The sequence below is a fragment of the Caretta caretta genome, chromosome 1 (genome assembly GCF_965140235.1).
Source record: "Caretta caretta isolate rCarCar2 chromosome 1, rCarCar1.hap1, whole genome shotgun sequence".
In the NCBI taxonomy this organism is placed as follows: Eukaryota; Metazoa; Chordata; order Testudines; family Cheloniidae; genus Caretta; species Caretta caretta.
Genome location: NC_134206.1, coordinates 342,223,820 through 342,295,908, shown reverse-complemented (window position 1 = coordinate 342,295,908; position 72,089 = coordinate 342,223,820). Strand labels below are relative to the sequence as shown.

At 42.2% G+C, this 72,089-nt stretch overlaps 2 long non-coding RNA genes across 2 annotated transcripts; one reads left to right on the top strand and one right to left on the bottom strand.

Moving 5' to 3' along the window:
* Positions 1–13,459: 13,459 nt before the first annotated feature.
* Positions 13,460–57,380, bottom strand: LOC125630530 (uncharacterized). Its single transcript, XR_007354691.2, has 4 exons — positions 56,852–57,380; positions 29,484–29,565; positions 14,530–14,938; positions 13,460–13,942 (listed from the first exon to the last, which is right to left on the bottom strand). It is a non-coding gene; the product is annotated as an uncharacterized LOC125630530 (long non-coding RNA).
* LOC142070659 (uncharacterized) lies at positions 43,848–50,604 on the top strand. The gene is made up of 2 exons (XR_012666604.1): positions 43,848–44,059; positions 48,469–50,604. It is a non-coding gene; the product is annotated as an uncharacterized LOC142070659 (long non-coding RNA).
* Positions 57,381–72,089: the final 14,709 nt, after the last annotated feature.

The window sequence follows — 72,089 nt, the reverse complement described above, 5'->3', positions numbered from 1 at the left end:
AATCCTTGAGGGGCCCATTTAGGGAGCTGGGGCAAAAATTGGGGATTGGTCCTGCTTTCAGCCTGGGGTTGGACTAGATGACCTCCTGAGGTCCCTTCCAACCCTGATATTCTATGATTCTACGTTTCACAGGGTTCCACCCCGAAAATTGTCTCCATTCTTCCATTGGCTCAAATTAAGAATCTCCGTCCTTACCTGTTTTCTAAGCAGGCACTGTGGATGCTGTACAAAACAGATTAAAATACAACCAAAAAAAAAAAAAAAATCAACCTGGCAAGTTTGAAAGTGAAGAAAAACAAAGGGGGAAGTTCAATACAAAGAGAAGGGAGGAAAGGCACTGAAGGAAGATAATAAATATAGGGCCAATAATGGTCAAAATACAAAACAAAAAAAATCACCTTTGACATGAAAAGTCTTAAAGGATGTTCTGAAAATGGGGAGAGATGGATGTCAAAAATAAGAAACTTCTACACCCTAAGATCCACCACAGTGGAAATATGAGCATCCGGCAGCCTTCCACCATATGCAAAGATAGGATGACTAAGGGTACATCTACACTGCAACTGCAAACCTGTGGCTGGCCCATGTCAGCTGACTTGAGCTTGTGGAGCTCAGGCTCTGGGACTGCTTAATTGTGATGTAGACGTTTGGGCTTGTGCTGGAGCTCCCAGGGCAAGGGCTCCCGTCTGAACCCAAACGTCTACACCACCATTAAGCAGCCCCAGAGCCAGAGCCCTACAAGCCCGAGTCAGCTGACACAGGCCAGCTGCGGATGTTTAGTTGCAGTGTAGACATGCCCTAAAAGACCCATGGCATTGGTACAGGCTCATGAGAAGTGCCTCTCCCATGCAGTCATGGCTCACAACAGCTCAAGTAGATCCCTTGCATTACATCTTTCTAAGGAGGAAGGATGGTCCAGTGGTTAGGCTGCCAGGCTGGGTCTTGTGAGACTTGGATTAAATTCCTGGCTCTGTCACAGTTTTCCTGTGTGACCTTGGGCAAGTCATTTAGCTTCAAATTTTCACAAACACTTATTTGATTTATGAGCCTGAGACCCATTTTTAGAAGTGACTTAGGCTCCTAAATGCCTAATCCCATTGATTTTTCAATTAGACTTAGGCTACTAAATTACTCTTGAAAATTAGACTTAGGCTCCTAAGACATTTAGGGACAGATTTTAAAGGTATTCACTGTTTATAAATGCAGATAAGCACCTAGTATGACCTTTAATTTCAATTTCAATGGGAGGTCGGTGCCTAAGAACTTTTGAAAATCTCACTAGGTGCTTAGCTACGTGAATACCTTTAAAAATCTGGCCCTAAGGCACTTTTGAAAATTTCCCCTTAATCTCCCTGAGTTCCCCATCTATAAAATGGGGATAATTGCACTGACTACCTCAGAGGGGTGTTGTGAGGAAAAATACATTAAAAGCTGTGAGGTGCTGAAATACTACATTAATGGAGGTCATACCTTATGTAGATCAGTTTTTTGGAATAAACATCTTTTCAAACATTCTAGACCAGTTGTTTTGTAACTAGAATATGATCAAAGAAACAAGCATAAGAAGAATTTCCAAATTAGAATTGTAATTATTTTATCATTTATTTTCTACCTTCCAGTTTGTTAAAATGACGAAACTGAGAACTCAGATTTGGTCACAAAATTGTTCACTGGTCACACATGTTAAATGTATACCCCAAATTAAAAAACACAGTAAAGGAACTAAAAAAAAAGCCACCGTGGCTTAACAACCATGTAAAAGATGCAGTGAGAGATAAAAAGGCTTTTTTTTTATCTTTTAAAAAGTGGAAGTTAAATCCCAGTGAGGTAACTAGAAAGGAGCATAAATACTGCCAAATTAAGTGTAAAAATGTAATAAGAAAAGCCAAAAAGGAGTTTGAAGAACAGCTAGCCAAAAACTCAAAAGGTAATAACAACATGTTTTTTAAATACATCAGAAGCAGGAAGCCTGCTAAACAACAAGTGGGGCCCCAGGACGATCGAGATACAAAAGGAGCACTTAAAGTCGATAAAGTCACTGTGGAGAAACTAAATGAATTCTTTGCTTCAGTCTTCATGGCTAAGGATCTTAGGGAGATTCCCAAACCTGAGCCATCTTTTTTAGGTGACAAATCTGAGGAATTGTCACAGATTGAAGTGTCACTAGAGGAGGTTTTGGAATTAATTGATAAACTTAACAGTAACAAGTCACCAGGACCAGATTGCATTCACCCAAGAGTTCTGAAAGAACTCAAATGTGAAATTGCAGAACTCTTAACTATGGTTTGTAACCTGTCCTTTAAATCAGATACTGTACCCAATGACTGGAAGATAGCTAATGTAAAGCCAATATTTAAAAAGGCCTCTAGAGGTGATCCCAGCAATTACAGACTGGAAAGTCTAGTGTCAGTACTGGGCAAATTAATTGAAACATTAATAAAGAATAAAGTTGTCAGACACCTAGAAGAACATAAATTGTTGGGCAAAAGTCAACATGGTTTCTGTAAAGGGAAATCATGTATTACTAATCTATTAGAGTTCTTTGAAGCGATCAACAAACATGTGGATAAGGGGGATCCAGTGGACATAGTGTACTTAGATTTCCAGAAAGTCCCTCACCAGAGACTCTTACGTAAAGTAAGTTGTCATGGGATAAGAGGGAAGATCCTCTCATGGATTGAGAACTGGTTAAAAGACAGGGGGGAAAGGGTAGGAATAAATGGTAAATTTTCAGAATGGAGAGGGGTAACTAGTGATGTTCCCCAAGGGTCAGTGCTAGGACCAATCCTATTCAACTTATTCATAAATGGGGAAAGGAGAAAGGGGTAAACAGTGAGGTGACAAAGTATGCAGATGATACTAAACTGCTCAAGATAGTTAAGACCAAAACAGACTGTTAAGAACTTCAAAAAGATCTCACAAAACTAAGTGATTGGGCAACAAAATGAAATTTTGGGCAGATGAAATTTAATGTGGATAAATGTAAAGTAATGCACATTGGAAAAAATAACCCCAACTATACATACAATATGATGGGCGCTAATTTAGCTACACCTAATCAGGAAAAAGATCTTGGAGTCATTGTGGATAGTTCTCTGAAGACTTCCATGCAGCAGCAGTCAAAAAAGCAAATGGGATATTAGGAATCATTAAAAAAGGGTAGAGAATAAGACGGACATATCTTATTGTCCTTATATAAATCCATGGTATTCCCACATCTTGAATACTGCGTACAGATGTGGTCTTCTCCTCTCAAAAAAGATATTCTAGCATTAAAAGAGGTTCAGAGAAGAGTACCTAAAATGATTAGGGGCTTGGAAAGGGGCCTATATGAGGAGAGATTAAAGAGGCTAGGACTTTTCAGCTTGGAAAAGAGGTATATAAAATCATGAGTGGTGTGGAGAAAGTGAATAAGGAAAAGTTATTTACTTGTTCCCATAATATAAGAACTAGGGGCCGCCAAATGAAATTAATGGGCAGCAGGTTTAAAACAAATAAAAGGAAGTTCTTCTTCACACAGCCCACAGTCAACCTGTGGAACTCCTTGCCTAAGGAGGTTGTGAAGGCTAGGACTATAACAGGGTTTAAAAGAGAAGTTGATAAATTCATGGAGGTTAAGTCTATTAATGGATATTAGCTAGGATGGGTAAGGAATGGTGTCCCTAGCCTCTGTTTGTCAGAGGGTGGAGATGGATGGCAGGAGAGAGATCACTTAGAATCATAGACTATTAGGGTTGGAAGGGACCGCAGGAGGTCATCTAGTCCAACCCCCTGCTCAAAGCTGGACCAAACCCCAGCTAAATCATCCCAGCCAGGGCTTTGTCAAGCCTGACCTTAAAAACTTCAAAGGAAGGAGTTCCACCACTTCCCTAGGTAACGCATTCCAGTGCTTCACCACCCTCCTAGTGAAATAGTGTTTCCCAATATCCAACCTAAACCTCCCCCACTACAACTTGAGACCATTACTCCTCGTTCTGTCATCTACTACCACTGAGAACAGTCGAGATCCATCCTCTTTGGAACCCCCTTTCCGGTAGTTGAAAGCAGTTATCAAATCACCCCTCATTCTTCTCTTCTGCAGGCTAAACAATCCCAGTTCCCTCAGTCTCTTATCATAAGTCATGTGTTCCAGGCCCCTAATCATTTTTGTTGCCCTCCACTGGACGTTTTCCAATTTTTCCACATCCTTCTTGTAGTGTGGGGCCCAAAACTGGTCACAGTACTTCAGATGAGCCTCACCAATGTCAAATAGAGGGGAACGATCACGTCCCTCGATCTGCTGGCAATGCCCCTACTTATACATCCCAAAATGCCATTGGCCTTCTTGGCAACAAGGGCACACTGTTGACTCATATCCAGCTTCTCGTCCACTGTAACCCCTAGGTCCTTTTCTACAGAACTACTGCTTAGCCATTCGGTCCTTAGTCTGTAGCAGTGCATGGGATTCTTCCACCCTAAGTGCAGGACTCTGCATTTGTCCTTATTGAACCTCATCAGATTTCTTTTGGCCCAATCCTCTAATTTGTCTGGATCCCTCTGTATCCTATCCCCACCCTCCAGTGTATCTACCTCTCCTCCCAGTTTAGTGTCATCTGCAAACTTGCTGAGGGTGCAGTCCACTCCATCCTCCAGATCATTGATGAAGTTATTGAACAAAACACTTGATCGTTACCTGTTAGGTTCACTCCCTCTGGGACACCAGGCACTGGCCACTGTTGGTAGACAGGATACTGAACTGGATGGACCTTTGGTCTGACCCAGTATGGCCATTCTTATGTTCTTATGGCAAATTTGAAGCTGTAAACACTTTCATATTGTGGCAACACCTGGAGTTCCCAGCTGAGGTCAGGGTCTCATGGTGTCAGATGCTATACTGACATGGGGCAAGACAGACCCTGCCACAAAGATTTTACAATCTAAATAGAGATTGAGAAATGCTGGGAGGAGCAACAGAGGCACGGAGAGGTTAATTGACTTGTCTAAGACATCCAGCGGGGATTTTAGAAGGGGAGGGTGACTAAAATCAAGCTTATGATGGAAAGTGGGTCTCACCCTTACCTCTGCAGCAGTTGCTGCTGCTCCAGAACGTTTAGATTCACTGCTGAGCTGTTGCTGTGAGCAGTTTACCCAGAACGGGATTTAAGCAAAGGCTAAAGAGGTATTTAAAAGAACCTCCTGTGCAACTGGGCATCCTTTCAATCAATTTACCAAACTGCTCCCTTTGTCCAATGAAAAGCAGATAAGCAAAAATAAATATTAAGCAAAAATCATTTTATTTGTACCCAGAATGTTTTTATTACATCATTTAACAAGCAAATGGACCCAGCCCCATTGGATGCTCTTTTCTAATGTTTTTCCTTTTTATTTTTTTCCTCTGCTGAACCACAAATGCTCTTTTGAGTCGCATTATATTGTGGACAATAAGTGCTCCTATTGTTATCAGAGGATCAGAGTAGTTAGATCATCAAATCTATTCCCCCTCCAAGGAAAGGATATAGTCTCCCAAGGAGGATATATCCAATATTAAACTGAGACTACATAATGATCTTAGCAAAAACTGCCCCCTGATGATATTATAGGAGGTCATCTATGTACTTCACAACCTGCTTTACCTCAGTGAAAGACTTGCTATATCATCTCCTTGGAAAAGTTTTGTTCTAGACAATAACACAAACAGAAAGAACTTTTTTTTTTTACTTTAGAACCTAGAAGACAAAAAGGGGACCTTTTACGTATACCCTCAACAGATTGGCCTTGTAGAAGTAATTTTCCAATATTAACCCATTTCTCTGTTAGCAGGTAAGAAGGACAAAATGCATCTCCCTTGAAGTATTAGCACTTCAGAGAAGGCCACTTCATTTTACTGATGCATGGCAGCTACAGGGTGATATTTCCTATTGTCTCAGAGAATTAGGCTCCTAATTCTCCTAGGCCCTTGGAAGCATTCACCCTTAAAGACCAAAGGCCATGCCTTCAGTGGGGCTACCTAAGAAATGAGCTACTATTCAGCATCATTAAGCATGGTAGGATCTGGCTTCAAGATAGACTGTTCCATTATCTCTTTAACAAGACCCTATTATAGATAGATCACTAAAAACATATTCTCAACGCTGGCAAAGCAAGTGGGAGAAATGATATTTTTGAAGATTCATGAAAAGTTACATTGCAAGGCTTCTATTTTAAAAAGTAAATTGTTATATTAGACTGGACTTGAGAGAGTTCTTGCATTTTGGTCATATTTCGCAGCCTGGAACTGACATGACACAGCATTAAACCAGTTCTGTTCTGAAAGCGCACACAACCTTTAACAGCATATATTCTGCAAACCAGATACCTGTTGCAAATCAGTCCGGTTTGCAGCATACATTCACTGTAGCTGTGAAATGGTCTCTGAGGGCCTAATTCTTAGTAACATAAGGCCAATTTATAGCACTCTGGCATCATAAAGATGCCTTAAAGTAAATTACAAGCTACACTCACTGTAAGGCCCCTTTACACTGCCAGCACCTTAGTGTGAATATGAATCAGGTCTTGAATATGGAGACATGACCTGTGTTTTAATGTCACATATTGAACTGGGTGAAAAATTCTGACAGAACCTTTTTTTTTTAATGAAAAATGCAGATTTGGTAACAACAAGATGTTTGACAAATTCATGTCGGTTTCACCAAATTGTTCATGTTGAAAAAACAAACAAACAAAAACTCTATTAAAAGTCAAAATGTTCCATTTCAGCATTTTTAGAATGAAACTTTGGGGGTTTTGTTTGGTTCGTTGGTTGATTTTGGTTTGGAATGAGATTTCATTTGGAAATTTCCTTCAAATTATTGAAGAAAAAACAGTAAGTGCTCAAAAGCAAAAGCAAATGTTTCAGGTTAGGTCAAAAACAATGTTTTGTGTAACCCCAAAAAATTTTTTTCAACTTTTCAATTCACTAAAACTTTTGAAGAATTTCATTTTCAGTTCAACCTGAAATGATTTGTTTGATTATTATTTTGAATTGACAGTGAAACAAAAATCCATTATTTGCACAACTCTAGTCATGTATGCTGCAATGCAGGGTCCCAAGTCATCTTCTGAAGCCAATGATTAAATTCCCACTGAGTTCAATGGAAGTAGGACTGATCCTCAGAAGGAAATGATGAAATCTATGTCAGAAATAGAAGATTAAAGATGACATACTCCATCAGCTGGGAAGATCTTCTCTGATCTGTGAATACCAGGGCAAGGTTAATAATCAGTCTAGTAGCTGTGCACAACAATTGTAAGTTATCGGTCAGTAAAGGATAACAGAGATATTATTAGTTTTCAGCATGCTTGCTGGATAAGATGGCTACAATAGATTCTAGAACTTGTGTTCATTAGCTACACTCCCCACATTTACTCTTTCAAGGGAGTTAGGGCAACAGACTCTATCTGTGAACTCTTAGAAGATAATCTGTCACTCTGCTGTGTTCTCTGCTTAAATTATCACAAAGCATAGAGACATCCTTAAAGTCTCATGCTTTTTGTCGATATCAATAGTCTGGTCTGATTTTTCTCATCACTCTAGGACCAGTAAATGTTGGGAAACATTATCAGTCATGTCTGCAAGGAAGGGATATGGTAACTGTCACCATACCCTACAGCCTGGAGAGCTTTCTGACACACTGGAAACAATGGCACTCACTGGCAGTTTGACAAGCCTTGTCCTTTAAGTTAGGAGAAAAATAACCAAAAGATCAATTGGGATTATAAGCAACATGAGTTTTAAGGAAATGGAAGGATTTTTTGTGTCAATCAACCTACTGCTGAAGGTGGAGCTTTGGCCAGGGTTTGTATGGCCATACAGTAAGGTCATAAGGTTTGGCCTTATGAGTTAGGTGCAAATGCACCAGTGCCCAGAGACATTCTGCCTATTAGGGGAACAAGATGACTGGATGCTTCCACTGGCACAAGGGTAGAGTGCTCAGAGCCAGCTCCTACACCTCTTTTTGGCTTCACTGGTTTCAGCCTCTCATTTGGTGAGAAAAGTCATGAAAAGCTCTGGTCACAGCCCTGACCCTTTCCATGTGTCCAGCATGGATGGCACTGTTAAACTCCCCCATCCCTCAGGTTCAGGGAGTGCAACGACTGTGACTGTGACCACCGGACAAGGTGAGAAGAGAAGCTGCTTACTATTAGTCAGAGGTATTATAGTGGTGTCGAGACTTGAGGTGGCTGGCAATTGAGGTACCAAAGCCAAAGAAACCGACAGAAGTCGGATCTACCTAACCTTGGGTTTGGAAAAGGTAGACAATGCAGTAGAAATCAAAGGGCTAGATTCACAGAGGAACTTAGGGGTGGTGATGCTGAGCCAGGGTATCACTGATATTCACAAAGCCTGTGTTAGGTGCCTCAGCTCCCTGTGCAATAAATGGGGAGAGATAGGTGCCTCAGAATGGGATTTACAAAAACAAACATGCTAGGCAGATCCTTCCCTAATATAGCCAACAGGAGATGCTAAGCCCCGTCCCCCTCTGGAAGGTTAGCGTCTACGTTCAGGCTGGAGGAGGTGCCCCCCTCTGCTTGGCATTCTCAGATGCAAGCTCTCTCTTGGCATTAGGCACCTATAATGTTTTTGCAAGAAGCTGGTGGGAAGGGGAGACCTCCCTCATAACTTTGCCCATTGGTTAGGGTACTCACCTGGAATATGGGAGACGCCTGGTTCAAGTCCCCCCTCTAGACTACCTGTTAAGCACATACTTGAATACTCGATAAGGGACAGATTGCTCAGCAGACTAGAACCCTAAATGAGTTAGAAATTGCAACAAAATAGGCAAGAGATTATAGCAGATGGGAGAATAGAGAAGTGGAGGAGATGACTGGTACTGGTTGGGAAATCATTTTTTCCTGAGGAAAAATGTAGCCCATTAACATTTTTCATCAAAAAATTTGGGGCTTTCATCAAAAACATGATTTTTTAAATAAAAACCTATTTAGTTCCAAAATTTCCATTTTGTTGAAACAGCTATTTTCCAATAAAAAGCTGTTTTGATGGAAACATCAAAAGAAAAATGGTGTTCCTCAAAACATTTTGTTTTGATAAAATAGAACTGTTTGATTTTGACTTTAACCTTTTACAATTTTTGTTTTATTGTATCTTATGCTGTTGTGTTTATATTTTATGCACGGTGTTGTATTTATTATATTTGATTGATATATTTTGGATTTTATTTAATATTTTATAAACATATAAAATAAAATGAGTATAGACAGAAAATATAATGTAAAATAAACATTTCTAATAGAAAATTAAAGTAAAAATAAGCACAGTGCTGCCACCTGGTTTTACGTCAGGCATTCTCAACCAGGGAATCACAAACAGGGGTCATAGTCACAGCCATCTTGCCCTTCCCATATTGAGAAATAGAAAAGGGATCCTAGTGAGATGTGTAAGGGGGGCCAGGACATTTCTGGTATGGAAAAGGGGGTCCTTGTAGGGGAAAAGTTAGCAACTCTTTCAGGTAATTAAAAAGGACAATATTTAGCTTATGATATGATGGTTAAAATGTTCATGAAGTTAAGCATTAATTTTACTTGATTATTCAGAAACATAATCCCTTCCAGTCTTAAAGAGCACCTCAGAACAGCAGGAATACTTAGCATTTACCCTTGTTGAACTTAAAAAACTTGTCAGTTGCCTTAGGTCAGCATGGGGTCTGCACGCCCAGCATGTCCGATGGGAATTTACAAAGGCCTAGCCAGGGAAATGGCGGAGTGGGGGAGAGAGATGTTTCAGTTGTTCTCCAAACTCTGAGGGGGAGTATAACTGGTCTGTTCATACTGATGGGTGCTAACTGATGTGCCTGTCATGAGACTTTAAGTTACTGTTTTTATTATTTGTATTGTAGCAATGTCTAGGAGCCAAAGTTATGGCCTGGGACCCCATTGTCCTAGGCATTGTACAAACACAGAACAAAAAGATGGTCTCTTCCCCCAAAGAACTTACAATGTAAGTAAAACACTACAGCAGTGGCTGCTTTAAAAATATCTTAGATGGATAACTTAGTTGGGTGATTGGGCAACAAAATGGTAGATGAAATTCAATGCTGATAAATGCAAAGCGATGCATATTTGGAAAACATAATCCCAACTATGCATACAAAATGAAGAGGTCTAAATTACCTGTTACCACTCATGAAAGAGATCTTGGAGTCATTGTGGATAGTTCTCTGAAAATATCCACGCAATGTGCAATGACAGTTAGAAAAGCTAACTATATTCAGAACCATTAGGAAAGGGATAGATAATAAGACAGAAAATATCATAATGCCACTCCAAGTTATACTGACACATTGAATACCACATGTATTACCCAGCACCCCATCTCAAAAAAGATATATTAGAAATGGAAAAAATACAGAGAAGAGCAAGAACAATGATTAAGGGTATGGAACAGCTTCCCTATGACGAGAGATTTAAAAAGACCGGGACTTTCAGCTTGGAAAAGAGATGACTAAGAGGGGATATGATAAAAGTCTATAAAATCATGACTGGTGTGGAGAAAGTAATTAAGGAAGTGTTATTTACTCCTTCTCATAACACAAGAACCAGGGGGTCACCCAATGAAATTAATAGGCAGCATGTTTAAAACAAATAGAAGGAAGTACTTTATCACACAATGCAGTCAACTTGTAGAACTAATTGCCAGGGGATGTTGTGAAGGCCAAAACTATAACAGCGTTCAAAATAGAATTAGGGTATGTCTACACTATGGAATTAGGTCGAATTTATAGAAGTCGGTTTTTTAGAAATCGGTTTTATATATTCGAGTGTGTGTGTCCCCACAGAAAATGCTCTAAGTGCATTAAGTGCATTACCTCAGCGGAGTGCTTCCACAGTACTGAGGCTAGAGTCGACTTCTGGAGCGTTGCACTGTGGCTGGCTATCCCACAGTTCCCGCAGTCTCCGCTGCCCATTGCAATTCTGGGTTGAGATCCCAATGCCTGATGGGGCTAAAACATTGTCGCGGGTGGGTCTGGGTACATATCGTCAGGCCCCCGTTCCCTCCGTGAAAGCAAGGGCAGACAATCGTTTCGCGCCTTTTTTCCTGAGTTACCTGTGCAGACGCCATACCACGGCAAGCATGGAGCCCGCTCAGGTAACCGTCACCCTATGTCTCCTGGGTGCTGGCAGACGTGGTACTGCATTGCTACACAGCAGCATCAACCCCTTGCCTTGTGGCAGCAGACGGTACAGTACAACTGGTAGCCGTCATCGTCATGTCCGAGGTGCTCCTGGCCACGTCGGCCAGGAGCGCCTGGGCAGACATGGGCGCAGGGACTAAATTTGGAGTGACTTGACCAGGTCATTCTCTTTAGTCCTGCAGTCAGCCCTATTGAACGTCTTATGGTGAGCAGGCAGGTGATACGGATTGCTAGCAGTCCTATTGCATCATCTTCTGCCGGGCAGCCATGAGATGTGGATGGCATGCAGTCCTTCTGCACAGTCTGCTGCCAGCCAAAGATGTAAAAGATAGATGGAGTGGATCAAAACAAGAAATAGACCAGATTTGTTTTGTACTCATTTGCTTCCCTCCCCTCCCCCATCTAGGGGACTCATTCCTCTAGGTCACACTGCAGTCACTCACAGAGAAGGTGCAGCGAGGTAAATCTAGCCATGTATCAATCAGAGGCCAGACTAACCTCCTTGTTCCAATAAGAACAATAACTTAGGTGCACCATTTCTTATTGGAACCCTCCGTGAAGTCCTGCCTGAAATACTCCTTGATGTAAAGCCACCCCCTTTGTTGATTTTAGCTCCCTGAAGCCAACCCTGTAAGCCGTGTCGTCAGTCGCCCCTCCCTCCGTCAGAGCAACGGCAGACAATCGTTCCGCGCCTTTTTTCTGTGCGGACGCCATACCAAGGCAAGCATGGAGGCCGCTCAGCTCACTTTGGCAATTAGGAGCACATTAAACACCACACGCATTATCCAGCAGTATATGCAGCACCAGAACCTGGCAGAGCGATACCGGGCGAGGAGGTGACGTCAGCGCGGTCACGTGAGTGACCAGGACATGGACACAGATTTCTCTGAAAGCATGGGCCCTGCCAATGCATGCATCATGGTGCTAATGGGGCAAGTTCATGCTGTGGAACGCCGATTCTGGGCTCGGGAAACAAGCACAGACTGGTGGGACTGCATAGTGTTGCAGGTCTGGGACGATTCCCAGTGGCTGCGAAACTTTCGCATGCGTAAGGGCACTTTCATGGAACTTTGTGACTTGCTTTCCCCTGCCCTGAAGCGCATGAATACCAAGATGAGAGCAGCCCTCACAGTTGAGAAGCGAGTGGCGATAGCCCTGTGGAAGCTTGCAACGCCAGACAGCTACCGGTCAGTTGGGAATCAATTTGGCGTGGGCAAATCTACTGTGGGGGCTGCTGTGATGCAAGTAGCCCACGCAATCAAAGATCTGCTGATATCAAGGGTAGTGACCCTGGGAAATGTGCAGGTCATAGTGGATGGCTTTGCTGCAAACTGTGGTGGGGCCATAGACGGAACCTATATCCCTATCTTGGCACCGGAGCACCAAGCCGCCGAGTACATAAACCGCAAGGGGTACCTTTCAATAGTGCTGCAAGCTCTGGTGGATCACCAGGGACGTTTCACCAACATCAACGTGGGATGACCGGGAAAGGTACATGACGCTCGCATCTTCAGGAACTCTGGTCTGTTTCAAAAGCTGCAGGAAGGGACTTTATTCCCAGACCAGAAAATAACTGTTGGGGATGTTGAAATGCCTATATGTATCCTTGTGGACCCAGCCTACCCCTTAATGCCATGGCTCATGAAGCCGTACACAGGCAGCCTGGACAGTGGTCAGGAGCTGTTCAACTACAGGCTGAGCAAGTGCAGAATGGTGGTAGAATGTGCATTTGGACGTTTAAAGGTGCGCTGGCGCAGTTTACTGACTCGCTTAGACCTCAGCGAAACCAATATTCCCACTGTTATTACTGCTTGCTGTGTGCTCCACAATATCTGTGAGAGTAAGGGGGAGATGTTTATGGTGGGGTGGGAGGTTGAGGCAAATCGCCTGGCTGCTGGTTACGCGCAGCCAGACACCAGGGCAGTTAGAAGAGCACAGGAGGGTGCGGTACGCATCAGAGAAGCTTTGAAAACCAGTTTCATGACTGGCCAGGCTACGGTGTGAAAGTTCTCTTTGTTTCTCCTTGATGAAACCCCCCCGCCCCTTGGTTCACGCTACTTCCCTGTAAGCTAACCACCCTCCCCTCCTCCCTTCGATCATTGCTTGCAGAGGCAATAAAGTCATTGTTGCTTCACATTCATGCATTCTTTATTCATTCATCACACAAATAGGGGGATGACTACCAAGGTAGCCCAGGAGGGGTGGTGGAGGAGGGAAGGAAAATGCCACACAGCACTTTAAAAGTTTACAACTTTAAAATTTATTGAATGCCAGCCTTCTTTTTTTGGGGGCAATCCTCTGTGGTGGAGTGGCTGGTTGGCCGGTGGCCCCCCCACCACGTTCTTGGCCGTCTGGGTGTGGAGGCTATGGAACTTGGGGAGGAGGCAGTTGGTTACACAGGGGCTGTAGCGGCAGTCTGTGCTCCAGCTGCCTTTGCTGCAGCTCAACCAGACACTGGAGCATACTGGTTTGGTCCTGCAGCAGCCTCAGCATTGAATCCTGCCTCCTCTCATCACGCTGCTGCCACATTTGAGCTTCAGCCCTGTCTTCAACCCGCCACTTACTCTCTTCAGCCCGCCACCTCTCCTCCCGGTCATTTTGTGCTTTCCTGCACTTCTACATTATTTGCCTCCATGTATTCGTCTGTGCTCTGTCAGTGTGGGAGGACAGCATGAGCTCGGAGAACATTTCATCGCAAATGCGTTTTTTTTTCTTTCTAATCTTCACTAGCCTCTGGGAAGGAGACGATCCTGTGATCATTGAAACACATGCAGCTGGTGGAGAAAAAAAAAGGGACAGCGGTATTTAAAAAGACACATTTTATAAAACAGTGGCTACACTCTTTCAGGGTAAACCTTGCTGTTAACATTACATACATAGCACATGTGCTTTCGTTCCAAGGTCGCATTTTGCATCCCCGCACCGCTTGGCTACCCCCTCAACCCTCCCTCCTCCCCGTGGCTAACAGCGGGGAACATTTCTGTTCAGCCACAGGCAAACAGCCCAGCAGGAACGGGCTCCTCTGAGTGTCCCCTGAAGAAAAGCACCCTATTTCAACCAGGTGACCATGAATGATATCTCACTCTCCTGAGGATAACACAGAGAGATAAAGAACGGATGTTGTTTGAACACCAGCAACATACACTGCAATGCTTTGTTGTACAATGATTCCCGAGTACGTATTACTGGCCTGGAGTGGTAAAGTGTCCTACCATGAAGGACGCAATAAGGCTGCCCTCCCCAAAAACCTTTTGCAAAGGCTTTGGGAGTACATCCAGGAGAGCCGCGAATGCCAGGGCAAAGTAATCCTTTCACATGCTTGCTTTTAAACCATGTATAGTATTTTAAAAGGTACACTCACCGGAGGTCCCTTCTCCCCCTGCCGGGTCCAGGAGTCAGCCTTGGGTGGGTTCGGGGGGTACTGGCTCCAGGTCCAGGGTGAGAAACAGTTCCTGGCTGTCGGGAAAACCGGTCTCTCCGCTTGCTTGCTGTGAGCTATCTACAACCTCATCATCATCATCATCTTCTTCGTCCCCAAAACCTGCTTCCGTGTTGCCTCCATCTCCATTGAAGGAGTCAAACAACATGGCTGGGGTAGTGGTGGCTGAACCCCCTAAAATGGCATGCAGCTCATCATAGAAGTGGCATGTTTGGGGCTCTGACCCGGAGCAGTCATTCGCCTCTCTGGTTTTCTGGTAGGCTTGCCTCAGCTCCTTCAGTTTCATGCGGCACTGCTTCGGGTCCCTGTTATGGCCTCTGTCCTTCATGCCCTGGGAGATGTTGACAGATTTTGGCATTTCAAAAACTGGAACGGAGTTCTGATAGCACGGATTCCTCTCCCCATACAAAAAGAAAAGGAGTACTTGTGGCATCTTAGAGACTAACCAATTTATTTGAGCATGAGCTTTCGTGAGCTACAGCTCACTTCATCGGATGCATACCGTGGAAACTGCAGCAGACTTTATATATACACAGAGAATATGAAACAATACCTCCTCCCACCCCACTGTCCTGCTGGTAATAGCTTATCTAAAGTGATCATCAGGTGGGCCATTTCCAGCACAAATCCAGGTTTTCTCACCCTCCACCCCCCCACACAAATTCACTCTCCTGCTGGTGCTAGCCCATCCAAAGTGACAGCTCTTTACATAATGTTCTGGTTTAACTTGGATTTAAACTTGGAGAGTGGTCAGTTTAGATGAGCTATTACCAGCAGGAGAGTGAGTTTGTGTGTGTATGGGGGTGGGGGGGATGTGAGAAAACCTGGATTTGTGCAGGAAATAGCCCGACTTGATTATGCAAAGAGTTGTCACTTTGGATGGGCTAGCACCAGCAGGAGAGTGAATTTGTGTGGGGGGGTGGAGGGTGAGAAAACCTGGATTTGTGCTGGAAATGGCCCACCTGATGATCACTTTAGATAAGCTATTACCAGCAGGACAGTGAGGTGGGAGGAGGTATTGTTTCATATTCTCTGTGTATATATAAAGTCTGCTGCAGTTTCCACGGTATGCATCCGATGAAGTGAGCTGTAGCTCATGAAAGCTCATGCTCAAATAAATTGGTTAGTCTCTAAGGTGCCAGAAGTACTCCTTTTCTTTTTGCGAATACAGACTAACACGGCTGTTACTCTGAAATCTCCCCATACAGCGATCAGATCCCGTACCTCCCGTTCAGTCCATGCTGGAGCTCCTTTGCGATTCTGGTACTCCATTATGGTCACCTCTGCTGATGAGCTCTACATGGTCACCTGCAGCTTGCCACGCTGGCCAAACAGGAAATGAGATTCAAAAGTTCACAGTTCTTTTCCTGTCTACCTGGCTAGTGCATCTGAGTTGAGAGTGCTGTCCAGAGCGGTCACAATGGAGCACTCTGGGATAGCTCCCAGAGGCCAATACTGTCGAATTGTGTCCACAGTACCCCAAATTCAACCCGGCAAGGCCTATTTAAGCGCTAATCCACTTGTCAGGGATGAAGAAAGGAAATCGATTTTAAGAGCCCTTTAAGTCGAAATAAAGGGCTTCATCGTGTGGACGGGTGCAGGTTTACATCGATTTAACGCTGCTAAATTCGACCTAAAGTCCTAGTGTAGACCAAGGCTTAGATAAGTTCATGGAGGATAGGTCCATCAATGGCTTTTAGCCAGGATGGGCAGGGATGCATGCAACCCTTTGCTCTGAGTGTCCCTAGCCTCTGATTCCCAGAAAGCATGAGCAGACGACAGGGGATGGATCCCTTGACAATTCCCTGTTCTGTTCATTCCTTCTGAAGCACCTTGCATTGGCCACTGTCAGAGGAGAAGATACTATGCTAGATAGACTATTGGTCAGATCCAATATGGCCATTCTTATGTTCTTATAACTTTATCTTAGTATTTGCAGTAAGCACCAGATGGTCTCTTAACTTCCTTGGGTATTACCTCAGAAATGAAGAATACCAGAGAATATGAATATCTATGGCACACCCTCTCTGTGACAAAATTCACAGGGTCAGTGCACAGCTTAAATTCCACTTAAGACCTGTTTTGAGGACCCTCTGCACATGGGGTGAAGTTCACCTCTACTCCGGGAAAGTGATCTAGTTATCAAAGGCAAAACTGCAACTTTTTAAGCATGACCAGTGTATATAAAATGTGCATCTTCAAAGCACTAGTACCAACATTAATTAATTAATCCTCACAGCACTCCTGTAAATATTATGATTGGTTAAAAATTAACAAAATCAGGCAACAGTATCTTTTGTGGTTTTACTTTGCATATTTATTTTTTTTTCCTGAGAAACACTCGAAAGTTATTGTGCTTCTTCAATATTTGGCACAAATTTCTTTCCAGTTTTTTGCATTCCTAAATTCTAGTGGTACAAGAAATTGCATTGAAAGATGTTTTATTTTGTTTTTGATTTGAAATAATAACAAAGTAGTCACAATAGTAAAAATATCGGGGGGCGGAAGTATTATCTACCTTTTACAAATAGGAAACAGAGCAGTGAACAGTTGCTGACCAACTTGCAGTGTTGCTAACTCTTGTACTTTTATCATTGGTCTCACATTATTTGGTGTTTTACTTAAAGCCCTAGACCCTGAAGTCATGTGATTGCATCAGAATTTCAGCTTTAATTAACGAAAAAAAGATTAAGTTTCTAGCCCTCACAGTTGCAGAGGGAACCTCGAAAACATGAGTCCTAAAGGTTCAAACATCAAAAGGCAAAAAAAAAAAAAAAACAACTTCAGATGGATTATTTTTAAAACCTCATGATTTTAAATCCGACCATACGATTTTGGGGGCTTGACTCAAGTTTTTGAATACTTGGAGTTCACAATACTGGACTTGTCTTAGGGAGTCAGTTTCAGAGCCAGAACGAGAGTTTGGTCCTAGTAACTGTGTAACTGTTACGTCTTTCTTTACTTTCTACTGAACCTTCATATGTCTAATGGCGGCTGTCAGTAGACCCAATCGGCCGTTTTGTGTGCATTTCAGCGCAGACTGCCCCAAAGGAGACACACACACAGTTCCTTGAGACTTTGCTTTTGTTTTGTCATGGTTTTTTTTTTTTACTTTAATCTAATCTTACTAATGGTATTTGTCCACCCTTTGTGTATGGACAAACATAAGACTCAGTAATTCATAGCTACTACTTGCAGAATGTTGGAGGATTATTTCTAGAGTGTGTCACATCTCAATTATTCTCAATTGCAAGTGTGTGCCTTTTGTTTAGATTATCTAAAAGGTTTTAGGATTTTTAGATTTCAGCTGAGACAACTAGGACAGGAGCCACCAAGCAGCTGTGCTCCCTAAAGCTGCGAACAGACATTTAGACTGTCTGCTGCTGAATTTCAACAGTCATGCTTTTCCACAGCCATGAACTCTTGGAATTTCTAAATTAGCATTTCCATCTTTCCACCACCTGAGGATGCCATCTGCTGTTTTTCTCTCATACACCCAACTTTTCAGGGTGTTTCTTTGGCTGTTCACAAATTCCATTTTGGTGGGACTTTGATATTTTGTTGTTTTATTTTTGGCATTTATATATTTATTTGGCAATATAACTCCTTAAAATGCAAGGGAGATGTGGCATTTTTTTGCTTTCTTCTTTCCCCAATGCATTCTATCACTGAGTAAATCATCTTTTCATTTGAGATGTCTGTTGAAGTGCACCGGTCAGGTATTAGAACCTATCGAGTCAAGATCTGTGTTTGCCCCTAAGTCATGGTGCACCTGGGGGTTGCTACCAATTACTGTGTCACAAACAAAGTTTGGTAAATGCCATCTTCCAGAGATCCAGAGGGAGTAAGGATTACTCCAGCTTAACTGGCCAGTCAGACAGGGTTCTTGGTTGCTTTCCATCACAAAGGACATATTGGTGAATCTGGTCCTACACAGTTTTATAGCCAACGTCCCCTCAACCTGGCCATTGCTAGTTTGTAGTGACTGCACATCATTGGTATCTGAAAATTTTTTAGAAACTCATGTGAGATGAAACTCATGTTCCTCTTGAACAGCTGCTCATATGACCAAAAACCTCATCACAGTTCTCACTAACTGGTATTTGTAATAAGAATACTGATTTAAATGTATATATGCCCTCTATAATGTATAAAGTACCAAACTAACTTCAGATATGCTTGTCCTAGTTCTGCATTCTTTGTGCAGTGAAGGTTTTAGAGGCATAAGGAATGCAAGTTGGGGCCATTAATCACCTCAGGGTGGGATTTTCTAAAGCATTCCTCTTGGTCTACCTCTGCTCCCATGGACTCAGTGAATAAAATTCCTGCTGACGTCAATGGTTAGGCCAACGCAAGCATTAAGTGCTTCTGAAAATCCCATCCTGCAAGCTTGCAATATCAACAGGTTCAGAAAAGGGCAACAAAAATTATTAGGGGTATGGACCGGCTTCCATATGAGTTTAATAAGACTGGGACTTTTCAGCTTGGAAAAGAGATGGCTAAGGGGAGATAGGATGGAAGTCTATAAAATCATGACTAGTATAGAGAAAGTAGATAAGGAAGTGTTGTTTAGTACGTCTCATAACACATGAAATAGGAGTCACCAAATGAAATTAATAGGCAGCAGGTTTAAAACAAACAAAAGGGAGTATTTCTTCACACAACACACAGTCAGCCTGTGGAACTCCTTGCCAGAGGATGTTGTGAAGTCAAAGACTATAAAAGGGTTCAAAAAAGAATTAGATAAATTCATGGAGGCTAGGTCCATCAATGGCTATTATCCAGGATGGGCAGGAATGGTGTCCCTAGCCTCTGTTTGCCAGAAGCTGGGAATGAGCGACAGGGGATGGATCACTTGATGATTACCTGTTCTGTTCATTCCCTCTGGGGCACCTGGCATTGGCTACTGTTGGAAGATATTGGGCTAGATGGACCCTGGATCTGACCGTTCTTATGTTCACAGGGGCCTGGCATTCAAGACGCTGGCTTAATGAGGTCCTTTCAGCTGAGTGTGTCCCCCTCATTTGGGACAGTTTTGCTCCCCTTTACTCAGACAATAAAGACAACAACATTGATAACAACATTTCACTACCCCTGCTTTCAGTAATAAAGTGATTTTTAACCCAAAACCAGTCAAAGCTGATCACTTGGTGCTACACAGCTCTTGTCTGCTAGATACCGATACAGAGCAGGTGTGTTCATATAAATACAGTTTGCTCCTGAAGTCTCTCTCCCTCCCCAACTAGCAAGCAGGGGAGAGCTCATTCAGACCCTGCTTACACCTACCTTACAGGGGTTTGGTGGGCATAAATAAATTAAAGATTGTGAGGTCTTCAGATACTATGGAAGTGGTGGTCATATAAGTACCTTAGACAAGGAAGATACTGATCTCTGTTGTACCAGCATAACTCCTTTGCAGCCAGTGTAGCTGCTCTGTTTTTACACTAGTGTAATAGAGGGGAATTGTGGTTCCCCCAGAACAAAGGTGATATACATTGGCGAGACAGAGTCATGAAAGTTTGCACTGTTAGCATCTGCTTTTGGGGTGAAATATCACCCTTTTCAAAGCACCGAGCACAATATCTATGCACTGATTAAGTCCCACTTAAGTCTTATTTTAAGTGTTTAAGAGGTTCATAGGCCACATGCTGGCTCTCAGCAGAGGAGGTGAATGTTAGCCAAAATTAATAGACGACTTCAGTTTCTTGTCCCATCAATCTAGTAACTTTCACCAGCCCTGAAAAGCCCCCAGAGAGCTCAAATCGAGATTTCTGGCCTAATTTGTTCATGTTAATGAATGAGAGAGGCTTTTCCCTAATTGATAGTTTGGAGTAGAAGTGTGGACTTTTTTGTTCGTTGATTGCCTTGGCCATTGTTAGAGCTGTATTTAAATTGGTAGGTTGGCACTTCACTTCCACATTTTTTTCACGCTGCAATTTCCAGAGTCAGTTAAGTCATCTGATGATGTTGTTTAATTCACTTATAAATAACAGGGTTCGTAGAACAAGGGGACCGCCACGAAGAAATTATAGCCCCGCCAGAACATTTCTACCGGTGACACATGCACACTTTTTATTTCAAAATTATTATTGTAGTGCTTTTATTTATTTATATATTTATTTATTTAACGATATGTTAAAGGGAAAAGTTAGTTTTAACCAACAACCACAACAACAAAAAAAAGAGATATAAATGGCAAAACTCCCACTGATTTTCAACAGCAGCAAGATCTGGTCCTATATATTTCTGCTTCAGCAAAACTGATTTTTCTTCAGACTTTAGGGAAAAAAGAGAAGAAATTAAATGAGTGTTCAGATGGGAAAACTTTTTGTGACATCAAACTCCCTCCGGAAAGGCTATCGTCAAGTCCTCATGTACTAGCACATGCATTTTGGAAGGGATATAAACTCACTTGTTTCATGGCACAAGCCAGTCTCTAACGATGGGGGTTATTCCTTAATGTACTGCTGGGTTTATTGCACCTCCTCAGAAGCATCTAGTATGGGCTGGGATGCTGTTGGTGGCAGATTGCTGTGTTAGTTGGACTGCTGATCTGATCAGCTATGGCAGTTGCTATGTACCTACAATGCAGTCCTGTAAATGGCCTCCTAGTTCTCCCAATGGTAAAGCTACTCCACCATTTTATATTTGTGATGCATAAATTAAAGGGGCTTGTGTATTCATGGAAGTAGCCAAAGGAAACACAGGCAGCAAGGGCAAGCTATTGGAAAGGGCACTTACGAATGCTGGGATGCTTTTCCCAGCTCAAACCACCTAAAATTCATGTGGTTCCACTGTGAGTTTCTTCACAATGCCCAGCAGCCAGTTACTTTGGATTGGTTTCTGAGGCTGAGATCCTGAAAGGGATTTAGGCACCTAACTCATTAATGTCAATGAGATCTACATGCTTATATCCATCTGAGGATCTGGGCCTGAGAGGCTAACCTCTCTAGGGGAGACGACAGTACTTTACATATTGGGGATTGGCACTGGTCCTTAAGCCTAGTGCAAGGGCCAGTCACAATTTCAGTCCCTGTGTTCAAGGGCATTGCTTCCTCCACATCACTCGAAAAGGTGGCGGAGAAGAATGGGAAGAGCTTTCCTCTGTACCAGCTGCAGAGGAGACTAGACACATCAGGCAGAAGGCATTATTATCCTAAAGGATGGTTCCGCCCGTGACCCCTGTATGTACTAGGAACATCTGGGAAGGGTGGTACCATTTTGATGAACATTCACCTCCCAAAATGTCCCTGGGGTGTGGAGATTGTGGACAGCCCCAAATCTGCTCTCGGGGATAGAAATATAATTTTTTTGGTCATTTTTCCACCATACAAACCTTGAGAATTCACTGAAGTAGAGCTGAGAGTATTAGGGATATTATCTATTACGGTTTAGTGTTTTTAAATTTCTGTACCCTTATCATTTTGGTACACAGGCCTTTCTTTCATTCGGGGAAAGTGGTGCAAAAATAGCCATCAGGATGTTTATACACAGGGACATTAAGGTCCAGGGCCAGATTCTCAGGTTGTGTAAACTGGTATAGCTCCTGGTCTCTTTTAGCCTTTGGTGGTCCCAGCTGGGACTGGAAATCAGGACTTCTGACATTTGCTCCCAGCTCCAACACTGACTACTGTATGTGAACTTTTGCATGTCACTTATACGTCCAGCACCTCAGTTTATCCAGTTTCTAAAGAGGGGACAATTATTAGCTGAACACTTTCCCTCAAAACTGTTTCTTATGGAAAACTGGGTTTTCAGGTAAACAATTTATTTTCTTTTCTGACAAAAGTCATCTGCTTTCAATGGAAAATTTTGAGTTTTCAGTGGAAAACAAAAATTTTTGGCTGAAAACCAAAAGTTTTCAGGTTTCAGTTAAAAATTTTCAGACCTGGGGTTGTTTGATGAAAAATCAAAATTTTCAATGAGGGGAAAGGGAAAAACAATTTTTTCTAACAACTCTATTAATAGTATTTATAATATCTCCCATTCTCATTTGAAAAATACTTTGAGATCCTCAGACAAAAAGTGCAAGGAATTGTAATTCATAATTAATTTGTCCCCTGAATTTCTTCTACACAAAGGAGATCAAAACCTACTTCCTGAAAATGTCAGCAATAACTAGATGCACACAATACAAAACTGTTTGAAACTGTTCATTTCCTTTACTGGCAAAAGACTCTGAACTTCCTGTAACTATAGCAACATAACCACAAGCTGCTCAATTTTAGACACTTTTCATACATTATCTGTTTTTTTTTCCAGAGTTAAAAAGCTAACAGGACACACCTTGTAGTTTGTTTGTCTTGTTAAGCTAAATTGAATAATAGGTGATTAATGGAATGAATAAAATATAAGTCCTTTTCCTAGATCCTGGTATATTTAATTTTAAGATTTAGGATTCTTTATAAATGTGTGAAAATGGTCCTCATACCTGATAAGTATCAGCAAGATAAGTAATCACCTCTTTAACTTGAAGCACGTGAGTAGGCCCAGGGAGAAGACACGATCACCCCTGCAGTGTCACCAGCTCTCAAGATTTTATCGTGGTCTTGCCATATGATGTGTTTTTCCTAAAAGCCACAGCTCCAGGAGTCATTGAATTATTGGAGAAGCTCAGATTTTTTTAAATAAAAGTAAGTTCCTAGCCCTCAGAGTTGTGGCACAAAGCTGGATAACATGAACCTCAAAGGCTCAGAAACCAGAAGACAAAGGAAAAGACCCCCACCACCTAATTATTATTTTTTAAAAATCTCAAGGATTTTGAACCAATTTTATAATTTCTTGGGGACCTGACTCATTATTTTTTAATGCTTGGGGTTGGCAATACTACTTCTGTCAGTAAGATGTCAGTATCACCATTTCGTTTAGGCCTCATTTCATAACTCGTCATGGTGGAGGTATTGATGGGCTGAACTCAATGGGAAAATATGGGTAGGAAGGATTAGGGCAGGGACTGTCTTTTGGTTCTGTTTGTACTGCACCTAGCAAAATGGTGTCCTTGCCTATGACTGAAAAACATGGCTAAATAATATGGGGAAAGGAGGAGCTGGGGAACTATAGACCAGTCAGCCTGACCTCAATACCTGAGAAGTTACTGGGGCAATGTATAAAACATTCAATCTGCAAATACCTGAAGGACAAAGGGGTGATCACTAGCAGCCAGAATGGATTTACTAAGAACAAATCATGCCCAAACCAGCTTGATTTCCTTCTTTGAAAAGGTAAGTGGTTTGTTGAATAGGGGGAATGCAGTGGACATAATATACATATGCCATTCTCATCAGTAAGCTGGAGAAATGCAGGCTCGGTAGAACCACCATTCAGTGGATATATAATTTGTTAAACAACTGAAAACAAAGAGTAACTATTAATGGAATGATGTCACACTGGAAGGAGGTCTCAAGGGGGGGAGGGATAGCTCAGTGGTTTGAGCATTGGCCTGCTAAACCCAGGGTTGTGAGTTCAATCCTTGAGGGGGCCATTTAGGGATGGGGCAAAAATGGGTCCTGCTTTCAGCCTGGGGTTGGACTAGATGACCTCCTGAGGTCCCTTCCAACCCCGATATTCTATGATTCTAAGTCTGGTTCCACAGGGATGTGTTCTGGGTCCAGTGTTATTTAACATCTTTATTAATGACCTGGATGTTGGAATAGAGAGCATACTGATCAGATTTGCATATGACACAAAGCTAAGGGGGGATTGCAAACATTTTGGAGGACAGAGCTCAAATTCAGAGGAATCTTGAAAAATTGGAGAACTGGGCTGTAGACAACAAAATGAAATTCAACAAAGACAAATGTAAGGTGCTACATTCAGGAAAGAAAAAACCAAATGCACAAATACAGAATGGAGCATAACTGGCTTGGCAGCAGCACTGCTGAGAAGGAGCTTGTGGTGGATCAAACCTCAACATGAGTCAACAGTGCGATGCTGTTGCAACAAAAAAGCAAATACAATTCTGGGGTACATTAACGGAAGAGGTGATAATACCGCTCTACTTGGCACTGGTTAGGCCTCAGCTTCAATACTATGTCCAATTTTGGTCACTGCTATATAGAAAGGATGCAGAGGCAAGTGACAAAGATGAGCAAAAGGATGGAATGCAAGCCATAGGGGCAAAGGCTGAAGAAGCTAGCTATGTTTAATGTGAAAAAGAGGAGCTCAAGAGGGGAAATGATAGCGGTTTTCAAATACTGGAAAGGCTGCCATAAAAAAAGGGAGAAAAATGTTCTCTCTTACCACAGAGGGCAGGACAAGAGGCAATGGGTTCAAATAACAAGGTAGCAGATTTAGATTAAATCTCAGGAAAAATTTCCTAACTGTAAGAACAGTAGGACAATGAAACAAAGGCCGAGGAAAGTCGTAGAATCTCTTTCACTGGAGGTTTTCAAAAAAAGGCTGGATAGCCATCTCTTTTGGGTGGTTTAGTCACAACAAATCCTGCATCTTGGCAGGGGTTCGACTAAATACCCCTTCCGGTCCCTCTTAATCCCATGGCTCTGTGATTCTATGATCCTAATAACATTTCACCTTTTGTCACAAATATCCCAAATGGTGAAAATCTGTTAGCACCAGTGTTAGCACTGGCTCGTATCAAATACACAAATTCATTAAAATAAGATCTGTTCACAGATAATTCACATAAAGAATAAAGACTAAATACTCCACACTTCTAAAGGGGAATACACACAATAAGATCAATAGCCGTGACCAGCTTCAGGTAAGCAGTTTAAGTCTCTTTGCTATTATTATTTGTATTACATAGCACCTACCAGCCCCACAACCATGACCCTGCTATGCGAGCAAGTACACACAGTAAGAAAAAATAGCTGCCTCCTAGAGGCATGCAATCTAAATAGATGATGCTCATCTTTGTAGATGGGGAACTGATGCACGTTAGATTAAGTAATTTGCCCAAGGTCACACAGGAATCCTGTAGCAAAGCCAGGACTTAAACCCAGATGTTCTGAGTTCTAGTCTAGTACCTTAGCCACAAAAGCCACCCTTCTTCCTCCCCCATTTCAACAAAGCTTCCATTTAAATGTGTGCGTTCTTAAATCAAGTCCTAGCTGCCCTTGGTTGTTGCAACTAGAGCTGTGTGTTGAGGACCCTTACCCTAATTACCACAATTCCTCTGAGGGGGGAGGCTTCCATTAGAAATACTTTGCCCTCCATTTTGAATTCCTTCTCCAGACAGATGGCTCCAGGTGCAGAGAGCAGCCAGAGGCAGGTACGTTTTAAAAACAAATGAAAGAGAATAGGAATAGTGAAAAGAAAAGAGAGAGGAAATACTGGGAAACAGCCCATATCCCTCTGTCCTGCCTGCCCCATTTTTAGATTTGAAAGAATATAGGGGGAAAAGGAAAGAAATAACCTTTGGTCACACTTGTCTGCAATGGGGACCATTTAGATTCAACAATATCAGCAGCCAGAGCTGATGAAAGCAGATTAAAATTCTGAGAGCTGTACTGGGGCGATGATAACAGATTTTGTGGGGGAGGGATTGGGAAGGTGGATAACTGACTGGGTGGTTAGCAAATGGGCTGAGAACTAGGTACGGAACAATTGAAAGCATGGAATGTAGTTAACAGGCTAAAGACAAAAAGTAGGAGGACACATAACGTTGAGCCGCTTAGAATAGGTATCGAGTACAAACAAAATGTGTGGATAATAAACCTGAATTAATGTGTAACTTCATTACAGTAACCTATTTCCTCCCTCCCTCAGTCATATAGTCCATGCAATAAATTATGATTTGTGTAGCATGCTCAGTGGAACTGTAAAAACTTGAGACTCAAGTGACTGGGAAGGCATGTAAGGTAGTAGAACCAGGTGTTCCAGACTAAAGTCTGGGGACAAGAAAGGAAGAACTTACATACAGGAAAGGAATTCAGAGCTGTACTTGCAGAGCCAGGCTGGGTGACCACGTTTTAAAATCAGAACGTTGGGACAACATTATTAATATCACCAGGAACAGAGTAGTGTGAAAGTTTTGGTATCTGGAGGAGTGTCATATGGAACAAGATTGGCATGGGATGGGGAGCTGGTTAGGAGGATTTTGGTAACTAGGTTGGGTGCTGGATATGTATCAAAATTGGGACAAAACCCCAGTTTCAATTGGCTAGGACAGTCCAGGAAGGGATACTCCTGGGAAAACCAGGATGTTTGGTGAAGTCAGGTCCCTTAAAAAAGATCTTATCCTACAACCCAAACCTACAAGGGACTCCACATAAGGGAGAGCCCCTTTGATTCCCATAGGGTTCAAATGCTTGCAAGCAGTTGATATTGGTTTAGATTATCATGGCTAACTCTACAAGGAAAACAGTTAGAAAAATATTTACCTTTTAGAATGACATATAATTTTTGCCTTTGATTAGAGTACAGAGCAGTGCATTAAGCTTATATTATTCTGGTCTTCCTAAAGTAATTACCAATAACTAGTAGGAAAAAAACATAATTGCTCATTCAGTGGCATTAAGTATTGCAAGGAATCCCTTTTCAGCATGTTAGTCTTTTTCGTATAAACTATTCGAAATATGTTTGAAAATTCTGGCTAATCCAGTGTGAAATCATATTTACTGTAAAAACTACTGCACATGAAGAAATGCATCCTGGCAGTGTTATTAATCGGCTTTTCTACATTGCAGATATAGAATAATCACTTGGGCTGATTTAGTTAAAACAAGAATTCACTGCAGTTCCTTTTAGCTCCATGAAAAAGGCTTTGACAAAGTTTTTGTATCTAGCCACAATGTTTAGCAGATCCAGGGAAAGAGGATCAGAAATTCTTATCCTTAATATCCAATTTTTGTTTATGTAATGTTATATTTTCTTTAAGCTTTAACAGATTCACTAACGGTTTTGAAAAAAATGCAGTATAAAACTCCTGAATATAAAATAAATGATACTTATGTTAGCAACAGGAAGAAAGTCAAAGAAAGTGTGGGCCCCTTACTGAATGAGGGAGGCAACGCAGTGACAGAGGATGTGGAAAAAGCTGATGTACTCAATGCTTTTTTTGCCTCTGTCTTTACGAACAAGATCAGCTCCCAGACTACTACACTGTGCAGCACAGCATGGGGAGGAGGTGATCAGCCCTCTGTGGAGAAAGAAGTGGTTTGGGACTATTTAGAAAAGCTGGACGAGCACAAGTCCATGGGGCCGGATGTGCTGCATCCAAGAGTGCTAAAAGAGTTGGCAGATGCGATTGCAGAGCCATTGGCCATTATCCTTGAAAACTCATGGCGATCAGGGGAGGTCCCGGATGATTGAAAAAGGCTAATGTAGTGCCCATCTTTTAAAAAGGGAAGAAGGAGGATCCGGGGAACTACAGGCCAGTCAGCCTCACCTCAGTCCCTGGAAAAATCATGGAGCAGGTCCTTAAGGAATCAATTCTGAAGCACTTAGAGGAGAGGAAAGTGATCAGGAATAGTCAGCATGGATTCACCAAGGGGAAGGCATGGCAAGGCATGCCTGACTAATGTAATTGCCTTCTATGATGAGATAACTGGCTCTGTGAATGAGGGGAAAGCAGTGGACATGTTATTTCTTGACTTTAGCAAAGCTTTTGATACAGTCTCCCACAGTATTCTTGCCAGCAAGTTAAAGAAGAATGGGCTTGATGAATGGACTATAAGGTGGATAGAAAGCTGGCTAGATCGTCGGGCTCAATGGGTAGTGATCAATGGCACATGTCTAGTTGGCAGCCGGTATCAAGCGGAGTGCCCCAAGGGTCAGTCCTGGGGCTGGTTTTGTTCAATATCTTCATTAATGATCTGGAGGATGGTGTGGATTGCACCCTCAGCAAGTTTGCAGATGACACTAAACTGGGAGGAGTGGTAGATACACTGGAGGGGAGGGATAGGATAAAGAGGGACCTAGACAAATTAGAGAATTGGGCCAAAAGAAATCTAATGAGGTTCAACAAGGACAAGTGCAGAGTCCTGCACTTAGGATGGAAGAATCCCATGCACCGCTACAGACTAGGGACTGAATGGCTAGGCAGCAGTTCTGCAGAAAAGGACCTATGGGTTACAGTGGATGAGAAACTGGATATGAGTCAACAGTGTGCCCTTGTTGCCAAGAAGGATAACTGCATTTTGGGCTATATAAGTAGGGGCATTGCCTGCAGATTGAGGGACGTGATCGTTCCCCTCTATTAGACATTGGTGAGGCCTCATCTGGAGTACTGTGTCCAGTTTTGCGCCCCACACAACAAGAAGGATGTGGAAAAATTGGAAAGCGTGCAGCAGAGGGCAACAAAAATGATTAGGGGACTGGAACATATGACTTATGAGGAGAGGCTGAGGGAACTGGGATTGTTTAGTCTGCAGAAGAAAAGAATGAGGGGGGATTTGATAGCTGCTTTCAACTACCTGAAAGCAAAGAGGATGTATCCAGACTGTTCTCAGTGGTAGCAGATGACAGAACAAGGAGTAATGGTCTCAAGTAGCAGTGGGGGAGGTTTAGGTTGGATATTAGGAAAAACCTTTTCACTAGGAGGGTGGTGAAGCACTGGAATGGGTTACCTAGGGAGGTGGTGGAATCTCCTTCCTTTGAAGTTTTTAAGGTCAGGCTTGACAAAGCCCTGGCTGAGATGATTTAGTTGGGAATTGGTCCTGCTTTGAGCAGGGGGTTGGACTAGATGACCTCCTGAGGTCCCTTCCAACCCTGATATTCTATGATTCCCTGATATTCTATGACACTTTTGCATTCAGTACAAAGCAAAAAGGTTACCTTTCATGTTCAAATAGCCTTTGAAATAAATGTTGTACATGGCCTATACAGTCCTGCACTGAAAGCTCTAAAAATTCAGTTTAGGTCAATTCATACTGGTCTTCGTCACACAGTGCAAGATAGTAAGGATGTGGTATTACCTGTTTTTAGGTGTCCCATTGGGTTCAACCAATATCTGTGTTGTGGGCATCCAGTTTGGAGCTAGCTTGTCCTTTTACCGATCTAGAAAAAAGAACCATTATTAATGGATAAGTAAGTATCTGTGTCATAGGAAGATGGGCAGCAACTAAGCCAAGATACAAAGGCAGTTAGAGGGACCAAACCATACGTGTTTTGATCTCTGGTGTTTGATTTATTGTTCATAGCTGTAGGAGGAAAAAGCAATTACTTGGGTGGTTAGATGAACTTCTGCATTATTCCATCAATTTTTCAGGTTTATATTTAGCTGGATATACAGCTTTGTTGCTATTTAAGTTCCATTAATGTATAATGGGATAAGAGTTTCTCCTTGGTATGCCAAGTATTTTGTTTCTTAGGAAACTGAACCCAGAAGCAAGTAGGAAACCAGTGACATAGATGGAGGATTAGTGTAATGTGCGGCCTCTAGCCAATTGTGCTTAGCTGCAAGGGCACTGCATTTGGCAGCTTCTAAGCAGTCTTCAAGGGTAACCACAGGTTTTGTGCAGGAGGATTATCTATTCTTAAGGCCACAAAATCGTGGGCGGCAGTTCCACATAAATTGAAAAACAGATGAGTTCACAGGTGTTCAAAGGGACTTTTGGACCTCAAACCCACCTAAGACTCCAAGATCAAATGGAGACCTAAAAGTACCCCAAAACTGACCATGGGTAAAGTTATCAGTTGTGGGAGCAAACACCATCCCTGCCATACTCCACCCTGCTTTCCTCAATCAATCATCTTACAAAAAATTTTTTTTTCAGCCAGCTGGTTCCTGTTTGGGTCCCAGCCACACATTGAGAAAGCTGTGATATCACACTGTCTGCGCCAGTGAAAATCCAGTTTAGGGTTGTGTGTCACTAGCACACTGATACACTTCAGCCCAAACTGCCTTATTATCTGACCTGGAGAGATGATAGAAAGGAACCCTACAGGACCATACCAGAGAGGACTTTTAAGCCGGGAACGACTTCAGAGCCATCCTGTCTACTCCCGCCAGCCTGTGCAGTCAAGTAATCAATTCTACGTAGTCATCCATAAGAAAGGGTGCAGACAGTATGATATACCAAAAAAAAAAAAATCAGATCAGGCCATCTGACTGTTATCCATTGCTAGGAGATCAACAGTCACTAAGACCTGTGTAGTCTCTAAGCCATACGTGGACCCCATACCAGTCTGAGATGGATGGAGGACCATACACTCTGGTTTTTGCCAAAGTGACTTTTCCATCATCTTCTCAATAACCTCTCTCAGAAAGGGAAAGTTAAACAAAAGGGCAACAATGAACTTGCTAGGGCTGGTCAAAATTTTTCCATAAACTTGTTGTGTCTGAATATTGGATTTTCAACTAAACTGTTTTTTTTTTAACAGAAAGTTTCTGCTTTCCTCCAATTTTTTTTTGGGGGGGGGGATTTTTGTCAGAAATCTGAAAAAAATTCGTGTTAATCAAAAAGGCAAACATTTTCCCTAGAATTCAATTTTCTGGCCAGTTCTAGAAACTACTAATCTCAAGAGATAATGTATTGACCTACTGTCTAGCAAACACCCATCTGAGCTAAACCAATACCCGGTCCTCACTTAAGAATGAACAGCCTTCATCAACAAGAAACCCAATATTTCATCATTAATATTTGCCATCCATGGGATGAATGGGCCCAACTAACATTTGTCAGCCCAAAGCTGTCTTTAGCTCTTTCTAAAAAGCCTGATCCTCCTAATCTACACTGCTGTGTAAGAATTGACACTCAAAAAACACCCAATCCCACACTCTTCAGCATTGCACAATTGGCTAGGTGCATTATAAAGGAAATTCAAATTCTACTAAAGCATCAGTTAGCACAGACACTGTAGGGACAGGATATCAGCCTAGATGGATCAATGGTATGATCTGGGCTAGCAAAGCAGATAGCTTCTTGATTGTGAAACCACATCATATACCGGAAACGTTTCAGTTTATCCTGCGATTATTAAACACAACTAAGGTGCCTGTTTGTTTGAGAGTTTTCTGTGAAGAATGCACTTTCTCCATTCTCTTCTCAGATGTCAGCATTCAACCACAAGTGGTTTGAAAATGAAAGCAGGAGTTGAAACAGTGTGGAAAGTTAACTTGAATAATCAACCCTTAAAGTTAATTGTAATAAAAAAGCTGTTCAGTTTCTGCTTTAATTCTAAAATTTTAATGCACATTAACCTTTTGATTGATCGTCTTGCGGGGCAAGAATACATCCTATAAAGCTTTGTACCTTTGCATTGTTACAAGATTAACACAGAAAAAGAGATGGTGGAACGGACCATCTCTGTTTGTCTTCGAGTTTCATTTTAATCTTTATTGGTTTGTTACCACTAGCTTTTCTGCATGGCTGAAGGCAGAGCTGGAATCTTGTAAAGCAGGTACTTTTTTCATTTCTTCTCTGTTTTAAACTGTAATAAAAGAACCTTCTCAATTTTCTTATAATCTGCTTCATGTCAATTCCCTCAGGTTGCTAGGTTCAATCTAATTCTATTTTTAAACAAGGGTATTTGTTTCTTGTTCTTCTTAGCTACCCTTTGTTTAACCCCTAATTTGAATCTGCCAGTCTTTCCTGTTTGTCACTTAGAAGAAATGCACAAGGAAGTAAGAAACTTGTTCACTGTACAGAGTAACATGTAATTCTATATATTGCCGTACATTTTCACTTTGTTGCTGTATCTTTCCATGTAATAATTCCACCAAAAAGCAGTATATGCCCAAAAAAAGGAATGAAAAACATTTTCTAACTTTTCTCCATCAGCTGTCAGATTTTTTACTGAAATAATTTAAATATATCTACAATATATGAGTATGAGAATAGGATGAATTATTCACAGCAAAAAAATGTATCCAGTGACTTTGGCCTCCTCTCTGGCATGGGAGATATCCCTTATGAGATTTTATTTTTTTATAAGTTTGTTATTCAAAATTAGTATACATCAAATATGGGGGGTGGGAGGAATCACAAAAAAGTCATGAGATTTTTTTCTGATTTGTTCCAAAATTTAAAAATGTGAGCAGTCTTGACCAGCTGCACTGACAGTGATTTATGCAAACCCGTATTTAGGTGGTCAGTTGCCCATGGGTTGTTTGATATGATTATTGTTCTGAATGTTGAGCATTCATAATTCAATATTTATGCTGTGTAATTAGCCACCTAAATCTCATAGGATTGCTTCCGCTGTCCTATTTGCCAAACACTTCTGACGTGAATGCGCATGTTATTACATAGCTGTGTGATTATTCATAATGTTCTTTCTCATGCAAAATTTTGTAGGATTATATGTACTGTACAAGCAAATTTATGGTTTTCACTGGAATTAATGCAATCCTGGCAAATATTACTTATGCCATATTCTTCTATGTCTACTGATTGTCCCAAGTGTTGCCAGCTCTCATGATATAAGGTGTTTTTCTTAAAGGCCCCACTCTTGGACTCATGGTGATTACATGAGAATCTCTGTTTTCAATTTTTTTTAAATAATTTTCTGGCCTCTGTGGTTAAGAAGAAAATCTTGAAAATGTGAAACTGAAAACCAGAACACAAATAAAAATAACACAAATTCACTATTTTTTAAAATCTCATGATTTTTAAGCCAGTCTCCTGGATTTGGGGGAGCTGATTCATGATTTTTGAATGCTTGAAGTTGGCAATACTGTGTCTCTCTCCCTCAAAAACGGTATGCCTGTTCACTACATGTTTGTACACACACCTATATATTCTGGAGAAATGTCATGATATGATGTGATAAAATAATTACATATCTTAAAGCTATATAATTAGCTATTCCAATTCTCCCCAAACTCTGGGCATTTTATTATTAGTGGCGCTCTACTTTCCAGTGATACCCTGGTTTTTTTCCTGATAATGTGTGAGCAGAAACTTTCACTCTATATTTAAGAAAATATTTCATAATCAGGAACTAAGGACAGAAAAACAGAGATGTGTACTGATTAGAAGGAAGGATGGTTCTTTGGTTAAGTTAGTGCATGGGGACTCAAAACGACCCAGGGTTCACTGCCCACTCTGTGACAGGCTTCTGTAGGCAAGTCATTTGACTCTTCTGTGGCTCAATTCCTAATCTTCTTATCATTGTAGCTCTCCTCCTACCCTCTGTCTGCCTTGTCTATTTAGAATGTAAGTTGTTCAGGGTAGGGACTGTATCTTTGTGCAGCACCTAACACATTGGGGCCATAATCTTAGTTGAGTCCTCTTGGTACCTTTGGAAGATTAATGATAATTTATAAAAAAATGTAATATTTAGAAGTCTGCACATTTCTGTGCAGCACCAGCAAAGGTAATTTTTATTGAAATTAACGTGTACATAGACAGTACAAGGGCCTGATTCTGATCTCATTTACATTAGCGTACAGGAGAAGTCAATGAAGGCTAGCTGCCTTCTAAAGCATCTGGCCCTTTAAACTGAAGGAGTAATGTTGCAAGATCAAGTCCAAAGGCAACTTGTCATGTGAACTTTGGTTTCCATGGGGACCAGCAATAACCTCATCTGTGTTGTCCATCTGTTTCAGCCTGCGGGGCTGGTGACTGAACAGTACAATGAGTGCTGTCTAAATTAAGTATCTGGTGTCAGGGAATGCCTTAGTAGAACTGTATTTGTTATATGTATAACGTTTTCCATCTTATCGTCTGTTCAGACTGCATAGGCATGCAGCAGGAATCAGAGAACCCTGTGAAAAGTGAATGTTAATGCAACCAGATGTCAAAAACAATGTACAAGAGAGTGAAACTTGCAAGGCACTTCTAGTAAACCAAGAGAAAGAGAGTACCACCATGCCATGTGGATAATATGTGCAGTCTGTATTTCTGTAGTATCTGGGGATCTTGATGCAATTTGAAAACCTTAAATGAACCTCACAACAGGTCTGCAAGGCAAGTGTTAGTAAAACCATTTTACAAAGGGGTAAAGTGAAGCACAAAGGTATTCACATTCTTATACCATGCCCATCTAGTCCAACCCCCATGATCGTGGTATGGGAGCATTTTCTGCTTGTGCATTATGTGACGTGTCTGGCATCTGTCATATACATGCCCAGGTTAGGTAGCAAGTCACTAGCAGACACAGATTAATAATAATTTGTCAAAAATGTAATTTTCAGAATGTCAACTAGAAATCAGTCGGTCATCCTGAGTAGTACAGCTCAAGAGGTACACCCCAAGGTAGTGGTCACCTTTGTGACCTCCAAATTCTGGGCCCATCCCTCGCACAATTTCTAAGGGCCCAAAGGGCTTCTCTAAGTTATGGACTCTACTCCAGCCCAGAATGAAACTCTGGCTGCATATTCTCCCGTCTCTGATGACTCCTGTGCCACATTTTTGTCGGGGACTGAGGTGAGCTGATTTACCAGCGTTCACACCCACTGAGTAACTCTTTATATGGGGGACTCTTCAGTGCAGAAAGACTTCAGAGTCCTAGCTCCTTTATGTTATCAGTGAGGCATGAAAGGGCTAGAATACTTCCCAAAACTAGGGCCTAGGAGTCATCCTGACGTCCAGCTTCTAACCATTTCTCCATAGTATACACAGGGCACACCATTAACATGGAATTGGAAAATCTGAATGCAAGGGATCAGAAAATATAAAAATCAAGTCACTACAGCTTCCCACGATAGAAAAGCCCATTCAAAATAAACTGGGAATGGCTAACACCAGGGGAAAAATCGAGAAACAGCCAACAAGGAAAATCATGGAGAACCTCTACATCTAAGCTAATGGGCAAAACGAGGCAACCAAAAAGAAATAATAATGTGGAGCTGTGTTTAGAACTGAGGCCTGTGTTGTTTCTTCAGAATCCTGCCTCCTTCCATACACACACTCAGAGATCATATTCCACACCCACCTGCATGTTGAGAGCTAGATCATGGATGTGATGACATTCCACTCCATAGGATCTGTGCAGAACTGCTTCACCCTGAGAGAAACGCTGGAGAGATTGTTCCTGCCTGAGAGACCACCTCTCCAAAAGTGTCTCCATCTGCATGGCATGCTAGATGACTCTCCTAAAGCATCAGCTGTGTTCTGCAGGCTGGCGTGGGTGGGTTAAAGGGGGTGGGTCAATTAAGGCCCGTTCTTCCAGGCCATCTCTCACCTCCATTCTTTTGTAGTTACATTGGGCCATAATCATGTCACTGGCTTCAAAGCAGAACTTCCCAAGTGGACCTGAGCTAATTGCAAACAAAAGCTAGCTTGGGAAACCTCCTTCCGCCAGAAAATTGGTGGAAATATTAACTGGCATTGGTGATGCCTGTACTACAGAGCCAGAACAGCATCCAAATTAGCCTGGGTCCCCACTGTATTAGCACGCTTGGAAATGTGTTACTTGTGCTATTTACATATGGGCACCATGGCAGTATGGTTTCATTACCTTTCTGGGTGTGCATGATGACAAAGGTACAGGTTTATAAGCAAGGTGAGCAGTAATAGCAGTGGGTGAACTCTCAAAAAGCAAAGTTATTGAGCCAGACGCCGAGCTTAGCATGGGCTTAAGGAAAACCTGCATCTAGTCTCTTGTTTTCTTCTGAAGGTGTGAACAACAGATCTAAGGAGCCTAAATCTGATCTTGGCTACATGGCCTAAAGCCAGAGAAAAACAATTGTGCACTCTGGATATGCACAAATGTGAAGGAGAGCAGATTTGCCCCACTAGATATAGGATGCAGTGAGAAAAACAGTATGATCACCTATTGTTTAGAGCAAGGAACTGGGAATTAGGACTCCCGGAGACTAGCACTGCTAATATCTAAATCAACTCCATTGAATCAATGTTATTCTGGATTTACACTACAATAAAGGAGATCAGCATTTGGCCCCAGGTCTTTACACCTGCCCAAAACCAATTTTCCTTTCTGTGCCTCATCGTGCCCATTTGTACAATACCTGCTTTACAGGGCTGTCCTGAGGCTCTAATTAATAACCCTTTGTCAAATCTTTGCATGAAAGGGATTATGCAAATGCAATTACTATTATTATAAGCAGACGGTTTCTAAATGGAATGTTTTCCAAAGTTTTCTTTAAGCTCAGCAGACTTCAGTTCATTCTCCACGCTGCATGCTTCATGGCAAGCTGCCCTTCCAGTTTTTTTTTAATGATTACCTTGGCCAGAAATGAGAGTTCTTTTTTATTACAATGGTTTAACATCTCCACTGTCTGTGCAAAATGGAGCACACAGCCGGAAGAGAGGAATATGTGCCAGTGCTTTCAAAAGATATCTATATATTCTTAGGGCTCCACTCCAAGATGAATGAACCTCTAAAAGTGATGTGCCTGTTTCTTTAAAAGTGCGCATGAACTAACTAAATTACTGATCTTTTCTAGTAGCATGAGATGAGATACATCTGTATTGTGATCCTTACTCAAAAAAAAAAAAAAAAAAGGAAAATAAACACACACGGGTAGAGCACCATGCTGCAAAGTTAAGCAAATGTGTAGCTGAATGTAGCAATCAGACATTGGCAAAGGGAAAACATCCCTTACCCATAGAAAGAATTACACGACCGTAGCTAAATCAGTGCAGGACCTTATTTAATAAACCAGAAGCAATTGCTCGGCTACACTGACATGCCAGCAGCAAAAGGGTAATAGCACACAAGTGAAAGGCAGTGCGCCTTGCTTGCTCAAATGCTCTCTCACTCCTCTCTTAAAATGCCATAAATTATGCAGACGGGGAAAATATATATTATAACCTTCCCCACAAGACATCTGGTGTTTCTCAGGTGCTGGATTCACATGACATGCCAGTGAATTTGTATAGTAGAAAATTTGCTTTGTATCCAGGAGTGTTATATTAAAAAAGGCATCAAATATGAGACTTGCTAAGTAACCACTCTTCTTTTATCAGACATCACAGTTAATAGTAAAATCTGGCTAGCATTTAGTTCCACACAAAGTGTACTTCTGGGCTAGCTGATCCAGTGAAATTATCATCACATGGGATAATGTTGGTATTTGTTTGTTTTTAAGATTAAAGCAAGAGGGGGGGAAAGTCATCTGGCTTTTATTCTCAGCCATGCCACAGACTTCCTGCCTGGTATTGGACAGGTCACCTAACTGCTCCTGCAAAAGAGAGATAATACCTAGCTCACAGGCTTAATTCACTAATGTTTGACTTAACATAAAAGTTAATCAGGACAGGGACGATCTAGTCAGTATCCTACAGCATTCATTCTCAATTCTGATTAATATCATATAAAATTATTGTATTAACAGTAAAAATAGCCATTGTTCATTTTAAAGTGCTTTTGAGATCTGGTGTCAGAAGTGCTATATTAAGGTATAGATACTACAGGAATTGATACAGTTGTTAAAAGCTTGGTTGGGCAGATAAGTACAAAGTATTTGTTATTACTGTGTGATTTGCATATTTGTGAGATCTGCTGCTTGCTCTTATGGTACAGGACCAGCTTTGTGTTCTTTTGGTTAGAGGTAATTTTTCACTTGTGAGCTTGATCAGTAGTCAGGCAAAACCCCTGTAACTTAAGTGGGAGTATTGCGGCAGGAAGGACTACAAGATAGAACCTAGTGTGAAGATTAGACATGGGCAAAAATTATACAGTTAATAGTTTATTCACCAAAAAAGGCAATTTCACTTGACCCAGAAATGTTCATGAATTTGTGTTGTTTGCCAAATAGTTTTGACCAAACAAAAAAAAAATGTTTTGGAAATGTCAAAATGATTCAGAATTTTGCATTTTAATTAAAAATCAAAGGGAGGACTAGAGTTACAAAATGGCTGGAGCAAGTCATAATAATTTGTAATGACAATGAATACTGTGTGGACCAGGGAACATACAGGAGTGTGATGTTATAGCCTGGTGGGTAAGGCACTTACCTGGAAGACACAGGTTCAAGGACATCCTCCCCAGGTACTTATTAAAAATGGAAAGGAGTACTTGTGGCACCTTAGAGACTAAGTACTCCTTTTCTTTTTGCAAATACAGACTAACACGGCTGTTACTCTGAAACCTGTTATTAAAAATGGAACACCCTTAGCTTGAGAGAGCCTCACCAGATTCTCAGCACTGCCCTTCTGCCTGTATGCCTGTACTAAGTGGGTGTGAACTGGAAACATTCTTATTTGGTAATTTTACCCCCACTTTGCACTCCTTTTGCAGAGGTGTAATTGACTACAAAAGATGCAAGGCAGTGGAGAATCGGGCCCATCTTATTGTGCATCATGGACACTGCTGGAAGCATTGAGTTACGCCCAGCTGATGCTCAATATTTGTGAGAGGAGCTGAATGCTTTTAGAAAAGCATTAGAAGAGATCTGTGGCTAATTTGTACCCAGGTAGTGGGCTCTCACTTGGTTCGTTGTGTAACACTGGCAGACTCTAGTTATCAGTGGGTGGGATCGAACCTGTGACCTTGGGAACTAAATGCACAAGCCTTGAGCTAAAAGCCAGATGGCGCCTAGTGAAGGCAGTAGCAGACTCATTTATTTCTAAGTGGTCTCGGTGCCACTAGAAGGGACAGATCACCATATCCAGGAGGTGTGTGGGTTACATACTTCCCCTAGCTGAGAAAGCATGTCCTGAGCTTCAAAGACTTCCCAATTGAGATCCCGGACAAGCCGCCCACTTGTAACACCGATAGACCCTAGTTGTCAGCAGACGGGCTCAAACCTAGGACCTCTAGAGCTAAATGCATGAGCGTCTACTGCATGAACTAAAAGCCACATGACCCTTAGCTAAGGCAGTAGCAGACTCATTAATCTCTAAGAGATCTCGGTGCCACTACAGGGGACAATCTAGTCTATTTAATCTCTCATTGATGGAAGCATCCCCATGCCTCTAATCATTTTTGTTGCGCTTCTCCGGACTGATTTTATTTCTGTTACTCTACTTCATTTTTTAAGATGAAATGATCAAACCTGAATGCCATATTCAGAGTGAGTGAATGCAATTGATTGCTATAATAGCCTAATAATATTTTGCAAATATTATTTTCCATCCGCTTCTTAACTCAGCCTTCAATTTCACAGCTAAACACTGAGGAGACGTCTTCACTGATTTCTTCACTGTCTCCTAAGATCTGATTCTTCACTCTAAGACACTAGTTTCACAGCAGCACATCCCCATTGACTTCAACATAAAACTCTTGTTTGGGAGCAGAGAGAATAATCGGTGGAAAAGATCTATTAGGTCATCCAGTCCATTTCCCTACCATTGCAGGATTGTGTATGTGTAACACCAACAAATCCCCATCGTCATCGAACCTGGGGCCTCTGCAGCTTAGTGCATGAGCCTCTACTGCAGGGGTGGGCAAACTTATTGGCCTGAGGGCCACATCGGGGAATAGAAATTGTATGGCGGACCATGAATGCTCACAGAATTAGTGTTGGGGTGCAGGAGGGGGTGAGGGCTCTGGTTGGGGGTGCGGGCTGTGGGGTGGGGCTGAGGATGAGGAGTTTGGGGTGTAGGAGGGTGATCTGTACTGGGACTGAGAGGTTCAGAGGGCAGGAAGGGGATCGGAGTTGGGGCAGGGGTGCAGGAAGGGGTGCAGGTTCCAGCTGGGGGTGCGGGCTCTGGGGTGGGGCTGGGGATGAGAAGTTTGGGGTACAGGAGAGTGCTCTGGGCTGGGATCAAGGGGTTTGGAGAGCAGGAGGGGATCAGGGCTGGGGCAGGGGGTTGGGGCATGGGGAGAGGCTCAGCGGTGCAGGCTCTGAGCAGCACTTACCTCAAGCAGCTCGCAGAAGCAGTGGCATGTCCCTTCTCCGGCTCCTACGCAGAGGCGCGGCCAGGCAGCTCTGCACACTGCCCCCTCTGCAGGCACCGCCCCTGCAGCTCCCATTGGAGTGCCAGAGGGGGCCATTGGAGCATGTAGTAACATCAACAGACCCTGGTCATCGGGAGGCATGATCCAACCTGGGACCTCTGGAGCTTAGTGCATGAGCCTCTACTGCATGAACTAAAAGCCACATGATTTTTAGCTAAAGCTGTAGAGCAGATTCATTAATATCTCTCTCTAAATAGTCTCAGTGCCACTAAATAGGACAGAACACCACACCCAGGAGGTGTGTGGAATACATATTCAAGCAGATCAAATTGTTACCACCATCTGCTTGACCTTGCTCTTACTTAAAAACAAATATTTTATTTCCATAGTTCTTAGAGATGGTGAATCTTGACGGGGGAAAAAAGCAGAAACAAACTTTGTAATTTTTGAGATTCTTCCTCCCCATCCTATTTTCCCCCGTAACGTCTTCTGGAGCTCCTCCTAATCTTCCCTTAGATACCCAGAGTAATGTTTTCTCATCAGAAAAGTGCTGCCCCTGACTTTTAGTGATGAGTAAAACAAACCACAGAACCTTTGTAAATCTCTCTTGAGTTAGAGAAGCATCCAACATTCTGTACACTTTTCCATGCCAGCCAGTCCCATCTGGGAGCGGGGTGGCCAGGACAGATGCTCTTCCCTACAGGTCCATTCAGAAAGTGGCCTCCTTCCTATTCCAGGAAAAGATCCAATTCAGGACTCTGCTGTGTGGTCAACAACTCATTCTGAAGCAGCATGTAGCAAGTGCCTTCCACTCCCTTTGCCTTCAGCTACCTTGGATGTAACTGAGATTTGATTTAATTCATATATCTGAGTGGAAGATGCTCAGCACCATGCAGGGTTGGGCACTAAATTAGACTAAGGAAGTGATAGCAGACAAAGGGTTGTAGACTGTACTATTTAGGCAAAGCCCTTCATCGGAGATCACATGGATTTGTAGCACCTAAGAGTGTAATTCCTCCTGTTCATTCCGCCTCCTGGAATTCCCCAGTACACAGGGAAAACATACATGCTGCTTATGCCCTTTAAGGAGTGCCCCTTGTGCAGATGGCTAGATCTGAGTAGGGGTGGGGAGGCAGACCTGTGGGTTCCACCTATTCTCTCCCTCTCCATGAGGGTAGCCGGGGAGCAGACGCTGAGTGCAGTGACTATACTTCCTGCCCAGCCCTTATGTGAACCATTCAAGACGAGATTCTCCTTTCACCCTCCTCTATCACTGAATACCTGGACAAGGGCTAACAACAATTAGTTGCCATTGGTCCTGCTTTGAGGGACCTCCTGAGGTCCCTTCCAACCCTGATATTCTATGATTCTATGAACGTCATAGCCCCAAATGAGGAAGATTAGAAGGACAGGCTTAAAGTCTATAATAAAGTAAACATTTTAGGCCAGAGCCTGAGATAGTGTAAATCAGTGTAGCTCCATTTACTTCAATAGAGCTGCATCCAATTTCACTGGCCAAGGATCTGGCCCACAGATTCACATGGGAGCTATCTGTGTGCAGCTTGCAAATTCAGATTTTTGTTTCTTGAACATAGTCAGGGAAAGAGGAGCAGCAGAAGATATTTTAGTGCAAAGCACCGCATGGCAGCAAGCAGTGAAATTCATCAGCATCACCATTCACCTGTCCGGGCAGTGGGGAGCATGCATTGGACTTTGCACCCTTTTGGGCGAGGTCTGCAGCTGGTGTAAATCTTCATGGTTCCATTTAGCTCCACTGCTTCACCCCAGCCGAGGATCTGGTCCATTGCGTTTTGCTTATTAAATAAGCTGCTCTGCAGATTAATTCTAACCCTGAGAATGTTAATGATTGAACGGAATTGTCTGCATGTTATTAATATTGGTCCAACATTAATACTCAGGGAGGATGCCTGGACCCTTTGCAATTTTGGAATATTTAAGAATTTTACTTGTATGCCTCCTGATTCCTTCACCAGTTCTTCCCCATTTCCTTTAGAGGGATAACTCACTCTGCTTTATGTATACATAAACGTCCTTTAGGGCGTTGTTTATTTCTTTTTGAAGTCATATAGAAAATAATGAGGTCCCCGAAGAAAGCCTTAAGGGCCCCCTAAATAACCAGAAAGGAACAACTAGCTGTCTTATGAGCCCTTGTGAAAATAGCAATTTGTTCATTAATCGAAGTAAAGCTTCATTGTTGGAGAATTAAACCAGCCGCAGCCGGTAGATCACAATAGGAGCACCCTGAGTATAAGAAAGGATCATGCCAAGTCGGTAAATGCCATAGAACAGCAGAGCATTAACCCTTTATCTTTCCATTCCATTAATACTTTGCTTGATGCAGTAGTTACCGCCGATCAACCAAAAAAAAAATATGAGGGAAGCTGGCACTTGATAAAATTGACTAGCAAATGTCAAATGAATCAATTTGATATAACCTGCACAGTGCCTGACTTCCCCCTCTTCCCGCAAGGGATTCTGAGCTCCAAAGTTTACCCTTATCTTCAGCAGGAGCTGCAGTGGCTCAATGATTCTGGATCTGATGCCCACCCTAAATTGTTGACCTGTGGAATGCAGCACCATAGGTGGTTGAGTCAAATGCTGTATGATGTTGATGTATGAGGCTGCATTTCTCAAACGTTTGAAAGCTGAGCCAACACTTCAAGACAACTCCCCAAGCTGCACCCTCTTTCATCCTTGCCATGGGTTGTTTAAGGGCATCCAACATGATCCATCACTTTGAGTAGATTGTGCCACTCTTAATAATATCTTATTTCCTCTCCTGTCTCACAAGCTAAATTGTTAGCTGCTGCTATTTAGGCATCATCACTGGCACCTTAGTAAGCACCTACTCAAATGAATGGTGAAATTCATACCTCTCACAGCTATTGTTTCAGGCTGTCTGCAAACTCAGGAGGTCATAGCTGCAAATTACACCTGAGTCACATTTTCAAGGTTTTCTTCAAAGCCTTAACATCTAGAGACATCGGGTTTTTTTACAATCAAAGCTGAGACTTTGGAAAACAATTGAAGTCTGCCCTTTGCACCTTTCAGAGGGGGCATGTCCCATCCTTTTTACTATCTGTTCTGTTCTATGTAAATTCTTATATCATGCTCATCACTATGGTATCTAACCTCTTCCAGTAGAGCATTAAGTATCATGTGGTTTGTTCTCTCATCAAGTGTCATGTGGTTTGTTCTCTCATCAAGTGTCATGTGGTTTGTTCTCTCATCCTCTCCCCACGAGGAGAAGGGAGAAGTGTGTGCAGTCGTACGGGGAGACTTTGAAAAAACAGTAAAGTGCCTGAAACCACTATGGCTTATTGCTAAAAGCAGCCAAGTCAGCAGGCTGTAAATTGGCCATTCAGCAGTCTCAGTTTAAGCAAGGTAGGAGAGGAGGGTTTTTTTTGAGTGCCACAGAGAGGGCAGCTTGACCCCGTGTTCTTCCTGATAAGAATTGTGTTGAAGTTGCTGATACATGCATTTTAGAAGAGCAGGATATGCCCCAGAAATGTCTATTGAGGCCTCAAGGCTGCAAACTCTGAAAAAACCCACACCTGGTTAATGGATAATCAGAAGGAACCTCTTGCTTGACGATTGAAACTGCTTATTTAACAAGTTTGCTTTAAGGGACATGTCATTCTATTACCTATATAAATAAGGGGGAAAAGTTTGTGGTGGTGGGACTCTTCAGGACCGGACTCTCCCTCTGGATGCACCTTGCGTTCCCCACCGGCAGACAGGCTGTTGCTGTGCCACTCCAGAGTCACACTCAGCTTCTGTAATTATCAAGGGTTGGGGGTGTTTTACTAACCTGTTGCAGACCTGTATATAAGTGCTTGAGACTATGTAAAGTTTAACTTTAAGTGAAAGCACTCTTGTGTTGTCCTGTTTGTGCCAGCCATCTATTGGTCAGACAGCCGTGACTCCCTGATTTATTTCCTGACACCACCTCGCACAGAGTAAAAGTTAGCAAGAGCTTTGGGTTGAAAGAACCCCGTGGCATGTCTTGTTTGTAGGGTTTTTAAAATATATAATATATACAGAGATTGCTCTGTATTTATATTAAAGAAGGCAGGTCAAAGAAATGTGAATAGCTGATGTTACTGAGGACCTGTTCTGTATTAGTTGGAGTTTCCCAAGTGCTGAAAACTTCATGTCCAGTTTTATTACATTGCGGTAGTCCAGCCAAGACATGATGAAAGTATGAATAACAGACACCAGATCATGGTTCAGTAGCTTGAGAGGGGGTCTCCTAGCCAACAGGAAACAATCAAACATATTTCTTATCAATGCTGCTGTGTCAGATCTTAGTATCAGTGAGGAATCCAAGTGCACTACAAAATACTCACTGAATTGACCAATTGTGGGTGCATGCCTTCAATTCAGGGACACTGCACCATGGCTACAAGCTCTTCAGAATGCTTTCCTCTGACAACAAGCATAACCTCCATCTTGTTCAGGTTTAGCTTCATTCAGTTGTTCTTCATCCATCAGCCAATGTTGTCCAAGAAGTGAGCCATCTTGGTGTTTAGTGTTAGGTCATATGGTAGAACATAAGCAGAGCTGTTTCTCATCTGCATATTGCTAGCACTTGAGAAAGACTGAGCTTTGGGTAGCAAATTTCATGCATAAGGAGAATAATCTGATTGTTGAAAGAGATCAAGAAGGATTACCCTTCCTGCCGCCCTTCCACCCTCATTGCCTAGATGGATGAAGTGAGGGTATTCTTTTGTCACCCGGTCAGGCAGCATTTGCTGCCTGACACCAGAACAGAGGGACAAAGATGTCTAGGTGACAAATCTTACCCTCCTAAATGTTATTACTTCAGTTTTTATCTCTGTGCATGGATGTCTGTGTGATGTCAATGTTGCCATAAACATTTATTTTCCTAATGAAATATTTGTCAGCCTCTTTTAATTCTTGTGTGTGATCCTCTTATCGTTTTTGCCCTGGGGAAAACGTGTGTAACAGACAGGTTGGATCAGCAAGTTTTGGCTGACAGCTTGACTGTTGTAGGGAGTGTTATTGTAGCCATGTTGGTTCCAGGATATTGTCTCTCTAGTTTGATTGTTGGACAGATCCTCAAATGTTGCGACACTTTTTGCTTCTGTATGTAATGTTGTGGATTCTGTTGTATTTACATATAGAAATATGGACTCAAAAACTCAAAAGGTGTCACATCCAACCTGAGAGAATCTTATCTTGACAGAAAAAGAGGAACTGATCACACAACTACAAATTAATGGTATTTTAGGTACAAGTGATCATCACTTGATCACATGTATAACATGTAAACATCATAAAACCCAGACCAGTAATACCTATATTTGGTACTTTAAAAGGGCCAATTTTATAAAGCTGAAACCAGTTATGAGCGAAATTATCTGGGAGGAAGAATTTAATCAGAAAAATGGGATGATAATTGGAAATTGCTTAAGAACACTTTACAAGATGCACAAAAAGTCGCAATCCCACAATTGAGGAAGAATGCCATATTGGTTAAAAAATCAACCTGGTTTACAGATGAAGTGAAGGCAACCATAAAAATAATAATAATAATATATAAGAAATGGAAGAATGGGGAAGTTATAGTAATGAATATATATCAGAAGCTAGGAATTATGAAAATGTATAAGGGAAGCAAAGGGACACAAGGAGAAATCTATGGCCAGCAGAGTTAAGGATAATAGTTTTTAAAAGTATATTGGAACAAAAATCATCCTAACATGGGATTGGTTCATTACTAAATGGAAATGATAGAACTGCCAATAATAATGCAGAAAAGGCAGAAGTATTCAACACATATTTCTGTGCTGTATTTGGGAAAGAAACTGATGAAATAATCGTATTTTATGATGATAACACTCTTTCCATTTCACTAGTATTTCAGGAGTATGTTAAATAACTGCCACTGATGTTAGACATTTTTAAATCAACAAGTCCAGATAACTTGTATGTAAGCGTTTTAAAAGAGCTGGCAGAGGAGCTTGCGGGACCCTTACCGCTGATTTTCAATACTGGGAAAGTTCCAGAAGATTGGAAGAAATCTAATGTTGTGCCAATATTTAGAAAGGGTAGATGGGATGACCCTGGTAATTATAAACCTGTCATTCTGACACCAGTCTCAATTTTAGTAAAATAGAGCAGCTGAAAAGAGATTCAACTATATAGAGTTAAAGGAGGTTAATGTGACTAATGCAAATCAACATAGATAATTAGATTTTTAAATGAGATTACAAGTTTGGTTGATAAAGGTAATAGCATTGGTGAATATACTTTCATTTAGTATCACATGACATTTTGACTAAAATAAAGTAGGATGAAACTAACATGACACATTAAATGGATAGTTCACAATGTAGTTGAAGACAGGGAAACATCGTTGATTAGGTGTGTTTCTAGTGGGTTCCACAGGGATCAGTCCTTGGCCCTAAGCTATTTAACATTTTAATTAATGGCCTGGAAGAAAAACATAAAATCATCACTGATAAAGTTTGCAGACAGCACTAAGATTGGTAGAGTGGTAAATAATGAAGAGGATGGGTCACTGATATAGAACGATCTGGATCACTTGGTAATCTGGGCACAACCAAACAATATGTGTTTTAATATGGCTAAATGTAAATATATACCTCTAGGAACAAAGCCTGTAGTCCATACTTACAAGATGGGGGACTCTATCCTGGGAATCAGTGACTCTGAAAAAGATTTGGGCGTCCTGGTGGATAATCAGATGAATATGATCTTCTAGTGTGACACTTGGCCAAAAGGGCTAATGCAATCCTTGGATACATAAGAAGGGAATCTCAAGTAGTAGTAGAGAGGTTATTTTGCATGGTATTTGTCACTGGTGGGACCACTTCTGCCATCCTGTGTCCAGTTCTGGTGTCCACAATTCAAGAAAAATGTTGTTGGTGAGGATTCAGGGAAGAGAATGACTAAAGGATTAGGAAACATTCATTATAGTGACTGAGCTCCTTGAGTCTATTTATTTTGCATAACAATAAGAATGTTAAGGGGTGACTTGATTACAGTCTACAAATACCTACATAGGGAACAAATATTTGATAATGGGCTCTTCAGTCTAGCAGACAAAGGTATCCTGATCCGATGGCTGGAAATTCAGACAGGAAATAAGGAATACATTTTTAAACAGTGAAGTAATTAATGATTGGAACAATTTACCAAGAGTCCTGGTGGATTCTCTATCACTGGACATTTTAAAATCAAGATTAGATTTTTTTAAAAAAAATATGCTTTAATTCAAAAGAAATTACTTGGGGGAAGTTCTGTGGTCTGTGTTGTATGGGCATTTCAAGAAGTCTGTAGTGGAATAAGGAACTGATCCTGCATCTCTACAGTCCCAGGCCAGCACCCTAACCACCAGACCAGCTTTCCTCTCGTCAATGGTGAGGTGATATTTGAGGACTAAAGGAGAAATTGCCCCCCATACAGCCCATTCTAAGGAGAGCAGAGTGAGCACAGGTGGGATTCAAACCCATGCCCGTCAGACAACATCCCCAATACATAAACCCAGACTTTAAAACTAGAAACACAAACAAAACTTCTCTTATTACAGAAACTGCTCTGCCAATGCCTGCATAATGAGTGTATGGTTTGTTCTACCGCTTCAACAGTAATCTGTCCGCATATTGGTGTATTAGGGAGGAATGAATTTATTCCAGTCAGGGCATCCCATGGCACTAAAATGAAATAGATAAAGTTGAAAGAAGACCATAAAGGTCTTCTCTTATCCAAAATCAGCACTCATGTTAGGTGAATAGGTCAGTGAAACTATTTAGCCAATACCACTTAGAGTGGATTTAATGAAAAACCACATCTAGGCTCAACATATTTGACATGGTTTTTAGTGTAGGAATAATTCCATATTCCATGTCTGTCTCTTAATCCTCTGACTTATGGGAATGTGCAGCTAAAGCTCTCCATTCTTAAAAATGAGAGACGCCAGTGGCAAGGTTAAATCAATATATTTAAAGTCCAAATTTCATGTTGAAAAACAGTATCAGCTCGGCTGAATTCCATTTTTCCCCATTGCAATGGCTTTATATTATTTTGCTAACCTGTCTCCTGGTTAGTTATGGAAGCATCAAAATGGTGGCCTTTTTGTTCACAATATGAAGTGCTCCAACAAAATGAGTGAATGTTTCTGTAAAACTTGTTTTAAAGGAAGTGTGAAGATTCTGCAGCTGCATTGCCTTGTTGGAATAATTGCTGTTGAAGATGGCGACAGGGGAAACCCAGTTAACCAGAAGCCTGAAAGTAAACACAAAGCTTGGCTTGCCATGCACAGCCTTCTACTGGAGTGCTCACAGCTGCAGAGTTCCCAGCAGTATGGAAGTTGTTCTGAGGCAAGACGAAGGAAAGATAATACAAGCCCTGGGGGAGTTGTTGTTTGGCACTTCAACATAGAAGTCTTGTATTTCCATCTGGGTTGTATGCAAAATTATAGACACAAGAGCTATATCCTTCTCCTTAGGTTGTTGACAGGAGTTTGGCTGCCGCTCAATGTAGCTTTGACATGTTTGCCAGGAGGTTAGCACCACAGACCTGTGCTGAACTGGTAACCTATACAGTACATATGGGCACTTCATGGCAGATGGAGGCTAGAAAGTCCAACCAGCTCTTTCATGTCCTTTGAGTTTTGTAGTTATACCCGGTGGTATTTTTTCCAAACACTTGCCATCCTTCTTCAATGCTGTTTATATTACGTCCTTCTGCTGTTGCCCTTATTAGTTAATTGTGTGTAACTGGTCTCTGGCTAAAATTCTGCCTAAGCTCCTTGTGTGTCCAGCTCTTTCCTTTGCTTCCGTCTTTCCATCTGTCAATGTTTTAAAAATCCATGGAACATCAATCCCCATTTTTCCCTCTTCAGAAGTTCATATACATCATTAAAGGCTGCTTCTTATGTTAAAATCGTGCTCTGTGCTGCTGAGTGCCGAGTGGTAAAAGTAAAACCTTTTTATTGGAGGTATAAATTAATGAAGCTCCATTGACTTCAATGGAGTTTTGCTGATTTACATCAGTTGAGGATCTGCCCCCTAATTCTTCATAATGAAGGAGCGTTTGTTAAGTAGTTCAAGGAGGGAGATGGCACTTTATGAAAAGAGGTGTCCCTGCCTCTGGCAGAGGAATTCTAAAATCTAGATCTGGAGATCTAGGCATTTCTAACTTACCCATCACCAAGTGCTATCTGGGCACTGGTAAGGGTAACTTCTGGTGTTGCAATGTTCCCAAATGAATTGGTAAATGCTGTTATTTATTGGGGGGAAGAGGGGTGGGACTTGCTGCAGTAAGGGTTTAAGCATCCTTAATTAGAATATTCTGAAAGACATCACCTGAGTTTTAATCAGTGTCTTTACCTACATGTTGTTAATCTCCACACCCTTTGCATTGCACTTTGCATGGTATCATGGGAGAAGGGCCAGATGTGACTCTGAAAATTAAAAAGGTAAAAATCAGCCTAGCTGGCACAAAGGATCCAAAGCATAATGTTGCATCAGGTCTTAGATGTTAAGGCCTGAAGAGACCAATTTCATCATCTGTATTATGCAAGAGGTCAGACAAGACCAGAGAATTACCCCCAGTAATTCCCATACCAAACCATTGTGGGTGTGTTTTTTTCACTATTAGCTGTGAATTTCACTTCAGAGGTAGCAGCTTGTCAGTGGTGGGAGAGGTGATAGCTGTGTATGTATAGCTTCTAAAACAGTCTGTGGTTATTCTGAATTAAAGATCCCTGGTAAAGACAGCAGCATTACAGTGACATAAGCCAACTGAGGATCTAGCCCAATATAATTACTCATATATCATTAGAATATTATCCTGTAACTCATCCATTACCTCTACCTGGAAATTGGATTGCTTTTTAATTGCTTCTCCTTACTGAGTCAGATGTTTCAGAATTTTATCCAAATTGTAAATATAGATATTATGGAACTATGGTGAACTCATGGGCAATCTATTTTTTTCTTTTCCATAATTCTCTGTTATGTCTGCCAAAAAAGCACTGTTTCCTATGAAATAATTCAAAGTGTACTTCAGAAAACAGTTTTTAAGGCATTGAATTTTTTAAGGGCTGATATTTTATTTATAAGTTAGGAAGCAACATTATTTTGGGGGTTTCAATATTCGCCTGTCTCCATAGGAAGAAAAATGTATGATTTAAAAATGTAATTTAAACCAATGTTATGTTTATAAAATTAAACTGCCTGACTTTAATGTTACAAATGAGTTGGGAACGCCAACAAGAAAGTCCCTGCATTAGTCAGTACCATGTTTGATAATAAAAGATCTGATTCTGTCTTTCATGTGTAGTTTTGACAGCCACCATCTTAGCCCGCACCAAGGACTGAACCATGGACATTCTGAACTAAAAGTGGGAGCTGCCATAGCTTGATCTCAAGAGTCAAGTCCTGCTAGGGACGGCTGAGATATACGCTTATCTTCAGGGGATTGGGCACAGTGCAGGTCCTGTAACACACACACAGACTAGTGTGTTACACCTGTGCAATAGTTCAGGAGAAAAGATTGAAAACATGACCCAGGTGCATCTTAGAGGCTCAAAAACCAGCGGACAAACAGATAGAACCTGACACTTATGATCTCTTTTAAAGTTTCATGATCTCTCAAAGCCTAGCTCATCGTTTCTGAATGTTTGCTGTTATACTTCCCAGGGTACCCTGGGTTGAAAGGCAACTCACTGCCACCTGCTCTTAGTGGAAGACAGCCTCCTGTGTGCTCGCTGTGGGGCAGTTCCCCAACACCATCTGCCTCTGCCAACATAAGCACTGTCCTCCAGGCCTACACAGGATCTGCTCTCTCTTTACAGGTGTAACCCTTCTGCCAGGTGCAGTCAGCAGCAACAAGGACCGCGTTCAATATCTAGGGGTGCCTTTGGACAACACAACACAGAACCCCCACCCAGTAATCTGGAAAAATTACACACTGCCCCGGGCGCCTCTAAGAGACAATACTTCCCCTCTCACAGGTATTGAGTCTGTGTAGGGAAAAGAAAACTTTTAGTAAAAGGGGAAAGGAACCCAGCATTTATTTGGGAAAACACCACAAGCATGATTCAAAAACATATGACCATGAATAAAACACCCACCCAGAGTACACTGTGCAGCGTCCTTTTCCTCAGTCTCTCACCTGGCAGTATGAAAGTCCAACAAGCAAATGTCCCTTTAACATGCCACTCCCCTCATCCTCCGCCACACCCCATTCACAGTGTTGTCCTTCATCAGCAAAGACCAGAGTCCAGAGGTTGTATTCGCGTGAGTTCACCTCCCACCCAAGTGTGTGGGGGGAGGTACTGAGCAATGCCTCAGCTGATGCTCTGCCGCCGGCTGCTCGCTCTGCCGCCGGCTGCTCCATCAGTCACTCGCTCCACCATTGCCCTTTCTACGGCAACCTCTGGAATGTCTTGAGGTCCCACCCTTTACTGCAGCTCTCAGTCATTTCAGCAGTTAGTGAGGGAACCTCACTGCTAGTGCAGGCAGGGTAGCCTTTTCACCGGCAACGCTGTCCCATAGCAGATCTAATGGTTAGACCCAGCAATCAGTGATTTCAGCTCTACTGATCCACAACAAAAATACTCTCACTTGAGTCTTAATCAGCTCTGTCATTAAACAGTGCAGAGGGGGAAGGGTCACATGGTATCTAGGAGTCTTAGGCAGGGACCACCCACCAGGTAGAAACACCTGTCATCGTCCCCCTCTGTGTCTCTCCACTGGGCTTTGGTGCCCCTACCCCCTGCTTAGTGAGTGCAGTTCAGCTGAGGGTGAAGGAAGCACAGTTCTGCTGCCCTAGAGACTTTGCAATCCCTTTACTAACATTTTGCTCAGACTGTAAACAGGCATTCATTGTGAAGTACTCAGTTTACCGCTAGACAGACTTGATGGACATTCCTGGCCTGAAAGAAACCTGTTTCTCACCTTTTGGTGACCAGCCCCAAGAACATAATTTTCAATATATATACAGACCTCCTTACATATTATTCAGACATACACTGCACAATGATTGAGGACCAGCTTTCAGTAAAGACTTTATGAGACACTCTTTCAAACTAAGATGTAGAAAGCAGACGTAGGAAATCCCTGTAACTCTTACACACCAGTTTTTTTCTCCTGTTGATAATAGCTCATCTTAATTAATTAGCCTCTTCCACCTTCTCTGTATGTATATATACCTTAATTAATTAGCCTCTTCCACCTTCTCTGTATGTGTATATATCTTCTTACTATATGTTCCACTCTATGCATCCAATGAAGTGGGCTGTAGCCCACGAAAGCTTATGCTCAAATAAATTTGTTAGTCTCTAAAGTGCCACAAGTCCTCCTGTTCTTTTTGCAGATACAGACTAACACGGCTGCTACTCTGAAACCTTACACACCCCTGTGCCTTCTGCCAGTTGGCAACACTTAGAACTGAACCAAGAGACCTCTAGCTACAGACACACAGTACACTACAGATTGAGTTAAAGAGCCACGTTTTTTAGCTATCACCTGTAATAGATTCACATCCTTTATGGATCAAACACAGTGCAAGATACATACACCCATTTCTATAGCTGATCCACTGAGAATTGAGAACCGCTGCTATGATTTGGCCTGTCTTAAAAACTGAATCTGTGCTCTCTCTGCTAATCAGTTCAGTTCTTTAGCTTATGTTTTAGACGGTGGTTCAGTGTAAACGGGTCCCAGTTCCTAGCTGTCAACTAGTGGTATGGGACACTACACACTTCTGGAGGCTGAATGGCACACTACATTTTAGAAACACTAGATAGATGCACCCGATGAAGTGATCTGTAGCTCACGAAAGCTTATGCTCGAATAAATTTGTTAGTCTCTAAAGTGCCACAAGTACTCCTTTTTCTTTTTGCAGATACAGACTAACATACTGCTACTCTGAAACCTAGATAAATATAGGTTACTCACTGCAGCAATGCACATTAATCTGATTCCACCACTGACCACTGCCAAGGCCTGCAATATTTCCTTATTTGTTCATTTGGTATTACATTTCCTGTTATATTATAACGGTTAATAAAACTTAATGCCTAGGAATCATTCTAGCTAAAGGAATGGTGGCATGATTCCATGTCTATACTCTAATGGTCTTTTTACACACCCCCACACCCCTGCCTTCCCTTTCAAAGGTCTGTTTTGTATAAAGAAGCCAAAAGAAAGGTTAGATGGCTAAGCACAGAAAGACAGGAAAGTGTGCTTGGTAGCAAGTCTTTTACATGGTTACTTGGAAACCATTAAAATATTTAAAATGTCTACAAAAGCAATAAAATGATCACAGGAGTATGTGGTGATATTTAATTTTCTCACAAGTTAAATATCACTGATAATTAACTGTTAGAAGTTTATTTTGAAATGACATTTCACTGGAATACCAGACCTTTACAACATAATTAAAGGTTTCTCATTGTAACGGTGCCCTATTCCTGGAATGAACGTTTTTAAAAAATCATTTGTGAAACAGACAGATAATTTTTAAAACTCCTCCCCCCCCATTTAATTTTGGTCATTTCTTGTTTTGCCTGCTTCTTTTTTAAACAGCGATCACAGCAGTGTCAGATAATTTGGTTCCCTGTGTAAGATGCTAAAACGACTGGCTTATGTTAAAAAAAAAAAGTGTTTTGATATTTTAATTGGACTAGGTGGATCTGTGTTTGGTTCCCAGTTCAGCAAAGCATTCCTTATCAGGAAGAACACATAAGCAAATTTTTAACTTCCATAAAAGCCAGTAGGACTTACCTTGTGCCTCAGTTTCCCTAACTGTAAAATGGAGATCAGAATACTTAGTTCCTTAGTAAAGTGCTTTGAGATCTACTGATAAAAAGCTCTATATAAGAGCTAAGAATTATTAATTTACTATGTACATGCTTAAAGTTAAGCACTGTGCATGACTATATGACATAGGCACTGCCATACTGGATTGGACGAGTATTTTATTTCAGTTCCCTGTCTCTGACAATGGATCGCACTAGCCAGTTCAGAGGAAGGTGCAAGAAAACTCACAGCAGGTATTTATGGAATAACCTGCCCACGGAGAAAGCTTCTTCCTGACCCCCATAGTTGGAAGTCTGCTTATGCCCTGACGCATGAGGGTCTCTATCCATATCAATACAGCTTTTTAAAGAAATCATTGCCACTGTAACTCTGTCTTCATCTTCTTCAGATATAGCACTTGATAATAGAAGTGAGATGTTTGAGCTGGTAGTTTGAGCACTGGCTCTGAGGTTTTAAAAACTCCTGAGTTCTAATCCCAGTATTGACATGCCTTCCTCTATGAGCTGAGCTCCAAAAATTCCAGGCCACCCTTTAAATTTGGGTGCCTGAGGATAATACTTTCAATCTTGCATATTTCTAATTGGGCATCTAAATCCCTCTTTAGGCACCTAAGCAGCTAGTTTTTCCAGAAGCTGCAAGTGCTTAACACACATGAAAATTAGGCCATTTGTTTAGGTAGCTAAATATACATAAAAGTGCCTTTATTTTGGGCATCCAAAACTTGAAGATTTTAGCCTACGCGTTCAGAGTTGGAGACTCAAAAAATGGAGGCACTGACAATTAAGAGGACACTCAAGAACAGTTCATCATCATGGAAAACCCCTACCTAGGTCCTTAAAATAGTCTTGGATGTTATCGGTCGGATGTTCAATCTATGTTTGTCATTGATGATCTTGTCATGCCAGCAAAGCTTTTGGCAACTGCCTGATTGCTGATGGTGGAGTGGCATTTTTTGATAAACACACTTCTTAATTCATTGGTCTTTCATCCTAATAATATTTGGCCCATAACATTTCTGACTTGCTTTCCCCGATGTGTAAAATGGCAATACTAATATTTGCCCATCTCACCGAGCTGTTGTTAGGATTAAGGAGATGTTATGTATCACTTAGAACATTAAATATGCTATGCTAGTGCAAGTATACTCTTTTTTACAAACTGTCTGATGTCCTGGTTAATTTTTTTGGAACAATTTCCTTCCTTCCTGATACATGAGATTAGCTCATTCTTCCAGGCAATTGTCTGAGCCAGACCATGACCCAGAGTACGCTGAAATTCTTTTGGCTTTCTCAAGGATGTTGAACTTCCACTGATGTGCTGAGAAACAAGTTTATTATTTTTTTAAAGGGAACTTATTGCGACTGATCTGAGCCACAATGACACCCCTGGAAACCAAAGTCTCTTTGTCCCAAGAGCAGGTAGAATGCAGGGAGCAGCAGTGCAAACTTGCCTCGGATATCCTACCAATGTTCTTCAACATTGACCTGAAAGAAACACATCATGGGAGCAGAAAGGAATTCAGTCTCTGCATGTGGTCTCTGTGGTGTCAACGGTGACCTCACAGGCGTAAGATGTGGTGATCTTTGTTATATGATGCAGAGATCAAGTAGCATGGTACGTACGCATGGATGGATACTGAATTCATTTCACTAAGGTCATTGAGCAGCCATTAATGAGAACAGATTTCAGGCTACACCAACCGTAATAGTGGAGACTGATTCCAGTGGCTACTAATTCCTTCTCACGTGGCAGAGGCATACCTGTAAGATGTCATCATTTTGACAAACATCACTCATGTTAGTCCCAAAGCTATGTGTGTTCCACCCAAGTTTGTTGTCCCTCACTTTAATTGCTGAACATTATTTACACCAGAGAATGAGATGAATGAAACACAGATTATAGAAGTTTACTGAAACAAGGAAGCTCACCGAATTTCAAGTTTCCTGCCTGACTCTTTTTAATTTTTAATCTTATTTTTTGTGCACCTTATTTTGGGTCTTTGTCAAACATTTGGACATAGGCAGGTTGTGAGGGATGGAGAGAGGTGTTATCCTTCCATACCCCTGTCCCTTATCAGGTAACCGGGGCCAGGAAATTAAAAAAACAAACTGTAGAAGGGTTCAGCCAGAGCTCGTCCCTCTCCAGGGTGGCGGGGAACCACACCGCCTCACGACGTCCGTCTGGTTACAGCCGGGGAACTAGTCTGGCCGCGGGGTCTCACGCCACGGCAGCGGTAGAGGCAAAACAACAGTTACTCAGGCCTGGTTGGCGGGCAATAGCAAGTCCCATGCTCCGGTCCTTGGACAGGGACGGGGCAAACCATTAAGCAATAAGCCCAGGCCCTGTGTTAGGGTGGACAGCAAAGAGTCCGTGGCTCAGGCCCTCAGTCAGGGGCTGAAAAAACAAATAAGCAACCAGCCCAGGCCCTGGGTCAGGGCGGGGCAGTGCAGCATTTGGGATTCAGGCCCTCAGGCAGGGGCTGAGCAAACAGGTAAGTTCAACAAGCCCTGGTCCTGGCACCGAAGGGCCTGGGAGAGGGGGAGACGGCCACCCACATGTTGGGAGGCAGGGGAGGCGCAGGCCCACCCACTCCACCGCGTCCCAGCCTGGGGCCCTAGCAGCAGCAGAAGGCATGCTGCTTGTCAGTGGGGATCCTGGCCGCAACCCACTGACATCGGCTCTGGGTGTGCTGCAGCCAGACTAGGGGCGGCTGCCCCTGGGCTACTTCCTACCTCCCCCTCCAGAGGTACCTGCGTCGTGACGGTGTCCTCCAAAGAATCAAGCACCACGGGCTCCTCAGGGTACTCAGCGAGCGCTAGGCTTGGCAGCTCCTCTGGGTAACTTGCTTAATAGCTTCTCAGGGTCTGGTCGGCATCAGGCCTCGGCTGGTCTGGCCATTCCTCGGCTTGGTCGCCAATTGCAGGAGTCTCCCAACCGGGAACTAGGCCACAGGTGTCTGGCTTCACTGGCAGATAGGTCTCTAGTGAGCTCTGGGGTTGGGCTTTTGTACTTCCTGTCCTGCACCTTGACCTCCGGGGGGCGGGCGCAGGCTCCACTGGCTCCGTGCACTTTGGCATCCGGAGGGGCTCGTCCCTCTCTGGGGCGGCGGGGAACCACACTGCCTCGCTACGCAAATGTTCTCCATTGAGTGCTCCTGTGTGTTGCACCTTTGTCATGTGGCATCAGAAACAAATTCAATCTGCTGGCAAAAATGAAGCAAATGAAGCCACATGAATCACTGTTTTTGGAAGGGGACTGGTAGAGGTAGCTACAGCACTTCCAAATTCTCCTGGAAACAAGTGGGATTAGGAGAGGGACAAAAACCCTTTATGTCAACAGCTAACATGCTTCTTGAGCCAAAGAAAATTACCCTTTGCCCTTACAAAAAGAGCTATCTTCCAAGAAACCAGAACATGGCATTCTTGTCATACTCAGTCATGCCCATTGTATGGGGGATGGAATGTTCTATTCCAAACAGAAAGCAGCTGGAAAGCTTCCAGGATCTGCACCAAGGCCCTATGTCAGAATCGCCCACAAGAGTCAGTCCCACAGGAGGAATAGCAGCCATCTGTACAAAACCAAAGGAGGACACCGGGGCTCTGTTTCTTAAGCACACTCAGGATGCTGCTTACTGATAGTTACTGCTGTGCTGATAGAAGTAACTCATACCTACCCAGGCACTGACTGTGATACACATTAGCAGCAACAGACTCCAAGTGGGTATGTCTACTTCAATCGGCCACTGTGAAAGGAGGTATGTATGTGCATGTCCTCACCTGTAGGGTGCTCTCTCATACAGTACCTGGATGCGGTGCTGCAGGGGAATTTGCCTCTCATGCTCCCTTTCCTGGTGGCCAAATCCTTGGCCAAAATGGCCAGTCCCAGCCAGTGGCTTCTCCTGACTCCCTCTTCGGGTTTTATGTGGCTCAGCCCCCTGGTCAAGTCACGTAACAGTTCACTCCCCATCCTGGGGTTACAAAAGTCCAACTTAAAGTCCAAATCAAAATGTGCAAACTAATAGTCCTTTTGCCTCTCACAGGCTCCACTGAAGTACTCTGTTTTCTTGGCCCACTTCTCCTGGCTCCTACAGAGTGCCTTTTAACTTGCTTCTTCCCCAGCAGAATTTCCCTACTACCTCCTTTCTCCATGGACTCCAGCAGTTCACCTTTGAGCACGACATTTCTCCTTTTAGGCCCAATGAGAGCCTCCCCACTGACAAAAGCATACTCTTCTCCCTGTAGATCTGTTTCTCCTGTTGCTGGTCTAACTCAGGGCTCTCCCACAAGAAGCCTATGCTGCTTCCTGTGGGTTACTCAGCCTGACTACCTCAGGGTCTTCCCAGAGGCAAAATCCCTGCCTGCCTTCCTCCCTCTACAGAGTTCCCAGCTCTCCCTGCTCTACCACCACAACTGAGATAAGTCTTTCTCTTTAAGCCCCATTACACCCAACTGGGATCACTAATTGGCCCCTATGTTACCAGTTCATAAGCGAGGCAGAGGGATAGCTGCTAATTCCTTGGCAAGGCTGAGCCCAGCTTGCCTCAAAAAGCCAGCCAGCCCGTTATGAGGTTTTTTAACATCAAGACGAGGTTGTTTGATTGGAAAGTCATAGAAGTTTAGGGATGGTAATAATCTCTAATGTTTATAATATCTGATTCACTTTTTCATCAGTAGATCTCAACGCAATTTACAAAGGAGGTCAGTTTCTTTATCACCATTTTATGGATGGCGAAACTCAGGCAGAATAAGATCCAGGGCTAGATGGCGGTCAGACTAGAAAGCAGGAGTGTATTTTTAACAGTGAGGGTGACTAACCACTGGAACAACTTATGTAATGAGGTCGTGGATTCGCCATCATTTGAAGTCTTTAAATGAAGGCTGGCTATCTTTATAAACAATATGCTTGTTGTTTATAAACAGAAGTAATGGGCTTGATGTGGAAATTACTGGCTGAGGTTCTGTGGCCTACGCTATCCCTGAGGTCAGACTAGATGATCCCAGTTGGTCCCGGCTGGTTATAAAAGTCTATGAGCAAAAGGCAGAATAATCGTCTCCTTTGTTAGGGAGTTCAGGATGTCTTCCCAAAGCTCCACCCTAGATATCTACGTGAGTGTATTTAAGTGGCTGTTTTAGTGGTTGTTTCATATGGCTTTATTTCATTTGCATTTGATTTCACCCTCCCTGACAAGTGAAAGGGGGAGGAGGATGAAAGGAAGACATTACAGTTACCACAGAGTGGAAGATACTCACTTGAGCATGTTTGTACAGATCCTAGCACCATGGTAATGAGCTCTTCTGCGGGCGGCAGGCTGACAGAGTTTCTTTTGAGTGATTATTTTAATGCTGCTGCAGTTCTGTTGTGGTACAGTAGAACCCGTGAGTTACAAACACCTCAGGAATGGAAGTTGTTCATGACTCTGAAATGTTCGTAACTCTGAACAAAACGTTAGGGTTGTTCTTTCAAAAGTTTCAACTGAAGATTGACTTAATACAGCTTTGAAACTTTACTAGGCAGAAGGAAAATGCTGCTTTTAACCATCTTAATTTAAATGAAACAAGAACAGAAACAGTTTCCTTACCTTGTCAAAAAAAATTGAAACGTTCCCTTTATTTTTTTTTAATAGTTAACACAGCATTGTACTGTATTTGCTTTTTTTTTTTTTTTGGTCTCTGCTGCTGCCTGATTGCGTACTTCTGGTTCCAAATGAGGTTTGTGGTGTTCATAACTCTGGTGTTCCTAACTGAGGTTCTCCTGAATTGATTGTGATAGGGCAGCTAGAGCCTTGTACAGGCATCTTCTTACTACTTAATCAGAATAAATAATTGGAGTCCCAATATCTGATTGCAACCCATAGGCAGCTGTAAAATTTAAATAATAAATGATCACTTCCATATGATAATGCTCTTGCCCCTTGCTACCTTCTTACATTACTCAGCTGTTTGTATGTCAATTAGACCTTGTGGGACAACTTTTTGAAATTGCCTACTCGTAAAACCACCCTCCCCCGCCCCAATCTGTGCAAGCCAGTTATGCATGCAGGGCCATCTGTGTACACAACCTCCCATTCCCACCAGTAGATGAGTATTCACAACTCAAAGCAAGATTCAAAACAAAATTAATTGTTCTTTTTTAAAAAAAATCTTATTTGTTAAATGAAACAGTGGTGTATAAAAAAATCACTTCTTTAAACTTCAGCATTTCATCACCAGTATCAAAATCTAGTCAATTAAATCACAACAGTCATTTAAATAGCATTAAAGCCCCAATTCAGCAAAGGTACTTAAGCATGTGCCGAACTTCAAGCACATGAGTAGCTTATGTGCTTAAGTACCTTTGCTGAAATGAGGCTTAAGAGCTGAGAGACTTGCTCACATTTTTTTAGATGAGTGCCCCAGAACTTTGGTATACAACTGTGATTCCTCTGTATCCCCTTGAGATGCTAGACAAATGGACACAATAGACAGCAGTAGTTTGTTCACTGACCTAAGGGCATGCTGGGAAACAGGGCCTCTGAAAAGGTCATACAGATATCAAGGTGCCAGACAGTTAAGCTTTGTATGTGAATAACAATCCCTGAAAATCAATATGATAGTTGTCTAGGGACAAGGATAGCCAAGCCTGCATAGAGGCAATACGGTGACTTGCTTTCAAGCAACTCAACCACCATGCATGAGAATTTACCACAAAATAAAGCCTTTGGTTAAACAAACCAGCAAAGGAGCTTGTAGTAACTAGGACACAGTCAGCAGTAGATAGACACTTGCACAAATTGTCTGTGTTTCAAGAGAGAGAACCTATATAGGGGAATTGGGAAAAACGTATGTTGGAAACACTCTGGAGGAGACAAAGAGCCAGTTTGGATTTTAAATCATTATGATAACCATGCAACAGCACTACTTGGAACTTGCCAATATCTAATTACCATGATGTCAGTCATTTAAGTGCTGAGTTGCTAGCCATAAACCTTCATCTTTTCAACGATTTAACCCCCACCCACACAAACGAATGGAACAAAAGCAGCAAAAACACCCCCAGACAATCAAGAAGCAGAGTCCAGGAGAGCATTATATATGGGGGGGGGGATAAGAGGGTTATCAAAGCAAGGACCAGCAAAACTGCTGAATGATTAGGGGCATAATACAGAATTATATTCAGGGACCAATTCTAGGTAATGGATTGAATGGGAAAAATGGAAACGATATCAAAACACCATTTAAAGAGAAAAAAGAAAAGGAGGACTTGTGGCACCTTAGAGTCTAACAAATTTATTTGAGCATAAGCTTTCGTGAGCTATGCTCAAATAAATTGGTTAGTCTCTAAGGTGCCACAAGTACTCCTTTTCTTTTTGTGAATACAGACTAACATGGCTGCTACTCTGAAACCTGGCATTTAAAGAGAAGCAGTGCAGCCCAGTGGTTAGGGTACTAGAGTGGGAGTCAGGTTCTTAGCTCTGCCGCTTCTCTGCGAAATATCTGTTTCTCTCTTTCTGCTCCTACCCTAGGTTGGGGCCTCTAGAAGCTCCTGTGATAGCTCTAATGTATTTATGTTCTATCTTTCTATATGGACGTATATTTCTGATTAGAAGCTAGAGAAAAGGTTATGAAGTCTGAAAATAAAATGCCTGTTTTGGTTTCAGTGATGGTATATAGCGATCTGTACATACCTTGCTAGATATGGCAAGTATAAATATGGATATGGACAGCATAAATATAATGGGAGCACTTAAAAAAAGTTCATTCCAGTTTTAGGAACAGTCATAGTTTCAGCAATATTTCCTGTACTTAAAGTGGGGAATACTTTTAGAATTGGTGATGCCTTCAGAACTGTGAAGACTTGGCCACTGTATTAGTCTGAAATCTTATACAGCCCCCGCCTCCACAGTATCTGGGAGCTTCACAGTATGTAATGTAATTAATCTTACAGCACCCCTCTGAGGCAAGGCAATGCTACTATCCCCATTTTACCGGTGGGGAACTGAGGCACAGAGAGGCTAAATGACTTGCCCAAGGTCACACAGGAAGTCCTGAGAGAGCAGGGAACTGAAGTTGCTTCCAAGCTAGTACCCTATCCAATGAACCATCCTTCCTTTCCCAGAGAAGATTTATTTTTATTATAAATTAATAATAATCATTTCTATAGTCCTAGGGCTGTTTGACCTGTACTGACCCCTGTTAAGTCAATCAAGGATCACTGGAGAGTTAGGGAGCTCTGACCACACTCTCAACATGTCCCTGAAAGCAGGTGGCGGAGGGCCAGCTATGCTGATTGGGAAAAACTGCCCCAGGATTGCTCCTTATAGTAAGGGAATCCTCAGCTAGCCTCTCAGGCTAGCTTTACATCTGCACTGTGTCAGCACAGGGGAGCAAAGCCGTCTTGGTGGGGTCCAGGACCTGACCCAATTTCTATTTTGAAAAGTATCATGGCTACGCTGTTTGACTATGAAGATACCGGTGTTACACTTAAGCCCCTGTGTCTGTGAGGCTACAGTTTCCCAGACCTGAAGAAGAGCTCTGTGTAAGCTGGAAAGCTTGTCTCTCTCCCCAGCAGAAGTTGATCCAATAAAAGACATTACCTCACCCACCTTGTCTCTCTAGGCTACAGCTGCACACATTTTTCTGTACTTTGCCTGGTAAGGATTCTGAACACCCAGTCAGTTGCTCTGGCAGATGGGATCATTTGCTGGGTGCTGTATTTAAAATAAGTTAATTAAACTAAACAAACTCTGAAGGGCTCATCCTCATACAGAAGCACATGTTTCAGGCATGTAACTGAGCGAAGATTCTATCTCTGCTGGAATTTGGAGATTTCTCTGGACCAAAAGCAGCAGCTTGTGCCACTTGACCTGACGGAGCATCAACACCAAGTGCCACTAGACTCTGGAGTGTAGTTTAACCACCTATCACCCCTGTAGCCACTAGAGGGTGCAAATACATTAACTACAAATCTGACTTTTAACAAGGTGCTTGACTCCAAAAATACAGACACAAAGAGATTTTTTTCCAGGGCATTTCATATTTGACATAAGTACCATTTACCAGGAGAGTAATGGGCTTCTGTAGCCTGAGATTTTTGCATCACGGAGTCTCCTGTTGAAGATGGAGCTACATACAATGAGGACAGTTGGTAATTGTAGGGAATCAAGGAGAAGGATAGAAGCTGGCAAAGGTGTTGCTGCATCCCTTTTAAAAAGGTAGCAAGGGGAAGAAGCAGTGGGAGTAAGTTGTAGATAAGAGTAGAACGAGTGGGTCTTGTGCAGAAGGGGGCAGGCTCGGGGACTCAGGGGATGAGAGAGGGCATGGGAAGGAAGTAATATTGGGGGGGAGGGAAGGGGGCAGAAGTAGATGGTAAGAGGAGGGGTGGGGGACTTCCCAAAAGATATGAGTTGGAAGAAGAGTTCAGTTTACAGGATGGATAAAAGTTCCAGACTATTCTTATCTTGCCAGATCCATTTCACCCATCCTTAGGGCCACACTGGGGCATGAGTAGCTATTGTCACAACAGGGGAAGTGAGGACAAGCCCCATGCCACAGGCTAGGCAGAATGGGTTTGGCAAGGGAGTGCACACACCAGCAACAACCGCCAGCCCTGTGACAAGAGAAAGTGCACACTCCCCAGACGATAGTGTGAGGCGAGGTTGGGACCTTTTCCCGTCCCTTTGGGTTGTCTAGCCATGGCGGCTATGCTAAGGTGTACCTGGAGGTTGCCCTCAGGAAATGCAGGTACCAAGTTTGCAAGTGCAGCTCCAATATTTCAGTGATAACTGAGGCATGTTTGAGGTTAACTTGTTGACTGAACAAACAGCAAGAAATAACTGTAAAGTCAGTTCTGCTGCGGCCGCAATCTAGCCTGGCTCTCTTCTCAGTCTTTGCTGCTGGTTATTGGCCCTGTTGTGAGCGTTGGCATGAGATAATAGGAAAGGTTGCACTGCAATAGTGTACCATGGGACATGTGACTATGTTAAGCTTTTTTGGTTAAGTTTATAGCCCACTTCTCATGCAGGTACACAAGGCTTGGGGAAAATGTTCCATGTGCCCTTCCCCACATATACACCTGAGGCTAGAGCAGCCTAAATTTGACTCATAGTTAATATATCTACAGATGTACACCAATTAATAAAGAGCATCATTAAGATACTAGAGAAGGGAAGGATGCATAATACTTATATAGCATTTGCCATTTTCCAAAGCCCTAAATAGATAACATAAACTAGTTAAATCTCACAACTATGGGAGATGTTTTTCCCCTCCCCTGCTTTGCCAGATGGGGAAATTGATAGAGGTGCAGGGCAACATTTTCAAAAGTGGCTCCTGATTTATTTTCAGAGCCTCAATTTTCAACTTGAGATAATTTAAGCCTAATTTCCAGGGGTCCTTGGCCCCAATGCACCCTCAATTCATATTGACTTGAAAATCTGGCTGGAAGGACTTGGAAAAGTCCATAAAGTGGGTTGACAGCAGAGCAGGGAATGGAACTTAAGGAGTCCTGTCGCTCTTATAAGCTCTATTTAGCTTTAAGTACTTACTTATATGACCATCAGCACTGGAGTGGTCCAGTACCAAGCTCAATCTTTCTTAACAAGAGTATTTGTCATTACTGCTGCTTTTGAAGTGGTTTTTTAACAACTCAGAAGTACTGAAAAATCTAAAATGCTGCAATTTTTTAAAATACATGTTTCCTTCCACTGTCTACTGTCTGTTTCGGTGGCTGTGGCTCGGGTTACCTAGGAAACTGCTGCAGGTCAGGCCTTGATCGGTTGTGTTGACGGCTTGATTGCAGTGTTTCAGGCGGTGGGCCTGTGAGTGTAGCACACAGCCAAGTAAATACACATTTGTGGGCGCAAAGAAATGGCATGGAAGATGGATTGGGGAAGGGTATGACAGAGAGCAGGCATCCAGGGCTGGGGTGGAGCGAAGAGGGAAGGATTGCTGAATAGGAGACCAAGTCAGAGATGTAGGTCCTCTACTGTAGGACCTTGAAAGCCAAGCCAAGAAGTTTGAATACAATGACCAGGGTGATGGTGTTCTAGTGAAGTTACTCTAAGACACTGTTATCTGGTGGACAGGCCCACCGAGGATGGGGGTTCTATTCTTGCCTCTGCCAAGGTGTGACCTTGAGCAAGTCACTTCACCTCGATTTCTGCTCCTGCCCTTGGTCATGTCTAATACATTGTAAGCTATTCGGGGCAGAGACTGTCTATCCTGTGTTTGTACAGCCTCTAGCAAAATGGAGCCCTGGTTTCTGTTGGAGCCTCTAGGTGCTGCTGTAATACAAATAAATAATATTCTTCAGAGGGCAACATCTTTGCTTCCTGCAACAGCTTATCCATTTGTTCTTAGAAGCCTGCATATGTGGATCAATCCTGACACGGCTTTGCTTCTGAAGGGTGGCCCAAGTTGGTATATCTCAGGGAGAGAATGTACCCTTTGGAGAGTAAATAACTGAAGGGGGAAACGGCAGCTCTGTCTTAACTCTTCTCACTGCATTTTTTTCCCCAGCCTAGCCCGTGCCTACTGACAAGCTGTTCCGCTCTGGTGTCAGAGCATAATCACGTAGCAATATTCCTGGCTAAATCCCATGTTAATGTTCTGGAACATAAAGCCCGACGTACACTGTGTCTGGTCTCAATCTGAGATGGGGCTTCTTTTTTCTTTTCTTTTTTTTTTTATTATTATTGTTATGCTCCAGGGGTTCTGGATGGGGTTTAATTTTGAACTTTAGTGGAATAATAACAATGTGCACTTCTGAGTCGGTCTGCCAGAAAAACTTGCACATGGTGGTTATGTCATGTTCAGATTCCTTCTGGGATTCATAGATGCTTTTGCAACCAGACATAAACAGTACCCACTGAGTGACTGTGAATCCCTGGATGAGAAACCCATTGCTTGTTTTCAGTCTGTGCCATTCCATTTCTTTTCTTACCAATTTGTCAGCAGGTCAGGTTTTTTTTTTAGTTAAGTGTAAAGTACCAATTGGGAATAATGTGAATTCAAATCTCAGGAGTTGACTTAACTTTTGTTATCTATACTGTGGGAGTGCCAAAAAGCTTCAGCCAAGATCTTTTCATAGAATCATAGAATATCAGGGTTGGAAGGGATTTCAGGAGGTCATCTAGTCCAACCCCCTGCTCAAAGCAGGACCAATCCCCAACTAAATCATCCCAGCCAGGGCTTTGCCAAGCCTGACCTTAAAAACTTCTAAATCAGGAGATTCACCACCTCCCTAGGTAATACATTCCAGTGTTTAACCACCCTCCTAGTGAAAAAGTTTTTCCTATTATCCAACCTAAACCTCCCCCACTGCAACTTGAGACCATTACTCCTTGTTCTGTCATCTGCTAACACTGAGAACAGCCTAGATCCATCCTCTTTGGACCCCCCTTTCAGGTAGTTGAAAGCAGCTATCAAATCCCCCCTCATTCTTCTCTTCTGCAGACTAAACAATCCCAGTTCCCTCAGCCTCTCCTCATAAGTCATGTGTTCCAGTCCCCATCTTTTGTGATGTTACTGGCCATACCCATAATTAAAGTCAGTCCCTGCCCTGAAGACATTATTGTCCAAACAGAGACGACACCAAAGGTAGTGAAGGCACAGAGAGGTTAAGTGACTTACCCAAGGTCACATAGTAGTTAAGTTGCAAAGTCCAATATAGAACCCAGGTCTCCTCACACCCAGACCTTGCACTATCCACAGTCTTTCTTCTTTTAACAACATATCTTTCCTTCTCATGCAAACATATAACTCCCATTTAAATTAATCCTTGATTCTTCCTCCTCTTCCATTTTCCTAGGTTTGCACAGGTTTTTTTTTAGTAGCTGTCCCTTTATTTCATTGTTCCATTATTTGTATACTCAGAGAACTACCTGTATTTCAATCATCTATGTGCATGAAATGAGATTAAGGCAGAAATTGAATGAATCAACCAGTGAAAGTAAATAATCAAGTAATTGTTAAACATGAAAATGAATCTTTCTTGTTATCCAGGTACCACCAACTGATTCTTTTTCTTCAGACGTTCCTAAGCCACAGCGCAGACAGATTAAATGACATACACACGATTATTTTTATGTATTTATTTATTTTTCTTTTAGTGACGACTTTCTCTGGCATATTTCTTCCAGGGGATGAATTAACTAGCATCTATGTTATGGTACATAGAGGGAGCTGTTGGCATAGGTTTACTAGCTCAATCACAGTGAAAATTTTCCATTGTTACAGAGTGCTTTATAAGTTATTACTTTAAATAGGGAAAATCACATCCCCATCACTAGATGATGGAGACATGTCTAAAAATCTGATCGGCTTTAAAGTACATAATTCTGTAAGAGAAAATCCTGTTTGTGCTAAGAAGTTCTTCTTTTGCCAACGATTGTATTCCTTAGTTTATACAAAATATCTCTAATAAACACGGTTTTGTTAGGGAGTGCCAATAGAGACCTAATAAAATAAGGGAAAACTTTGCTTCTTCATATAAGGTATTCCTCATATTTATTGAAGTTTCTCTTCTGAACTGTGCATTATTATAATGTCTAGAGGCATTGATTAGGAGTTCTCCCTATTGTGCTAAGCGCTGTACAAACATATAATGAAAAGGCAGCCCTGTCCCTTAAAGCTTGCAGTCAAGACAAGAGATAAGTTGTGGATACAACAAAGGCATGGGGGGCAGGTAAGAAAAGGTAACAATGAGACTCTTTTGACTGGTGTTTTATTATTCCCTCTTTGTCTTGTACTTATATTGGACTTTACCCTGAAAAGTGATGACAAATACCTTTAGCTTCTGTTATGTTTGGACAAAATTCTGCACCCACAATTGCAAAAACCCTGTTCTTTTCAATGGGAAGAGAATCTAGAATCTGTAAGCTAAGGGTGTTTAGTGGTCTTCAGTGGTGTCAGTATTAAGGGTATCAGTGTCAGGATGGCTGGGTGGTCTAAGGCACCAAACTCAAGCCTCTATCTTCTCCTCAACTGGGTGTTCTGGTCTCTGTATGAAGCCATGGGTTCAAATCCCACTTCTGACATGCTCTCTTGAGAGGCTAAGGGTGCTGTGGACCTGTTTCTCATTTGCACTACAGCCCCATTACACCATTCTGGCAGTGCAGAGGGGCTATAAATCACACTTATACCTATTTTATGGCCCCTTTGCACTGCTACAGTGGTGTAAAGGAGCTGTCATGCAAATCAGTTCCCATTAGCTTTTGGGAGTAAGGAACATGGCTATGTGTGTCTGAAATATGTCAGTCCATCTGGTCTGAAATAATCCAGGTCCGCTGGCATTCAGGGCAACTATTTCTGCAGGTTGTTGGAGGGTGGGGTTAAGAACTGTGCTGGGGAGCGTAGTTTTGTGTATGATGTTTTGTTAGAGGTTCCATTCTGTTAGCTGTCAGTGGAGATGATGCTGTTAATTTTATTTCTTTTTCCTAATTTGTGTCAGGGCAGTGAGGATTCTGAGTAGGCTCCAACTTTATATTACTGCAGATACCCAAATAGATAAAAACTGCATGCAGTGCTATATACATTATTTTGTAATAATAATCATGGTTGCCTTGAAATGTAGGGATGAAAGTACCAGTTAGGTAAAGAATAACCTATCCTGCCAAGCAAACTTCATTCATGTCTAGAACCAAACCCTTTTTTCAAGGCTCACAGGTAAAATAAGCAGGTAAACTTTGGAGTTTTTGACGAAACCCGGATACTGACCCATACACCATGTTCATCTGTTGCTCTTGGACACCACAAAGAAATTGGATCAACTTTTGTTTTAGGCAATTGTACTTCTGTTTTAGATCAGAACAATTAATAGAGTTGGATATGTACATTGCACAGTTTGTATTAAATAATAGTTGCTTTATAACACTTTATTCTAGTAATTATGGGATTAATTATTTTACAGTATATACACCCAAGTGAAACTGTAGGCACACAGGAATGTCTGCATTCCTCCTGTTTAGCAAATGTCCACAACTTGAGCTCAAACAAAAGAGAAAATTGTTTACAACTCTGGAGTCCTGTGCCTGCCTCACAGAAGATTAATCATGGTCCCATTTGAGTCAATGAGAGATTTGTCACTGACTACAGTGAAAGCAGGAATGAGCCCTTAGTTAAAAACAGCCTCAGATGGAAGACCATTTGTAAATAAAACAGTGTGGCTCAGTCTACTGTTCAATGCTCTGCTGAGAAAGTAAAGTAGAGGTCTACCTAGATACTAGGAGTAATGAGGACAACTGTATGACTTCTCTCCCTTTGAGATTGTTTGGTTGGGCTGTTTATGAGTAGGGCCCTACCAAATTCACTGTCTATTTTGGTCAATTTCACAGTCATAAGATTTAAAAAATTGTAAATTTCATGATTTCAGCTATTAAAATCTGAACTTTCACAGTGTTGGAATCATAGCCGGGTCCTGACCCAAAAAAGAGTTGTGGAGGGGGTTGCGGTACGGCGACCCTTACTTCTGTGCTGCTGCTGGCAGGGTGCTGCTTTCAGAGCTGGGCGGCTGGAGAGCGGCAGCTGCTGGACGGGAGCCCAGCTCTGAGGGCAGAGTCGCCGCCAGCAGCAGCGCAGAAGTCAGGGTGGCAGGGTATGGTATTGCCACCCTGACTTCTGCCGCTGCTGCTGGCAGGGCGCTGCCTTCAGAGCTGGACTCCCGGCCAGCAGCCGCCGCTCTCAGGTTGCCCAGATCTGACGGCAGAGCAGAAGTAAGGGTGGCAATACCATAACCCCCTTAAAATAAGCTTGCGACCATGCTGCACTTCCCTTTTGGGTCAGGACTCCCAATTTGAGAAACGCTGGTCTCCCCTGTGAAATCTGCATAGTATAGGGTAAAAGTACACACAAAACAGATTTTACAGGGGGAGACCAGATTTCATGGTCCATAATGCATTTTTCAAGGCCATGAATTTGGTAGGGCCCTATTTATGAGTCTGGGTCAGGAAATGGTTTTTCCCATTCCATGAGAGTTTTCAAGATTTTGAATTTTTTTTGCATCTGAAAAATCAATCTTGAAAATTTTCACGAACTGATCATCTGATATTTTGGGGAGGATCAGGTCACTCAAAATGCGTTGTGTCAATAATGATTTTGATCTTTTAAATCTTTTAACCTTTTTTACCATAAATGAATTTAAACTTTGAAACAAAAAGTCATTTCAAAGGAGATAACAAACCTTGTCATTTTGGAAATGTTGAAGCAACTTGAAAACTTTTCAACAACTTCGAAACTTCTTTCAAACATTTTTCAAATTGGGAGATTAATCTAAACCTACCCTTTTTCCCTGAACAGTTTCTGTTTCAACGTATCAACATTTTCCAGTGAAAAAAACATGATGTTGGAAAATTTCCAGCCAGCTCTAATGTTTAAATTTAGGATAAACTTTTCCAAGCTGAGGCCCCAATTCAGCAAGGAACTTAAGCACAAGCCTAATTTTAAATGTGAGCAGTCCCATTGGCTTCAATGAAGCGATCTGCATGCTTCAGGTTCCACATGTGCTTAAGTACCCTGTTGAACTAGGACCTAGTTCATAAGTTACTTTCATAGGTGCAGAACACCTGCAGCTCCCACTGGCTATTTATTTATGTGGCCTTTTATTTAACTATTTAACTTTAACTGTGCACCCAAATTTTAGCCCAAGTGTTTTATGAAACTTCAAATGTGTAATTTTTAATTCTTCTATACATGGAGACCATGTAGGCCGTGGTACTTCGAGATTTTTTGTTGTTATTTTTTTAGGGGGTGCAGGAGGCATAATTTTTGATATAAAGTAAATGCACTGAGAACTACAGAATGGAAAATTTTGTAATCCAGCCATTTCATTTGGAAGAAAACTAAAAGCTAATCTTAACTACTTTTAGTACATGACACTAACAGCTGCTGTTATTCTAGTGTTGAGGCAAAGAAGTTTTGTATTGTGGAAAATATATACTAAATTGTTCCTAAGTATCTCTGAAGATCTTATTGTTGGATTTCGTTACCTCATTTATGCCACAAAACTTGTGTCTCACTGTGCTTTGCCTTTTCATAGAACAATCCTCTCCATGGCAACACATCCCTCAAAATCATAAGCACTTGGTATTTAAAAAGTTTGGATACACAGACAATCCACACAGACCTTAATAGCCCGTAGCAAGACTTGGGCTTCAGCCTGAGTGGAAAGACCTGAGCATTTATGTTCAGCACTGAAGTCTCTTTGAGGAAGGACAGGAGCACTTGGTGATTAGTGGTATGAAATGCCACAAAGATGTCTAGAATGATGCACATGGATGGGCTTCCCTCGTCTGAAGACAGGAGCCATCACTGTACCATGCCCTGACTTGAAGCCTAGCTGGGAAAGATTTAGGACATTGGCGGTGGGCAGGGGGTGCTGGAGACTGTTTTATGCTAGTGTAAATATGGTGAAGGGACTCAACCCTGTATGGGGATATATGAATTAGGTTGTGTTCAAGGTGAATGCATTGTCATTTTTCTACAGCAAGGAGGTAGCTCCTCCCTCTGAGAGGGAAGTGACAGCTGGAGGAGAAGAGAAGTGACAGCTGGAGGAGAAGGGAAAGAGAGGAGGCAGCAGTGGAGAGTCTGAGAAAGAGAAAGGGAGAGAAACAGAGTCTGAGTAAACTGAGAGAAAGAGGGAGAGGGGAGAGAACAGACAGAGGAATGGAAGGAAACTGGGACTCAGAGACCCCAAGAGTAAGTTGAGAAACTGAGAATGAGCAGGACAGACAGATGTACACGAGAGGGTCCCTTTGGTTTACAGTTGGCTATGAAAGTCAGTCCCTGTCTGAGGGCCTGTTCCTGAGCATCCATTCCTGTTTGTTCCTAATCATCAGTTCTGATCATTCACTATCATTTGATTTGTTTGGTCCTGGAGATCAGGAACTGGAGAACCAGAGGTCCTACAGATCTAGGAGGCCTGGTCTAATGTGCCCCCTCAAAAGCAAGCATCACCAGAGTCAAGTCCATCTCTTCAGGAAGTCATGAGAGATGCTTCAGGCTCAAAGACTGACTT